The 72089-nt window shown below is 44.8% G+C and overlaps 3 protein-coding genes across 4 annotated transcripts in view; all 3 read left to right on the forward strand.

Moving 5' to 3' along the window:
• Window positions 1-19286: 19286 nt before the first annotated feature.
• Window positions 19287-25648, forward strand: LOC119340859. Its single transcript, XM_037612766.1, has 16 exons — window positions 19287-19862; window positions 19968-20065; window positions 20700-20856; window positions 20938-21076; window positions 21439-21532; window positions 21693-21827; window positions 21950-22050; window positions 22147-22260; window positions 22487-22725; window positions 23294-23352; window positions 23429-23614; window positions 23697-23820; window positions 23948-24003; window positions 24494-24639; window positions 24767-24937; window positions 25045-25648. Exons 1-16 carry the CDS (start codon window positions 19606-19608, stop codon window positions 25324-25326), a joined length of 2358 nt encoding a protein of 785 aa, XP_037468663.1. The 5' UTR covers window positions 19287-19605; the 3' UTR covers window positions 25327-25648.
• Window positions 25649-64266: 38618 nt separating this feature from the next.
• On the forward strand, window positions 64267-68306 carry LOC119336942 (probable sugar phosphate/phosphate translocator At3g14410). Of its 2 annotated transcripts, none has more exons than XM_037609031.1 (8): window positions 64267-64489; window positions 65664-65771; window positions 65923-65957; window positions 66632-66744; window positions 66842-67103; window positions 67184-67452; window positions 67676-67858; window positions 67944-68306. In XM_037609031.1, exons 1-7 carry the CDS (start codon window positions 64334-64336, stop codon window positions 67813-67815), a joined length of 1083 nt encoding a protein of 360 aa, XP_037464928.1. In that variant the 5' UTR covers window positions 64267-64333; the 3' UTR covers window positions 67816-67858; window positions 67944-68306. The 2 variants fall into 2 exon arrangements, with proteins under 2 accessions (XP_037464928.1, XP_037464929.1); XM_037609032.1 differs by lacking the exon at window positions 64267-64489 and adding an exon at window positions 64522-65379.
• A 3304-nt stretch (window positions 68307-71610) lies between these two features.
• Window positions 71611-72089, forward strand: part of LOC119336941 (ribosomal RNA small subunit methyltransferase B-like) — a 3938-nt gene continuing 3459 nt past the window's right edge. The window contains exons 1-2 of the mRNA XM_037609030.1: window positions 71611-71891; window positions 71998-72089. The exon at window positions 71998-72089 is cut by the window's right edge and continues 56 nt beyond it. Coding sequence (XP_037464927.1) covers window positions 71734-71891; window positions 71998-72089 — 250 coding nt within the window. The 5' untranslated portion in view covers window positions 71611-71733. The remainder of the gene's footprint in view (window positions 71892-71997) is intronic.

A 72089-nucleotide genomic window follows, 5' to 3' on the forward strand; every position in this document is an offset into this window, starting at 1 on the left:
ATATCTCTAGGGAGAGAGGGTGTGTTTAAGCGACATACAAGAGAACAATGGAGAAATATGAGACCCTGGGAGACAAAGTTTGTGTTTGTGTGTGAGAAAGAGATATTGAATAGGAAGAGTCGTAGGTTCTCATATCTAAGGAGCGAAAGACATCTCTGTATGAGGGGTGTGCGAGTGGCACACATGGGAATAGTTGAGAGAAATGAGACCCCGGGAGACAAAGTTTTGTGTTTGTGTGAGAGAAAGAGATTCCACATGGAGAATCATAGCTAGAGACACATAGCAGGGAGCGAGATATACTTAGAGAGAGATAGAGTGATGAAGGTCGATGGAGAGAGTACCGTCAGTGTGTTACGAAGATAAAAGATCATTGTCGACATACAGGTAGCATGAGAGATGCCTGAGAGACGATGAACGCGTATAGGTCCAGAGAGACAGTCCTATATAAGCAAGAGTGATAGCTATATGAGACGAATATCTGGATTAAAGGGGATTCAAATATTTAAACTGGAGATCACGACATCGATAATATCATAACGCAAATTGGTGTATCAAACATGCATATTCATTTGAATTTGGGCACATGTGTAATGTTAAATATTGGTGATCCATAGATTCTTCAATTACAAACAATGCATGGTTTATATGCAATTAATGTCTAAACGGAATTACACTATATGTTGCGTGTGTGAAACACATTATACATGTTTGAGAAGTTAAAAAAACCTGCACGAAACACACATTAATTGGAGACAGTTAGCGAGGAATGCATACATTGGATTTCAACATAAAGTGGTTTCAAATATTTGAAAATCCAAATTGATGGATACAACCTTATGAATCTGAGATCATGCCATTTGTAAACCATATTTATGTATAAATGGTGTTGTGCTTTTGAAAGTATATATATAAAAAAATGATGTATATAGAATGTAATTCCAATTGAAAATGGATCCCGCCCGAAAAAAATAGTAGAATACAAATGGGATTCGAATTGAGTTGGCATGGTAGACGGTGAGAGATAATGAAAACCGTGTAATGTATAATGACAGGGAGAGTGTGACACTTCTCAAGGGAGACGTCGAGAGACCATGTTTGCGAGGATAGGAGAAACATGAAGTGAGCGTGCGGGTGAGCTGGAGAAAAAAGAGTGATGGCTACCTGAAGGAGCATGCATGCGAGAGAGATGGGCGTGAAAGGAGTGAACAAAAAAGGGTTTCAAATATTTGAATTCGAGATGATGATACATGTAATCCATATTCGAACCAAAATTGATCTATCAAACATGCATACTCATATGAATTCACGCACATCTATGTTATTTAATATGTAGATATTATTGATCCATACATTTTAGTAGAACATAGTTTGGTTAAAAAATTTCGAATTCAACCTTAAGATTTCGAGATCATTGTATTTGTAAATCATATTATACATATAAAGGAGCAGAATTCTTTGTTGTGCTTTTGAAAGTATATGTAAAAAAATGATGTATATAGAATGTAATTCCAATTGAAAATGGATCCCGCCCGAAAAAAAATAGTAGAATACAAACGGGATTCGAATTGAGTTGGCACGGTAAACGTGCACTATGCAAAATTTGAACGAAGCGGGGAAAGTCGCAGTAACCGCCCAAAACCAAAATCTGCGAGATGGAAATCACTACTGTATATCCCTGCCGCGCAAAGCCTCTCTGCTGGATTTCTATAGGTTTTGATAGGGGTAGGTTTGTAATTTCACCCAAACGTGACGTAACTGCCTCTCACCCGGATTCATAAACGGTGGGCGCCAAAACACAGTGTGCCCTCGGCCGAAATCGACTCCCTCCCCGATTCATATTCATACACGGTGGGCGCCAAAAACAAACTCTCGTCGGCAAATATTCGGTGTATGCGAGATTACCGTCCTATCCCCAACCGACTAATGTTGTTGTGATGTAGTCGAAATTTGAAACGGGGGCTAAGTTTGTAAATTTCCTCGCATTTGAGACAAGCGCGCCCTGAATACATGGTTCCCCCTTCCTCTCTACCTCCCTTTTCCCCATTCGTACTCTGTGGGCGCCAAAACACCCTCTCCACCCCACCCTCCTTCGTCCACCGCCGTCCGCCATCCCATCCACCACTGTCCTCCTCCACCATGCCGGAGCTGATACCCCAACGCTGCCGTCCATTACAAGAGATCGACCTCTCTCATCCACGCCTTGGGACCGGGATCCTTGCATCCCGTCCTCTCGCTTCATCCCCGTCGTCGTCCACCTTGCCGGCGCCGCTCCTACGACCGTCTCGTCCACCGCGCCCCGCTGCCACCATCTACCCTCCTAGATCTGCTTCCACGCTGCCGACAGCCATCGCTACCACAGCACCATCAAATTCTCACTAGATGCGTACACGACGCCGCACCAGAGGCGGTACTCTTTCGTATCTGCTCAACTTATTTATCGCAGCAAGAAAATAGATCGCCACTGCTTTACTCTGATTTCTTGTCTTGGTTGCGAAGTTGCCTTTGTCCGGTTTGCACCTTCAGATCTGCCATGCCACGCTCAACACTATACTCCCAATGCTTATGGTTTTCCCCTTTTATATCCCACACTAGTTAAATCACAGTAGACTAAATTTCAAAATTGGGTCAACCGATTTTTCAGAGCTCGCCGGAGTTCGCCGGTGTGATCCAAGAGGCTCGGGTGGTTGTGGGGCCTCACCCACCGAAGAAAACTCGACGCGGGTGGGGGGTGGGGGTGGCGGAGGAACATAGGCGGTGGGGGTCGGTGGTCCAGCCGGCGGCCCGTGCGGTGTTCTGTATGGGAAGAATCAGAGACGAGGAAGAAGAAGGGTTAGGAGACGTAGGATCTTCATCCAACCGCCTGAAATGGTCAAGAGACAGCTAGGAGTTGCATTCTTAATGCGCTCTGGTTCATCATGTGTGGCACTGCGCAACCAACATTTTATTATCCAAAATCTGCTTGCTCTTCTTTACCATGTTCGATAGTGCTGGCCTGTACGTGATCGATAGGCTTTCAATTACTAGCGGCAATACAACACCGTATTTTCAAGCCAGTTCCACTTTCCCGATTTATATATCGTGGTTATGGTGTACCCCTGTTATGTACACTATGATTTGCCTAGTTGTTGTGTGCTCTTGTTATCATGGTTTGGCAGTAAACTATCTATACAGTATATTATGAACCTATCATCTGCCAGCTATCCTTACTCCTGGAGCCTATTTTTTGTGTACTTGTGCCAGATTATATAAATGCACGCATGATATTACAGCACACATAAGCTCTCTCATCAGAATTCGGTGATAGCACATAAGTGTTTACAGGGGCGCCCCTATATTAGAATATCATCTGCATTACAAAGATAATCTCACAACTATTTATGTTTTCATGGTTCTCAGATATTATACACAATTACAGTGAATATTAGAATCCGCGCATCAGAAGAATATTGTGGAACACTGCAATGACTTACAAAATTGGCACCAAGGCATTGAGTGCCATTCTGGAAGCAATGAAACTGGTACGCTCCCCACCCATTGATTCTTGTTCAGAATATCATTCTAATGACTATTCTAACCTCGAGGAGTCAAAGGAAGATGGCCTGTCCTGTTCACCCATCAAGGTGCCTGTTATAATTTGGCAAGGTTTTATTGATTGCGCATATCTTGCATATGTTGTCTTGCATTTCTTCTACTTTGTTGCACCACCATCTGCTTAATTTACTCATCATATAACTCGAGATGCCATGCCCATCCATTATCAATACATATTCCATCTGTCGTCATACCATGTTTTTTCACTCAAATGTTGTTCTTGTGCATCAGACATCAAAAAGGAAGAGGGTGATTCCCGAACCTGAAGGAGCACCAGCAAAGTCCTTGAAAAACGTGGTGGTGCCGGAGAAATCAGACAGCGCCCCACTTATATTGGTTGTACAACCAGTGACACAAAACATAGGACCGACTCCAGCAGACTGTACCCATACTTCACTGGCCACACCACTAGCCCCACCACACAGGACCTGCACTCTAGCAAAAGGTATACCGATTTCATTTGCCATAGCACCAGCCGTACCACAGAAAAATCCCACTCCAGCAAAAAGTACAGCAAGTCCACCGGCCGAAGACCTATCCCAATTGCAGAGACGGCCAATTCCTGCAGATTGGAACCCCATTCCATTTATTCCCAGTTTAAAAGACAATGCTTTCAATGTTGTTAGGGACTACGTGCATATATTCCCATCATGGGAAGATTATAGTGAAGACAAACACCATTTTCACATCTTCCTGTCCAACTTACGTGTAAGTGCTATTATTCATGGTTATTATTTTCCTGTTTTCTGCTGATCGAACACATCAATGATTTACATTACATTGTTGTAACTAGGTGAGGGTCAATCTGGATAGTCATGATGAGCAAAGGTTGCTTTGTAAGTGCATCTAGTGCCCCTTAGTGATTTTGGTGTATTGAAGACTTATAGGTTAAGCGACTAATGCGTTTGTGAGTATACACAGGTCTATAAGTCTATGAGGAGTTTGATATTTACAGAGAAAGTCGACCCCTAAAAATGAAGTTCTTCAACTGAAGACTTTGATATTCTGAAGACTTTCTGAAGACTTTGAAAGTGAAGAAATTGGTGTGACCTTGAAGACTTGGTATTCATTTGTGGAACATGAAGCGTGAAGACTTTTGTTTTCGTAGTTTCATTTTCTCCTTCTTGAGTCATAAGAAACACCGTACTGTTAAAGGGGGTCGAGGAAATACTAAGGAAAAATTTCCATGTGATGCTCAACTCAAAATCCTACACCTACCAATCCCTTCGAGTGAAGCCTTTGGAAATCTCGTACAGTTTAGCCACTTTCTTCAATGACAGAGACGAAGTTCTTCTGGTCGCTGATGAATTTGTTCTGACTGAGGAGTTAGGAATTCGCCAGTGCGAATTACCTACACAGTGAGGAACATGATAGCCCTGAGGAATTTGAGAGTCAAATTTCCGACCGTTACTGTGATGCGCGCCAGCTGTCCCAAAATATCTTATCCACCTAACGGTCATATCATTGAGGGGCATTTATGTCTTATCATGTCGGGCTGCTCCCTAGGCTATAAATAGCCGCCCCCTACAACCACTGGCTGGTTGGCTGCTCCGAGAGAACTTGACACTTGTCATTTGAGAGCAACCCATCCTCTAAGGACTTTGAGCGAAAATCATCGAGTGAGGAAAAACCCCAAAACCAAACCCCTACAAACCCAAAGTGATTGAGCATCACTGAAGAAATTGATCCTGCGTGGATCCGACGCTTGTTACCTTTGAAGATTGTGCTTCTTCCAGACGGTTAGGCGTCAAGGTCTAGAGCATCCAAGAGGAATTGTGGATCGCCGAGTGACCAAGTCTGTGAAGGTTTGGAAGTCGCCTGAAGACTTACCACGAGTGATTGGACGAGGTCTGCGTGACCTTAGTTCAAGGAGAATACGGTAAGGACTGGGTGTCCTGAGCTGCGTGCTCAGTGACTGGGTGTCCGGGACTGCGTGTCCTCGAGTTTAAATACTCAGCCGCTCCAACCAGACGTACAACTGAGACAACAGTTGGAACTGGTCTACCAAATCATTGTCTTCACCAACCTAACTGGTTCCATTTCCTCAACCCTTCCATTTCCTCATTGTTGTGTTGAGTGTTTGTTCATATCTGTGTTTGAAGACTTTGACTGAAGACTTTCTCAATTTCCTCAGTTCAATTTCTTCAGTTTGTTTGTCTTCATCTTGTGTTATCCTGTGATTACGCTTTCTGTACTCTGTGCTAGTCTTCATTTCATCATGATGACCATGCTTGTATTCTGTTACGCTTACTTCTGAGTACTTATTCCGCTGCTAATAGTTCTTCGCTAAGGAATTTCCTCACCGGCAAATTCCTCAGTGAAGAATTCATAAAAATCGCCTATTCACCCCCCCCCCTCTAGTCGACATAACGCACTTTCATGCTTGTGCTTTTTAAGGAAGCATTGCAGCAGTATCGGTGTTACCTGAGGAAATCACACTTTGATGGCAAGTCTATAAACGAATTTCCGGTGAAGTCTCATGTGCTAAATTTAGAAGACATTGAATGGAAAAACCTTGTTATGCACTGGTCTCGTTCCCAGGATGAGGTACTATCTATGAAATCACATGCCAATTTGAACTTCTACTTTTCCGCATGTGCCTTACGGATCTTTTTTGCGGGAAATCAGCTCGAAGAAGAATTCTGGTTTGAAAAGAATGACAGGATATTGCAAATATGCTGCCCGCTGCTTTGCTCTTGTTAGTACCTGTTGTCCTGTATCACTGTACTTGCATACATACCTGGTTCATTATGTGATAGCAGTATGCATGATAGCTTGCTTATCAATCGTTCGCTCAAAATTATCTGATCTGTATGAATGGTTCCATTAGTGTAGAATATATCCAATGCCAATGAATTTTTTTAGCTCTGCATTGTTCTTGTAAGTACATGCTATCCTTTATCAATGTACTTATATTGACAGGTAGTTGTTCATGTACCATCACTCTGCAGCTTATTTTCCTTTGCCCTCCATTTTCTACACATCAGATCTATATTTACTCTTACCATAAGGTTGGTACTGAAGAAGTTTAGCTATGCATTGCTCTTGGCTGTGCCTTTTGCCTGTATCGTTGCACATACATTTATAGCTACTTGGTTATGTAGCATCACTCTTCATCTTATCTTAAATATTCTCCATTTTTTCGTATATTATCACATCTATATTTACTCTTAACAAAATGTAGAATAAAGGCAATGCTTATGAAGAACATTCTGTCTAAACTTCTTGAATTGCCCCCCCCCCATCGGCATGGACAAGGGCTTTATAGAGCCTGTCTTCACCAGTAATGTAAGTTTGTCCTTCTCAAGCCTTCAAACTTTGTTGTGTATATTTGGTTAGGCATGACTGCAACAGCTGTTTATTTTTGGTGTTTGTATCAAATTGCATGTTTAAAGTTTATTATGTAGTTCATAAACAAAAGTTTGTCCTTCTCAATTTAAGTTTTCAGTTGTACAACCAAGTTCCTTCTTCATACCATGTAAATTAAACTATACAGAGCAAGTGATCTTCTTTTGCACTGCATGTATGCTTCTGTTCTTCATCCGTAATCCAGTGGTGTGGTGAACCTACCCACTACAGCACAATGTCATATTCTGCAATGTCTTAACTATGAACAATGTCATATCATTCTACTATTATTTAAACCGCCTATTTATTTGCCAATCTGAAATGGGATAAATTGACAGCACACTAACCATTGATACTTATGAGTTCTTGATCTGTAATCCACTGGTGTTGTGAAGCTGCCAACTCCTTCACAATGTCAATTCCCGCCATGTCTTGACCTGAACAATACCATATTGTGTTAATGCAATTTTAAACTGTGTCACTTTATTCGTCAGTAAGACCTGACAGCACTGATACTTTTATGTCTTGACCTGATGAATTGTCAGCACTGATATTTTTATGTGCAAAACCTGTCATCTGTCTGCTTGTTTATCTTTCAGAGTGAGGAAGATATAAGTGTTGAACAAGCGCAGTCTCATCATCTTGCTCAGTTGCTTGCGCTGCAGCTCCCCAGCAGGGCCAACCTTTCTTGAACTCTATTGAAGTGCTATCTGTTTTGTATATTATTTTGTCGGCGTGTTTATTTGCACTGGTGGCGATCTTTGATGCCCAGTGTATGTAATCTGCTGTCTGCTTGTGCTTTATTATCATAGTGGCGAACTTTGATGCCCAGTGGATGTAATATGCCATAATTTCTTTATTGTATAGTCTAGGTTTTTTCTTATTCACGATGCTGCAGTTATTTTACTGTATATATATCCTGTCTTCGCAGTAAACCGGCCAAACCGTAAAATTACGGTACATAATCGGGCCGTCATGCAATCACGATGTATGATCCGCATCATGGGCCCCATCAAACTGGCCCACTAGTAGATTCGGGCCTTTAATAGGCCGAGTAACCCCCGGCCCTCTTTTCGCAAGAAAACTCAATGGGCTTTTAGGAGGCTGAGAAGTAGGTTGGGCCTGAAACGTGCCAAATAGCTCACGGGCCGGCGGCATCCCAAAATGGCCCCCGGCCCATGATTGTGCAAATCAATTCACGGGCTTTTAACAGGCCAAAGTTGTCTCGGTCCTTGTTTGGCCCAATCAGATATCGGCTGTGAGCAGGCCGGATGCAAACCGGGTCGTAGTTAGGCCCAACTATATGACGGGCTTTTAACAAAACGAAATTAATATAGGGCCGAAATGTTAAATGGGCCCTTAATAGGCGGAAACTAATATCAAGCCGAATTACTAAATGGGCCTTTAGCAAGTGGGCCCAAAAGAATAGCGTCCAGTCAACGGGCCGAATCTGATATGGGCCATAATTGAGCCCAAAGCCTCTTAAAGGGCCGGACCTGATCTGGGCCATGATTTGGCCCAGAAAGTGGGAGGCTTTTAACGGATCAGATCTTATATGGGCCATTATTAGGCCCGGAACATGGCAGGCCATTAATGGACCGGATCAATTATGGGCCGACATTTGGCCCAAAACATGGCAACCAGTTAATGGGCCGGCCTACTAGGGTCCTCAAAATCTTGTGGGCCTACAGTTGGGCCAGCCCATTAATGTCGGTGAAATCTCGTGGGCCTTTAGCTGGGCCGGCCCATTATGATCCGCAAGAATTTTGTGGGCCTTTACCTGGGCCGGCCCATTATGGCACGCAAAAATCTTGTGGGCCTTTACCTGGGTCGGCCTATTATGGCCCGCGAAATCTTGTGGGCCTTTAGCTGGGCCAGCCCATTATAGTCCGCAAAATCTCGTGGGCCTTTAACTGGGCCGGCCCATTATGGGCCGCAAAATCTTGTGGGCCTTTAGTTGGGCCGGCCCATTTAAACTTGATTGGCCGTGCCACGTGTTGACGTATCATAGGCGCCTTCTGTCCAATGAGTGGATGACATCTGTCCCAACGATGAGCCGACACGTGTTTCCTCCAGCCAATGATGATTTTACACATGGAAAATCCCCATTGGGCGGGGATGTTAACGGGTTATCGGATCCAAAACCCGACCCGATAGCTTAACGACGTTCCGTTACGGTGGATGCCACGTGTCGGTCACCCTTGACGAAAGCACTTCTGTGACGCGCGATTTATCGTCATGGAAGTGGACACTTCCGTGATGATAATTTTGGTAATGTCATCGAACACTTCTACGACAGCACATGTATGACTATCTTGATTCTGTCATAAATTTGTCATGGATGTACATGCATGACAAAAAACGCGACCTACTATGACAAACACGTATCATCACGGAAGTGTATTTTTTTGTAGTGAACCCCGTTGTAGACAACTTGTCTAGGTTAGAGAATGTTCTTGATGACCCACTACCTATTGATGATAGCTTTCCTGATGAACAATTAGCTGTCGTAAATGCTTCTCGTACTGCTCCGTGGTATGCTGATTGTGCTAATTACATTATTGCTAAATTTATATCACCTAGTTTCACATACCAGCAAAAGAAAAAGTTCTTTTATGATTTAAGACATTACTTCTAGGATGACCCACACCTTTATAAAGAAGGAGTAGATGGTTTTATTAGACGTTATGTACCTGAGCATGAACAGGAACAGATCCTACGCAAGTGTCACTCCGAGGCTTATGGAGGACACCACACTGGAGATAGAACTGCACATAAGGTATTGCAATCCGGTTTTTATTGGCCTGCTCTCTTCAAAGATGCCCGTAAATTTGTCTTGTCTTGTGATGAATGTCAAAGAATTGGTAATATTAGTAGACGTCAAGAAATGTCTATGAATTATTCTCTTGTTATTGAACCATTTGATGTTTGGGGCTTTGATTATATGGGACCGTTTCCTTCCTCTAATGGGTATACACATATTTTCGTTGTTGTTGATTACGTTACTAAGTGGGTAGAAGCTATTCCAACTAGTAGTGCTGATCATAACACCTCTATTAAGATGCTTAAAGAAGTTATTTTTCTGAGGTATGGTGTCCCTAAATACCTTATGACTGATGGTGGTTCACATTCTATTCATGGTGCTTTCTGTAAAATGCTTGCTAAGTATGATGTTAATCATAGAATTGCATCTCCATATCACACACAGTCTAGTGGCCAAGTAGAACTTAGCAATAGAGAGCTCAAGTTAATTTTGCAAAAGGCTGTTAATAGATCTAGAAAGAATTGGTCCAAGAAACTTGATGATGCATTATGGGCTTATAGAACTGCATATAAAAATCCTATGGGTATGTCTCCATATAAAATGGTTTATGGGAACGCATGTCACTTACCTCTCGAACTACAACATAAGGAATATTGGGCCATTAAAGAGCTCAATTATGACTTCAAACTTGCCGGTGAGAAGAGGTTATTTGAAATTAGCTCACTTGATGAATGGAGAACCCAAGCCTATGAGAATGCCAAACTGTTTAAAGAAAAAGTTAAAAGATGGCATGACAAAACGATACAAAAACGTGAGTTTAATGTAGGTGATTATGTGTTGCTTTTCAACTCTCGTTTAAGATTTTTGCAGGAAAACTCCTCCCTAAATGGGAGGGTCATTACGTTATCGAGGAGGTCTATCGTTCCGGTGCCATAAAAATCAACAACTTCGAAGGTGGTTAACGGTCAAAGGATCAAACATTATATCTCAGGTAATCCCATAAATGTTGAAACTAATGTTATTGAAACGTAACCCCGGAGGAATACATAAGGGACACTTTCTAGAACGTTTCAGACTCCAAAAAGGAATAGGTATGTGGTACGGTAAGTAAACCGACTCCAAAATAGTTCTAATAGCAATTTTTCTCCGTTTTGGAATATTTAAGAAAATAGGAAAATAAGAAGTAGTCCGGGAAGGACACGAGGCATCCACGAGGGTGGAGGGCGCGCCTACCACCCTGGGCGTGCCCCCCTGCCTCGTGGGCACCTCGTGTGCTCTCCGGACTCTGTTTTATTGCACGATACTTCTTTTGGTCGGTAAAAATTCGTTATATAATCTGCCGAAGGTTTTGACCACCGTATCATGCAAATATCCTCTGTCTTTGTTTCGAGCTATTTTTCTGACAGATCTAGATCACCATGACGTCTTCAAGCGCCCCCAAGGACAAGTTCTTCGAGAAGGTCATCAACACCTACCTCGCGGAGGTGCTGCAACACCCTCAAACCATTGAGATGCGTGATGGGGCGCTGCACATCCGCGATGTTGAGGGACCAAGGAGGACCGGAAGCATGGAGACAAGACTCGAAGCAATGGAACAACAAGTTTTCAAGTGCCAAGGGATGGTGGAACGCGGACTCAACGCCAGCCAGATGATGATCGCGGAGTACACCAACAACCACAAGCTGGACGCCAAGAACATTGGGGAGACCATCTTCAAGCTTCATGATAAAATCGAGCACCTCCAAGACCAAATCTATGACCTGCAAAACCAAAACTATGAGTATGAATATAGATTCAAGAGCATGAGTTTGGCTGCAGATTTGAGGATCCCGGAGACTTGATCATCTTTCTATGATGGTGAGCCTATGCCTTGGAAGACGGACGACAAGCCTACATCATCAACAACTTCGTCATCACCACCTTCGAAGAGGGAGACCTAATCACATGGGTACGGGCACTCCCCTTGGGGAGGTGCCCCGGTATCGAATCACCATCACACTCCTACCTTTACCGTTTCCTTAGTTCGTTCCTTTTAGTATTAGCTTGATCTAGTAGAATAAAGTTTTGGTATGATTTAGTTTTGAGTTTTGCCTTATGATCCTTCTATTAATCGAGTCCATGAGTTATATATAATAAAGATTAGTGTTGAGTCAAGGGCTTGATTATCTTGCTTCGATCTTGAGGGAATAAAAATAAATGAAGTATAAAAAGAAATAAAGAGATCACATGGATCTTATGGAGAGTAATGACTTCACATATTGAGAGTATGTTGAATAAAAGTTGTTGAGAGTTGGCAAACATAGTTTTGGTCATCGTTGCAATTAATAGGAAGTAATAAAGAAAGAGAGGTTCTCACATATAAATATACTATCTTGGACATCTTTTATGATTGTGAGCACTCATTAAAATATGACATGCTAAAGAGTTGACGTTGGACAAGGAAGACAACATAATGGTTTATGTTTTCTTATATTCGAAATAAAGTATATTTTCATGGATCATCCAACATGTTGAGCTTGCCTTTCCCCCTCATGCTAGCCAAATTCCTTGCACCAAGTAGAGATACCACTTGTGCTTCCAAATATCCTTAAACCCAGTTTTTCCATGAGAGTCCACCATATCTACCTATGGATTGAGTAAGATCCTTCAAGTAAGTTGTCATGTTGCATGCAATAAAAATTGCTTTCTAAATATGTATGACTTATTAGTGTGGAGAAAATAAGCTTTATACGATCTTGTGATATGGAAGCAATAAAAGCGACGGACTGCATGATAAAGGTCCGTATCACAAGTGGCAATATAAAGTGATGTTCTTTTGCATTAAGATTTCGTGCATCCAACCATAAAAGCACATGACAACCTCTGCTTCCCTCTGCGAAGGGCCTATCTTTTACTTTTGTCTTATGCCTTATGCAAGAGTCATGGTGATCTTCACCTTTCCTTTTTACATTTTATCCTTTGGCAAGCACCTTGTGTTGGAAAGATCCTGATATGTATATCCAATTAGATGTAAGTTAGCATGAACTATTATTATTGACATTACCCTGAGGTAAAAGGTTGGGAGGCAACACTATAAGCCCCTATCTTTCTCTGTGTCCGATTAAACTCCATAACCATAAGTATTGCGTGAGTGTTAGCAATTGTGGAAGACTAAATGATAGTTGAGTATGTGGACTTGCTGAAAAACTCTTATATTGACTCTTTCCTATGTTGTGATAAATTGCAATTACTTCAATGACCGACATCATAGTTTGTTGGTTCTCAATGAAGTTTTTGATTCATACTTGACATTGTGAATAGATTGTTACTTGAGCATAAGAAATCATATGACAAAAAATATATATGTTCCTGTTATAAAAATGATCATGATGCCCTCATGTCCGTATTTTATTTTATCGACACCTCTATCTCTAAACATGTGGACATATTTTTCGATCTCGGCTTCCGCTTGAGGACAAGCGAGGTCTAAGCTTGGGGGAGTTGTTACGTCCATTTTGCATCATGCTTTTATATCAATATTTATTGCATTATGGGTTGTTATTACACGTTATGTCACAATACTTATGCCTATTCTCTCTTATTTTACAAGGTTTACATGAAGAGGGAGAATGCCGGTAGCTGGGATTTTGGGCTGGAAAAGGAGCAAATATTAGAGACCTATTCTGCACAACTCCAAAAGTCTTGAAACTCCATGAAAGTTATTTTTGGAATTAATAAAAAATAATGGGTGAAGAAAGTACCAGAGGGGGCCCACACCCTATCCACGAGGGTGGGGGCGCGCCCTACCCCCTTGGGCGTGTCCCCCTGCCTCATGGCCCCCCTGGCAGCCCTCCGGTGACCATCTTCTGCTATATGAAGTCTTTTACCCTAGATAAAATCATAGGCAAGCTTTCGGGAAGAAACACCGCCGCCACGAGGTGGAACCTTGGTGGAACCAATCTAGGGCTCCAGCAGAGCTGTTCTGCTGGGGAAACATCCCTTGGGAAGGGGGAAATCATCACCATCGTCATCACCATCAATCCTCTCATCGGGAGGGGGTCAATCTCCATCAACATCTTCACCAGCATCATCTCCTCTCAAACCCTAGTTCATCTCCTGTATCCAATCTTTGTCCCAAAATCTCAGATTTGTACCTGTGGGTTGCTAGTAGTGTTGATTACTCCTTGTAGTTGATGCTAGTTGGTTTATTCGGTGGAAGATCATATGTTTAGATCCTTTATGCATATTAATACCCCTCTGATTATGAACATGAATATGATTTGTGAGTAGTTACGTTTGTTCCTGGGGACATGGGAGAAGTCTTGCTATAAGTAGTCATGTGAATTTGGTATTCGTTCGATATTTTGATGAGATGTATGCTGTCTCTCCTCTAGTGGTGTTATGTGAACGTCGACTACATGACACTTCACCATTGTTTGTGCCTAGGGGAAGGCATTGGGAAGTAATAAGTAGATGATGGGTTGCTAGAGTGACAGAAGCTTAAACCCTAGTTTATGCGTTGCTTCGTAAGGGGCTGATTTGGATCCATATGTTTCATGCTATGGTTAGGTTTACCTTAATACTTCTTTTGTAGTTGCAGATGCTTGCAATAGGGGTTAATCATAAGTGGGATGCTTGTCCAAGAAATGGCAGAACCCAAGCACCGGTCCACCCACATATCAAATTATCAAAGTAACGAACGCGAATCATATGAGCGTGATGAAAACTAGCTTGATGATAATTCCCATGTGTCCTCGGGAGCGCTTTTCTCTATATAAGAACTTGTCCAGGCTTGTCCTCTGCTACAAAAAGGATTGGGCCACCTTGTCGCACCTTATTTACTTTTGTTACTTGTTACCCGTTATGAATTACCTTATCACAAAACTATCTATTACCGATAATTTCAGTGCTTGCAGAGAATACCTTACTGAAAACCGCTTGACATTTCCTTCTTCTCCTCGTTGGGTTCGACACTCTTACTTATCTAATGGACTAGGATAGACCCCCTGCACTTGTGGGTCATCAATAGCCTCCACACAAAATCCAACCGTTACACACATTTGACCCAACTCGGTCAGACCGAATAGATGAAACCGATTAGTTCAAAATGTGAACGTTAGGAATCCCGGTGGGACCGACTAGAACAATTTGGTGGGAACGATGTGCTAGGACTTAGGGCAAACCTCATCTCGGTGGCGCCGATTGCATCAACTCGGTGAGACCGAAGTGAAGCAATAAGGCAACAGAGATTTGGTCAAGCCAACTCGGTGAGACCGATTGCAATTTCGGTGAGATCAAAATAATTGCAACAAGTCACAGAGTGTTGGCAAGGCCATCTCGGTGAGATCGAGATCCGTATTGGTGTGAGCAAACTGTTAAGGTTTCTGGCAGTGGCTATGTCATATGAACTCGGTGGCGCCAGATAAAAACAATCGATGGGGCCGAGTTGGAGTTTGGGATTTTGAAATATTTGGATGGAGAAAGTGGTTGAGGGTATTTGGAGCAATATCACTAAGCATTTGAGCAAGCAAGCCATTAAGCAACACCTCATCCCCTTTTAATAGTATTGGCTTTCCTATGGACTCAATGCGATCTTGGCTAAAACAAAGATGAAGAGTCTTGAGCTTTAGCCAATGTGTGTCCTTAGCATTTTGAATGGGTTCCCCATCCTCTTGTCCTTTCCATGCCATTGTTGAACTTGTCTGAAATACACTAGATAAAAGCATTAGTCCAACAAGAAATATGTTGACATTAATTACCAAAATCACCCAGGGAGTACTTGTGCTTTCAGGTCGCCTGGCAGAGTCGTTGTGCCAGGCGGATAGAGGGCGACATGCCGGCTAGCTCTTCGAGGGCCTCCGACGACAATCCAAGATGGAGATGGGATCCTACGACGACTCCGCGTCGCAACCTGCATCGGTGCATGCCGGCTTGACGATGGAGCAGACGTTGGCGCACTTCAATGCCGCCATGGCGGAGGAGGAGCCAGCGCCGATGCCTATGTCGAAGTTCCGGCAGGTGCATGAGGAGTAGCGATACAACTTATTCCTTCTCGAGCAGCACCTGCTGGCGAAGAGCACGCGAGCGAGGAAGTCGTGGCGGCCACGGCTGCAGCAAACCCTAATTTCATCTCCGAAGAGAAGGCGCTCTACGCGGCTGCCCGCACTCATGCCGCCGCTCACAGTTAACGTAGAGGCGGCCGGCGTAGCCAGAAGCAAAGTTGGCGTTAGCGGCGCAGGCGATCATGGACGAGAACGCCGCCAAACAACGTTTGGCCGCGCCGGTGGGATGACGAGCGTGCCACCCCATCCACGTCCATCGTGGACGTCACATCCACTAGCGACGGACAGGTCGCGGACTCCAACAAGGAGAAGTAGAGCATGGGAGGCGGCGGGGCCTCGAGTCCCAAATGGGTCGATCCATGTCCCATGCTCTACTCTTCCTTGCCGGCGAACCTTCGCTTCGCGGGTCTTATCGCCACCGCTCATGTAGACAGCGGGATGGACCCGGCGATCGCCGAAAGGGAAAAACAAGACGTGGGGAACGGGCGCCATCGTAGGCTAGGTTTAGATCTGGTTATTTTTATGGAAAAATGTCGAAAATGTAATGGATGTGCTCCGATTTAAATAAAATTGTCATGTTTGCATGTAGTTCGTCCAGTTTGTTGAAATCCGGTTTGAAATGTATGCGGCTATGGTTAGATGGCCGGCTCCCGTATCAATGTCAACGAACTGGACTCCTATCCATGGACGGATACAGTGTCCGGTTTAAGTGTCATTGGAGGTGCCCTAAGTTAGTATCTTGTTTCACACAGAAGTCATTGCTCAGATAAATTTCAAATGGTATTTTAGATTGCTCAGATGAAAGTCTATTACAGTAAAGTTAGAAGCTTGTTTTCTCATCTAGGTCCGACTAGCTCTTAGTATCTACTACCTATACTTCCGTTCTTGTTTACAAGTCCCTTCTTATTTTGACCATGATTTTAACTAATAAAATATAGATACATAGCAAAAATGGTATCATTGTAAACTACAATCAAATATGAATCTATATTTTTTTGAACATTTTGCTAGTTAAATATGTGATCAAAGATTGACCCAAAATGCGATGGGAAGTAATAAATGGGAGTTGTGGATGAGAATTAAATAAGTCTAATCTAGCTCTTACACCATATAATTTTACATGGAGATTCATGTGGATTTTTATTAATAAAATGGTATAGGACTATACGTGTTTCATGAGAATTAGCAAATCTGATTACTAAACATAGGGAGAGGAGTCATGGATTTTTATGTACATGCGGATGTGTCCACTCCTTACTAATCACCCCCGCCTCTGAATTTATGGTGTGGATGCTATTAGAACTGTTCAAAAAGAAATATCAACCATGAATATAAAAAATAGCATATTGCCAAGAACAAATGCACCCACTGGATATCTCTACATTCATTACAATCACCACGCACGCAAGCTATTTTTTGTTTTGTAATCTTTTATTACCAGCACCTACATTTATTTTTTCTCTTGTTAAGTACTTTAATTATCACCCTAAAAAAGTATTTTAGTTATTTTCTTGCATTATATCTTGGTTGTAGAGGGTCTAGGCATAGTAAACGTTAAGTGCACAGCAGTTGCGTAAGTGACATACGGAACTTGAGAGATTAGAAAACCTACCTAAAAATTGATTTTTCTGTCCATGAAATAGTGTTTTTTTCTGAGAACTGCAATAATGTAGAAAATAGTATCTGGCACTGGATTAATAGGTTAGTACAACAGAATAATATAAATTTGTGACAAACCATGCACTGATGTAAAAGTAGCATGAACATTGAAAAAAATTATAGATACGTTTGAAACGTATCGATCACATGTTAATGTGTTTCAACGGGTTTTTTATAGGAAAGTTGTGCTATAAAAGAGGAGTTACACAAATGATGGAGAGTGGGGATTGCTGACGAATACAGATCATAGACATTCCCCAACACCTTTTACCCAAACCCTTGAAGAAACCCCCAAGATATTTACAAGAGCTCTAGCAGGATGTGGACATCACCGCAAGGGTAGGACAAGACCCAAACACCAAGATTTGGTACGCCTTTGGCGTATTCTCGAAGAAAAGAAACCCCCAAGATTTGCATGTTGTTGGAAAATCAACCCAGAGTTCTCAAGATTAGTCCAGGGCGGCCTCTGGGTTTAAGCTGAACCATTTTGTTTAACATGAGTATTTTTTGGATAAACCCTGGAGCTCCGATTTTGTGATTTTTGTGTGGTCCAGAACGGGAACGCAACAAGCATAATTTGGGTCCCATGTAAAATGCCAGCTTTCTTATGTAGGGAGGGCATCGACCTGATGTGCCTTCTTTACCCTTGATGACCACCTTGAGCTCCCATTCTTTTCCTCTAGAACCAACCATTATTTGATTTGAATGAGAGAAAACAAAGAGGAACCAAATGTTTGTGACTCGACCAAGGCAGTCTTGAGTCCCCTTTGAGTTCTTCGTTCCACTTGTTACTATTTGGTTTCTAGGGAACCATAGATGGTCATAGTCACCTTGGAAGCTTCCGAAGTTGTGGATTAGCTCTGGGAATTTTGTGAATGTTTTAGGCCCGGTCGAGGTCTACCCTTAGTGATTGAGCTGTCGAAGCTCAAGGAGGAATCTAGTCTTTCATTGTGGTTGGGAAGCTTACTTTTCTAGGCCTCTCCACATGAGAATAGGCCCCTTCCCCTACCACACATGGATTAAACTTTAGGATACATTACTCCAGTTTCATGTCGTGTGGCTACTTCATTCTCGGCTTACTTCTTGCTTGGCTCTCTACCAACTTGTTAATATTATTTATATTGCTTGCCTGTTGTATTTTGTCATATGGGTTGAATTATCAATTGCACTTTCGGGAACATACAACTCCTGAATCTATGAAATTAACTAAGAAAGTTAAGTTTTATACTTGCATATTCACCACCATAAAAAATAGAACAAGCCTTTCCACTCAACCTAAGCGAAGGCCGCAACGCAGAAAGGTGCAATCATGCAAGCTCATTTCTAAGCGAGGTCCATGAAGTCCAAAACTTTGGCCCACCTAAAACCAACCAACCCAATTCGTACCAAAAAAACTTGTCCAAAAAACATGTATTTATTTTAATAAATTTTGAAAGTATTTCCAAAGAAACAAGTTAATACATTAAAAATGATTATGTATGACACTATACTAGTGTCAAAAATGCTCTTATATTATTGGAAGGAGGGAGTATTTTTTTGAGGGGTCTAAAAATAAAGGTTCATATGTTTAAAAAAACAGCATGCATTTCATATTTAAAACTGTTCACCAGATGCATTATTTTTTGAAAAAAATCTTACATTTGATAAGAGTTGTTCACGTGTGCTACAATATTTGTCAACTAGTTTTTTTAAAATAAGTTTTATGTATTATTAAAAACACAAAATAGAAAAAGAAGAAGGAAAAACACAACAAACATAAAAGAAAAAACGAAAAGAGAAAAAAAAGAAACAGTGAAAAAGGTGCGCAGAAGTTATTGGGCCGGCCCACCTCGTAGGCATCTGACCTGTCCTGTTCGCCGTTCCCCCATCGAGGCATCGACTGAAGCAAACGCCGCCGCCGGCCGCTGCCTCCACGACTGGCCTAACCGCCCGGCGCCCCGCCTCCTGCCTCCCGCCCCCACGACTCCGCCGGCGCCGTCAGCCTGCCCCGCCTCGACAGTCGTCCTCCCCTTGCTTCCCAGCCCCTACCTCCCGTTCAGCCGTCCTAACTCTCGCACGGCCGCGGCCCGCGGCGGCGCCTGAGTCCGAACTTAGCGTCCTCCGAGCACGAGCAGTCTTGCCTTATTGTCCATTTCTACCGGAGAGCTCCGAGTGGGACGTTCTGAATACCTGAACCCCACTGCTAAACGCCATCGAGGTCTGATGGCGCAGGCTTCGGCCGCGGCGGCGCTGCGCCGCTTGCGGCGTCCCCGCGATCCATCCGCGGCATTCCTCTCCTCGCTCTTACATTCTTGCTTCCTCTCATCCACCTCCGCTTACTCTCCGGTAGCGCTGCACGGGCCGAAGCCGCCCGCCTCGGCCGGCTCTTCCATCAGCAGCAGCAGCACGTGCAGTTGGTTCCACCGGCGGCAGTCTGCTGCGGCTACGACTACGACGAGAGCCCTGCACCACGCTCCGAGGTACTCCCTCTGTAAAGAAATATAAGAGCGTTTAGATCACTAACCTCTCCAGTTTGCTCTTAGCCATTGAGTATCCTAACAAAGCCGCCCTCTTCTGTCTCGCAGCTCTGACGGCTCTGTGGCCACCGCCTCAAGTGAGAGTACACCCACCTCGCAGTCTCAACTCTTACATTTCATCAAATCCACATTCGGGACACTCGAAGGTAATATCACGCATTTAAATCGCAAGTCGTAGCATACTGCAATATCATATCCCATGCCGTGCCATTTTGTGGAACTATATGTTCTTGTTGATAGTTTGGGTGCTCTCGTTATTGTGTCTGCCCACACAGCTTTGCTGGTTATGGTGGAGAAGCATGCTCTTCTTAATTTTCATCTGCCATTTACAAACCCACAAAGGGGACGGTTATTTTCAATAAATTTCGTAATCAACAACAACAACAACAAAGCCTTTAGTCCCAAGCAAGTTGGGGTAGGCAATAAATTTCGTAATGCTTGATGAAAATGATGCTCTTGAGTTTTCACTATTGTGCAACACTCCAGGAGTCTTGTGGTATTTCATAATTTGTTCATTACATTTGTGTGACAAAACTACATAGGACGAAAGCCACAAGAAGTACTGTACACAGTTACAAATAGTTTTCCAGGGATATGATTGCAGTGATTTTTTTGAACTTCTTCTGAAAGATGACATGGACTTGCATGTGATACAATGACATAACAAGGATAATTTTGGCTATTCCTAGACTAAGTAATGAACGTAAATATGTAATGCACGGTCCTTTTCTTCAGTGGTTATTGCTGTCTGTTAATTATTGCTTAACTGTTGTGATGCAGGAAAAAATCATTGTTGGTTGAATGCCGTGAATGGCATTTGGAAAACCTTTAATCAAGAAGGAATATATCTTGTTCTGTTGTATCAGTCACATGAAACATTAGACGGGGACAACAAACATTCAGCTGCTTTTAGAAAATTGAAATATCTTCATCAGAGGTAGTTGTGTAAAATCTGGCTGCTTTGTGATCTGACAGAAGTCTCAAATTTCTCTATTGTCTTATTATCTGTTCATTGTAGGTACCTGCATCTAAATGTTTTTGCTATGCAATATGGGAGTGGTATTAGTTCCTTAGCTACTCAAAGCCAAGCAGTTCGTACAATAATGGAGGAATACATTACATTCCCTATCTTGTTGTCAGACAAAGACTTTACCAATGTGAGGCAAATATCCTTGCAATTTTCCTGCCACTAGAGAAGTTCAGAAATGTTTTGTGATCATTGGCCATGCAGTTCATATATACGATGCATACACTATCTTTTTATTCTGTCTTCACTGGGGGAATGCAAGTACCGGTATTTCAGATATGCTATGGATATACATTGAGATGGTCCATTTTGATATCGTTAGACAGGTTTAATTTATCACATTAAAGAAGCGAAACACGACTTGATACAATGGGAATACAATGCAATGCCACGCACAATGGAATATGTGTCAAATAAATTTTGTAGATCTATATGGATTTAATTAATGCATGCTTGATTAAAACATGGTTTGTCTGTTTGATGAGTGTTCAGATGACAAATGGTGCTTGCTACTTGCTATTTGAAGGTTCTAAGGATCATATAATCTTCACAAAATTGGATGGGGACCCTGAGCTCATGATCAGGGGTAAGCTCTAGACAGGATTAGCTATTTATTTTATGCTATTATTGTTAGCTTGCTTGTGCACATTTGTTGCACTTAAGATTCTCTAGAATGTTGCTCGGCAAATTGGATGCTCCTCACATGTGCTAATTTTCTAAAACCTCCTATTTGTTATTAAATGCAGGCATGGAAGGATTTAGTGCATTGAGTGCAGAACCTATTGAAAATATTACAGAATCAGGAGTTCCGTGGCAGAAAGAAGAGGTTGTCAAAGAGCCATATGTAGGTTCTCTCAGAAACTTGTTACTTTATCATCCAGGTACTTGGTTGCGGCTTCTTCCCTCGTGCAACTTATTTTACTAAACATCAGTTTTGCAGCCCAACCAGAAAATCTAACACTGGAACTAATTACAATGTTTTGTAAAATCTAATGTTCTGCAGGTGGCCTATCAGTTGATGAGGATGGTGATCGCATTTTTATCTCTGATAGTAACCACCATAGAATCATCATTAGCAACGGTGATGGGGTGATTTTAGACTGTGTAAGCATGAGTTGCTGTTTCCCTTGGGTTCTAAGTTTACTCATTTGGTTCGAAGGCCTGCAAATTCAGTGTAATGAATTGATATTTACTTTACAGATTGGATCCTCCCCAGGTTTTGAGGACGGTGAATTTGAATCTGCCAAGTTATTGCACCCTGCTGCATCATTTTATCATGCTGCTGAAGATTGTCTATATATAGTGGATTCGGAGGTAATTATCCATAATGGCTTGCCTCAGTTTACTCGGTTTGACAAGTATGTCCTTTTCACTGGCTACTGAGATTTCATACAAGTAATAGAGCTATAATCCATAAGGTGGTTGGTGTCAATTAAAGTTTTCCTGCTGTTCCTTTGTCTTGTACATGCATAAAATTATAACTAACCACAACAGTCTTGTATCAAAGATTTTTTTACTAGCTTTTCTTATTCTTTTGCAGAATCATGCAGTTAGAAAAGCAGATTTTGGAAGAAGGTTTCTGGAGACGGTTTATCCAGTCTTCAATAAGAAAGGAAGTGGCATCTGGAGTTGGATTATTGATAAGCTTGGTTTGACAAAGGAAGACGCTTCAAAGAAAGATGATGCTTCAAACATTCAAGATTTCGACACTGACTCAGTAGTGTTTCCATGGCATTTGCTTAAAATTTCCGAGGACGATTTATTAGTAGCAGATCACAGGTATGTGCCTCTATTCATCTCCTCCATCTTGTCTTTTCGCAATATAAATTGATTTAGTGGTGGATTTTCGCATAATGCTTCAGTTGGATGGTTTCATCTCCTGAGATCTGACTTATCTCATGAATTGTTTTGCACTGTTGTAGCTGCAATTCATTTTTGGGTTTTACATGTTATAAATCTGCACAGCTCAACCTGATTCTCAGGTTCAGTTTGATTTTGACATTAAAGCTCAATGATATTTATGTATACTTACCTAATTGCATGCGGGAGCTACGTGCACCAGGCTGCCCTTTTTTTTTACTTACCTAATTGCATGTCATTGTGTGCTTAACTGTCAATTTGATGCATGTGTGCGAAAACATAAGATATTAGTGAAATAAAAGTGTGTTCCACTCTTCCATCAATGTCATTCGATGTACATTGCTTAATTCTATCCTATGTACTGTTATTGTTTCGGCATACACACAAGTACCATGGGTCAACTGTGGCTGGCTTTACTTTGGGACATTGCAAACCTACCTAGCTGTTTGGCAATCTTCTTAGTTCTTATACTGTTGCTGCTTTCCAGCTTTGAAACATCATGGATCCTGAGCATGTCAACTGGTGAAAAAAAGAATATTGTAAGAGGTTAGTACATATTCTTTTGTTACACATGTTGGAGTTAAATATTTACAGCTCATTGATGAGTTAAAGTGATGCGAAGGTAGAGCTGAAGCAATGGAGTTGTGTCAGCAAATGATTGATGAGAGGCATGCTCTCCTTAAAGATATACACATCAATGGGTCATCAGGTGATAAAGGACATTCTAATCTGCTGGAGAAGATCCCTTGCAATGAACTTGTATCATCAATTTCAAGATTCCGGAAATGCATTGTCTTCTGTGATACAGGTTGATCTATAAGCTGTTAGTGCTTTCATTTAGAGTCAGACCGTACCACATATAATTTGAATTCCTTTTCTTTGTCTTGAAGATGGTCAAAGGGTTCAGAAGCATGACTTGGATACCAAAGAAACCTCAAATATTCATTTTACAAATGTTGGGGTTCTTGGGTTACCATATTGGTTTGTTTGCCGTCTTGAGAAAGTATCTACCTGGTGAGCTTTTGGTTCTCCATTTATCTTCATCATTTTTGCAGTGAGCATAGAAATTTATCTGCTGCTGACAAAAGTCTGCATGCTGCATGGATTCATTATTCCTTTCTGTTTTGCAATGAATTGGCAGGGGACATTCAGCTGGACAATTTCAAGATCACAACCGTAAAGTAAATGTGCTCCCTGGTAATTTAACAGAAGCTGTTTTGTCATGATAGTAGTTTTTGCATCTGTGCCATGGGTGACTTCCCCTGCAATTTTGAAGCCTTTAATTGAAAATTATAGCTTAGTTTGATGCACGACACTACTGTTTCCCCCACTTTTGGCTCTGGGTAACTATGATACTGTGTGGTCTTCAATACTGCAGCACATAAAACTTATTACTGCCGAAGAAGGGTATCATTTTTTATATTCATTACCTCTGCTTTCCACATTCCTCGTAACTAGCTGTGCCTTCAGTTTCAAATGATTTTGAGTTGACAACACAGGTTAAAAAAAGGAGTGTCGAATCCTGTAGTGCATCTGCACAATACATAAGCTCCAAATTTGAAATTAACTTTACGGTTCAGATAACCATGTGGATTACTGAAGTGACTCCGTTACATAAATTGAAGGGGCACTGCCATATGAGATTCGGTTTAAGATAGCTGTTTAACTGGTGGATTCAACTTAACAGGAAGATGCAACATCAAGGTCTCTGTAGACATCCCAGTTGATACTGAGCTTGCCACACCTTTGGTTGAGAGCTGTATTTGGCGCCAAGTAAGGGGATCTGGTGCTGAGATTTCTGAATCTGACGCACAAGACACAACATCTGAGAAGGTAAAGCACTTCTTGTCCGATTCACAACATCTTTATGCATTGTGAATTTTGAGTATCGAAGTTACTTCAAACCTAGTTGGCGATATGCTAGCGCTCGAGTCTGAATTGCTAATGCACATGCTATCAGGTTGGTATAGCACAGCAATGGTATGATGAAATAGACAACCTAGCGTTTTCTGAAGCTGCTGAGGAACCTGCTGTGCACAAAGGTGATGATAAACCCGCAGATGAAAGTCACCAAGACCAGAAAAGCGTGCATTTCACCTGTGCAGTTAACGTCAGCCCTGGGACATGCGAGGTGTGATTCTTCCCTCTCTTAAAACAAGACAATCTTCCTGTGTTATATGGAGCGAAATCACTTGAAAGAAAGAATCAAAGACCATGACACTGTTATTGCTCCTGCAGCTGGTGGCCTCTGCTGCATTGTACCTAAAGGTCGACCGAACGAAAGCGGACCACGAGGACCAGAAAGCAGTGATCAAGAGGATCCTCCAGTGCCAGGGGCATGAGGAGCACGTGGGTGTCGAGCTCCTGACGGAGAATCACAGAGACGTGAGGGATCTAGTCATCATGAAGCCGGTTCATCTCAGGCTGAGAATGGAGTGCGCCGATCACCCTGCTGGAACCACCAACAAGGAGACCATCAGCACCGAGTCCACTCTCGAGATCAGCATCACTTTAGAGTAGCCATTTCCATTCCATTCAGGACAACGGTAGTGCACACTACATGCATAGGGTAGAATGATTTGTTCGTAAGCGACCTAATCCTGGGTATTTTGTCACTAGACAAAGATATTCAACCCATTTCAGGCAGTCTTGTAGTTGCCTGTCTTCAGAAACACATGGCTTGGAGATGAACAGAGCTTCAGACATAGCGAGGATTAATGAAACATTGGAGATACTTGTCTGAGAATCGAGGAGGTCTTCTTATTCAAGGGATTTTCAAAGAAATTTCGGATGATTTTATCCGTGGTATTTTTTAAATTAAGACACATGGGTTGTTTGATTTGCATAAATTCGATCCATATGATTTTTCCTAAGATATTCATTTGAACTATATCTGGTAGGAATTTTTTTCATTGACTAGATACTTTTTTCCGAAATGGAGGCAAAAGTTTCGCCTCATCAATTAATTAAGAAGAAGAGAATTGCCCAGTTAATTACGGAAAACAGGGCGAAAACCAATACAAATACACCACATGCGAACTACTCACAAAGTATGGAACACCACAACCGCACGATCGATCCAACAGACATAACCATGGCACAATAACAAACACTCACACTTTTAAAACACAATGGAACTCCCAACAGGAACACTCGACTGAAGACAACGGACACCACTATGGGGACGGTCGAAGACATTTGAGATTGTCCATTTAAGCAGCGGCGGACGCCTTTCCTACGGCGCCACACTTCTTGCCTATGCTCCTAAGAGCTTTTTCTACCGTCTCGATTTTTGCCCGTTGTGGCCTTGTTCGTCAGGGTGCAAGCAATCACCGTGCCAGATCCAGGGCTAGCCACTTCCAAACTAGCAAGCAAGTCATAGAGCTCTTTCGTGAAGAGAGCCTCAGAATTGGTTGTCGACACACTTGCTTTATCAACCTCATCACCCACAGAAGCCACTTGCCCAATGTTCTTCTCAGGTTTCTCCTTCATGACGCCAGTAACACTCTTGCCAGATACAGGGTGATCAGACGCCCGTTTGTCAAAGAAATTGTAGAACTCATTGTAGTTTTTGGTGTAGTTCTCATCAACTAAGCAACTCCCACTAGCATGCATCAAGACAGCAGCCGCATCAACCTCCTCAACTTCAGGCATCATCGACCTGATGGGTCCAGTCATAGGCAAGGGGGGAAGATTCACATCACAGTAACTTGCACGAGCCTCTGCAAGACCCAAGTCCAAGATGGGCGCACCATCCAGCACCTCCGCTGGCACTTGGCTAAGCTCCAAGGTGGTTGGAGTAGGAGCCACAGGCACCAAAAGTTCCCCAAGAAGCGGTGAAATTGGTTCCTCACACATCCCCTAAAGCTCAGGCATGGTCTGCATCACCGGGGCCAAGACCATGGAAGTGGCCTCTCCCACGGAGTCGACATGTGCAGTGGGTAGAGCATGAAGTGATGGCAAACTGGCTTTGGCACGAGGCAAAAAGCAACCATAGAGCTCCATATCACTCCCATCAACAACCCAACATCAAGATCAACCATAGGAGACGATGCAGGGGCGGTTTGCTTCGCAATCAAAGCAATAGAGAGCCTGTCTAGAGCAACTTCCGCACACTCCATAAAGCTCCCAAACCGAAGCTGCCAACCTTGCATCGATTCGGCGACATCACGTAGATGTTGCACCGCCTCCTTCAGCTGAAGCGACGCCAAGCCTTGTAGTTCAGAGCGCAACAACTCGGCTTGCGCTGCAAAACTAGGCTGCCGGGTTGCAAAACTCGAGGATGCCGAGACAGTGGGGGCAGAAGCAACAACCGCTGCCCAGGAATGACGTTGAATTCCTTTGGAATGGGCATGTTGTGGAGCAGGAGCTTGGGCTTGACAATGTGAAAGTGCAACTATCCCTAGGTGGTTTTGGTAATTCCTAACAACATATAACTCATTGAGCTAATACTATACCGAGATAAATATTTCAGGAAAGCTCAATAATTGGCATGGCATGGAGAAAAGTGGACCCCTCAAAATGCTAAGGACAAAAGGATTGGCTAAAACTCCAAGCTCAAGACTCTACATTTTATATTTTAGTGATCCAAGATCACATTGAGTCTATAGGAAAAGCCAATACTATCAAGGAGGGATGAGGTGTTGCTTAATGAGGTTCTTGCTCAAAGTGCTTAGTGATATGCTCAAAAACCCTCAACTACTTTCTCACATCCACATATGACCTAAACCAAAAGTCAAACTCGGCCCCACCGATTCTTTCTATCCGGCGCCACCGAGTTCAAATGTCATAGCCACTGCCACAAACCCTAGGCAAATCGGTCTCACTGATAGGGATCTCGGTCTCACTGAGATGGGATTGTAATCTCTCTATTTCCCTTCGTAACGTTTCAGTCCCACCGGGATGAGCGATCGGTCCCACCGAGATTGCAATGTAAACTCTCTGTTTCACTTTCGTAACGTTTCGGTCCAACCGAGATGAGCGAATCGGTCCCACCGAGTTTACCTGACCAACTCTCTGGTTAGCTTATTACCAAAATCGGTCTCACCGAGTTTGTGTAATCGGTCTCATCGAGATTATGTTATGCCCTAACCCTAACTATATCGGTCCTGCCGAGTTGCATGTCGGTCCCACCGAAAATCCTAACGGTCACTAGATTTACTGAATCTGTTTGACCGAGTTTCTCAATTCGGTCCCACCGAGATTGGTAAGTTGTGTGTAACGGTTAGAATTTGTGTGGAGGCTATATATACCCCTCCACCTCCTCTTCATTCGTGGAGAGAGCCATCAGAACAAACCTACACTTCCAACTTACATTTTCTGAGAGAGAACCACCTACTCATGTGTTGAGACCAAGATATTCCATTCCTACAATATGAATCTTGATCTCTAGCCTTCTCCAAGTTGCTTTCCACTCAAACCTTCTTTCCACCAAATCCAAATTCTGTGAGAGAGAGTTGAGTGTTGGGGAGACTATCATTTGAAGCACAAGAGCAAGGAGTTCATCATCAACACACCATTTGTTACTTCTTGGAGAGTGGTGTCTCCTAGATTGGCTAGGTGTCACTTGGGAGCCTCCGACAAGATTGTGGAGTTGAACCAAAGAGTTTGTAAGGGCAAGGAGATCGCCTACTTCGTGAAGATCTACCGCTAGTGAGGCAAGTCCTTTGTGGGCGACGGCCATGGTGGGATACACAAGGTTTCTTCTTCATGGACCCTTCTTGGGTGGAGCCCTCCGTGGACTCACGCAGCCGTTACCCTTGGTGGGTTGAAGTCTCCATTAACGTGGATGTACGATAGCACCACCTATCGGAACCACGACAAAAACATTCGTGTCTCCTATTGCGTTTGAACTCTCCAAACCCTTCCCTTTATATTCTTGCAAGTTGCATGCTTTACTTTCCACTGCTCATATACTCTTTGCATGCTTGCTTGAATTGTGTTAAGATTGCTTGACTTGTCCATAATTGCTAAAATCTGCCAAGAACTAAAATTGGGAAAATGATAAGTTTTTATTTGGTCAAGTAGTCTAATCACCCCACCCCCCTCTAGACATACTTTTGATCCTACAAGTGGTATCAGAGCTTTGGTCTCCATTTGCTTTGATTTCCATAGCTTTTGGTGGTCATAGCCTTGGTTTCACAACCTAGGAGAGTATGGCGTCTAGCGAGGGAAATTATCACCGTAGAGGTCCTTACTTTGATGGTACTAATTTTGCTAGTTGGAAGCATAAGATGAAAATGCATATTCTTGGACATAACCCTGCTGTATAGGCTATTGTGTGTATTGGCTTGCAAGGTGAATTCTTTGATGGGAGAGAACCGAACCGTGAAGCTAGCGTGGAAGAGTTGAAGATGCTGCAATACAACGCTCAAGCTTGTGATATCCTCTTCAACGGATTGTGCCCCGAAGAATTCAACAAAATCAGCTGTCTTGAGAATGCAAAGGAAATTTGGGACACTTTGATTGACATGCATGAAAGTACCGACTCCGTCAAGGAATCCAAATTGGATGTGCTTGAAAGTCAACTTGACAAGTTCAAGATGAAGGATGGTGAAGGCGTCGCTGAAATGTAATCTAGGCTTGCTCTCATCACAAATGATATTGTCGGCTTAGGAAGCGAAGAGATGACCGACAAATTCATCATCAAGAAGATCCTAAGAGCCTTGGATGGAAAATATGATACCGTGTGCACATTGATCCAAATGATGCCCAATTACAAGAATCTCAAGCCAACGGAGGTCATTGGAAGAATTGTTGCTCATGAGATGTCACTCAAGGATAAGGAAGAGCTCCATAACAAGTCAAGTGGTGCTTACAAAGCCTCATGTGAAGCTCCCTCATCATCAAGTGAGAAACAAGCCTTCAATGAAGAATTGAGCCTAATGGTGAAGAACTTCAACAAGTTCTACAAGAGTAGAAGCAAGGAAAGAAGTTCCAAGCCAAGGTCATACAATGACAAAAGATCTTCTAGTCGAGAGCGTAATTGCTACAATTGTGGAAGACCCAGACACTATTCCAATGAGTGTACGGCTCCCTACAAGAGAAGAGAAGAATCACCTAAGAGAAGAAGTAGAAGAGAAGAATCACCACCAAGAGAGAGAAGGAGTAGAGATGATCGTTATGAACGAAGAACATCCCGGAGAAGCAAGGATTCGGAAAGAAAAGACAAATCATCAAAGAGCTACAAAAAACGAAGACATCAAGCTCATGTTGGTGAATGGGTATCTGACTCTGACTCCGAACATCACTCCGAGAGAAGCTATCACTCTGACTCAGAACATACTCAAGATGAAGGTGTTGCCGGTCTAGCACTTGTGTCAACCAACTCCTACGACATATTTGATTCACCAAATGAAGGACTTGGAAGATGCTTCATGGCCAAAGGCCCTAAGGTATTACACCCTGAGTATGTTGACTTTAATAGTGATGAAGATGACTTGTTAGGTGATGATGATTTACTTGTTGACAACTCTAGTGATGAATACTATGATGAAACATCAATTAATCATGCTAATCAAGATAAAACGAAAGAAAATGATAAGGAGAAGATTGAGCTTCTAACTAAAGAACTAAACACTCTTAAGTTAGCTCATGAAACTATCTTAGGAGATCATCGAGAACTTTTAAGGAATCATGAGAAATTGCATTTTGAAAAGCTCAACCTTGAGCAAGAACATGAGTTTTTAAAAGCTATCAATGATGATCTTCGCAAGAAAACTTCTTCTTACATTGTCAAGCGTTTACTCTTATCTACTTACATGCCTCAAGTCAAGTCTAGTAACAAGAACAAGAAAGATTCTTCCTCTAGTAGTAACAACAATCATCATGCTAAATCCAATGTTGTTGCCTCTAGTAGTTCTCTTGATTCCACTAATGATTCTCTTAGCCAAGTTACACTTGAGCAAGAAAACAGCTTATTGAAGGGAATTATAGAGAAAGGTGTTTACAAGAGCCTTGCCGGAAGTAAGCAATTCGAGGAAATTGTACGCAAGCAAGGAAGGCACCGGAAGAACCAAGGTGTTGGTTTTGAACGAAAGTTCAATGCCAATGAAGTTGAGTGGGAAGAAGATCAATACCCCAAGTCGGAGTTTGTTCCTCAACAAGAGAAGTATGATCCTACTTCTTTCAAAGGGACACAAGCTCAAGATGATCTTTCACCACAAGACCACAAGCATAAAGGCAAGGACAAGCTTCAAGAGGATATTGATGCATTTGAAGAAGCTCCTAAAGCCTTGGTCAAGTGGGTTCCCAAGACTACGTCAAGTTCTACTTCATCAAGTACGACTACAACTCCAAGGATTCCCATCAAGATGGTGTGGATCCCGAAGAAGAAGAACTAGAGAGTTCTTGAGGGTGACTCCGCCAACATACTTCACTCTTATCATTTTGGCGAGGACAAGTGCAATCAACTTCCACATCTTGCACTAGTTCATGGAGTCACAAACCCTCTTGTTGGTAAGACAAGGGACAAGGTAACCTAATGCTTTCATGGACATCATATTGTGTGTGCATCACTCTATGTCTATGGATATCCTTTTTTGTTCCTTGTGGGACTAACCTGTGTAGGTATTGAAAGTGCAACTCACTCCAAAGGATTGCTCCAAAAGATCAACATCAACATAGATCATCCACATCTTCGACACCTACATGAAGTCATCATCGAAAACCCAAGGTTAGTTCATCCCTCTTAGGGGGGATCTCACATCTAGGGGGAGCTTTACTCTAAGAATTGAGCTAAAGCAACTCTAATGATGTGAACACATCAATGCATTATGTAAAAGTGGTAACCCCACTTGAGCTTAAACGATGAGTATGACCTATGATCAAATGTTCTCATTTGACTCCTAAGTCAATATACTCATATATAGATGACCTAGTCATCGCCAATTGCTTGATAGATGCTAGAATTGGTTGTGCATGCTTTGTCACATATTTCATCTGCCATTTTATTGTGTGAGCATGTCGTTTGCATATTTTACTCATTCGAGGACATCCACTTGTAGTTTTGCTTGTTTGGCTTCTTTTCTTTTTGCCAAGTGGATGGACAAGAATGCCCAAGAACCCTCTCTAGATATCTATGCTATTCTTGTCTCAAACTTTATTCATGCTACATCACAAAGTTTGATCAAGTCAGATTCGAACCACTCTGTGTGAGGAGCACTCGGAGTCCCCGATTCGTCATAGACTTAAACTTCCAAAACTTCTTTATGCGTTTCGGTCTGACTGATTCATCCATTTCGGTCATACCGAGATCACTAAGTCGATCTAGGTTTTCAATCTCGGTGCAACCGATTTGAACTTTTCGGTCACACCGAGTTGCAGCAACTGCTTGCAGTTATGCATCTCGGTGCCACCGAATCGTTCCACTCGGTCACACCGACAGGGTCAGACTATTTATACCCCCGGGCCAAAATTTGGAAATTTCTCTGAATCACTTCGCTCGCGCTCAGCCTGCTCTGCCTCCCTGGGTCTCCGGATCATCATCCTCGTCGCCAGCCGCCTCCCGCCGCTGGTCTCCGCTACCGTCAACGGAAATCGTCTCCGCCGTTGTCGCCGTAGAAAGTCCATAGCCGAACTAGGGTATGGACTTGATCCTTGTGCTAATCCCACTCTGAATTCCTAGCACATTGTGTAGCCATGTATCTTGCCACGATTGAGATCATGTTATCCAGCAAAAACACTCCGTAGTTTAGTTGTGGATTGAAAATTTAGGGTTAGGTTTCCGCCAAAACCATCTCGGACCAACCGAGTTGTAGAAATCGGTTCCACCGATTTGGCCAAGGCCATTGCACATGTGATTCTCGGTCTGACCGAGAATTGCAAATCGGTGTGACCGGGTTCAGGACTTTGTGAAACCCTAGCAGTCTCGGTGCCACCGAACTGTGACTCGGTCTGACCGAGTTCACTAGTTTAGGTTCCAAAAGCTGCTTCGGTCTCACCGAGTTTACAAATCGGTAGATCCAAAATGCTTTCTGTGAAAAACTAAAACTAAGTTTTTAATTCACTCTTTTGCAAAAACCTCTGTATTTTGTGGTGCTCATCCCCTCTACCTCATCTATATCTATTCACAGGGTCTACTGTCAGTGTTTGCAACATGTCTGATCAAAGTGACAGTCAGAACAAGTCTGAGGAGCAGGTTCACTTGAGTGAGGGCACTAGTCCCTCAAGCAGCTATGATCATAGCAGGAGCACTCCCAGCAACTTGCCTAAGGCAGCCACCAGGGCCAGAAAGAAGAGAACCTCATATTCTGAGGATGAAGACTATGTGGCTGTTGAGGATGAGGCCACCTCCAAAAAGAAGGTCCTGAGGAAGGAATATGGCACAACTGCTGCCACTAAGTCTGGTATGAAGACCAAAGCACCTGCAAGAAGAATTCCCATGTCTAAAGCCAGAGCCTCTACACAAGTACCTTTGGAATCTAAACCCAAAGAGGTTGCTGTAGAAGGGAAGAAAAGGAAGGAAAGGGTCAAAAAGACCATGGCCAGGGTTGTTGGAAAGCCTTCCATGATGAAAGAGGAAGAGGTTGCTGCACCAGCACCTAAAGCTCAAAAGCTTATGGGAGATGCAAACAGATCAGGGGCTGCTCCATTTAAGCCCAAAGAAGCTCCCAAGGCAGATGCACCTAAGCCTAAAGCTGCACCCAAGAGGAATACAAGGAATATTCCTGCTGGAGAGAAGAACAAGGCCACAGTGCCTTAAGTTGCTAAAGAAGAAGATGATGAGTCACATGTCTTGAGGAAGTTGAAGCCCAAAATTCCAGATCACAATGATGCTCACCCAGCAGCTGAGGATATGAAGCTCAGAAAGGATGCAGGACTCGGACAATGGAGATTGATAGATCCCTATGCTGTCAGGAGAAGGACTGTTATGGACTACATGTTCCATACAAAGGAACAACAGGACTTCTATGAGACAGTGCTTCTTGATAAGAAGCCAATAGTCTGTGATATGAGATAGGTGGACTGGAAGTACATCAAGGAAAATGAAGAACACTATCCTGGAGTCTTTGACAGCTTCAAATCTTGTGGGGTAGATGACTTTGTTGGGAAAAAGCTCACAAAGTGGAATGATGAGCTTATTATGCAGTTCTACTCCATAGCTCACTTCTACCCAGATGGAAGGATTGTCTGGATGTCTGAAGGTACTAGGTACCAATCAACAGTTGAAGAGTGGGCAGAGTTGATCAATGATCCTAAGGAAAATGAAGATGACTTGGATGTCTATGCCAAGAAGAAGAAGGATCACAACTCCATGGCACATATGTACAGAGAGATCCCAGATGCTGCTGTTGAGACACAAGTTTGAATCAGTACATTACCTTCTGTCAGGTTTGCCAACAATCAAGTGGATCCTCAGGCACACTCTATTGCCAAAGTCAGGTGATCACAAGATGATCAAAGGCCATGCAATTAATTTGCTTCACATATTTGATGTGCCTCAGAAGTTCAAGGTCATGAGCTTAATTGTTGAGACTATCAAGAGGACTGCTGCTGACCAGAAGAGAAGTTGTGGGTATGCCCCACAGATTCAGGAGCTCATCAACTCCAAGATGGGCACATGCACATATCTCCTGGACAAGGATCACATGCCTATCTACCCAGACTTTGAGGACAACACTGTAGTGATGGATGAAAATGAACCATCTTATGTGCAAGCACAAGCAAAGAAGGAGAAGGCAAAGACTGAAAAGGCTGCAAAGATGCCAACTACTGAAGAGGCATCTCAGTACTTACTGAAGAGCAAGCAAGACCAACTTAACTACTTGATTGCCTCCACTCTGAGGATTGAGAAAGGGTTGGCCACCCTGACACAAAATCAGGAGAGCTTGGAGAGGATCATGGAGCAGAAGTTCTATGACTTAGATGTGAAGGTCTCTGAGATACAATCAGTTGTTGAGCAACTTCAGGATGAAGTGCAGGAGAGGAAGGGCAAGACTACAACTGATGCATTTGCTAGAGTGCCCAGAAGTCAAAGATCAGCTGCAGTGCCAGTGATAGACACCAGAGCAACTTCATCTGCACCAACTACAGCTTCAGTGCCACCAGCTTCAGCACCTACTCCACCAGCTCCATCTTCATCAACTGATGCCTTCGTCCTTGGAGTCATTTCTACACCACCACATCAAGACCAAGCCTGAGAGTTGATTTAGCACTATGCATTTTTATGAACTTTTTGGTAACTTGTTGCCAAAGGGGGAGAAAATGTATAGATCATAGGCTTCGAGAGAGAGTGTTACTTTTGTTCTCTCTTGTTTTGGTGGTTGAACTTTATTTGTTTGCTTGTTTGAGATACATTTTATGCGTTTGTGTGATACTTGGATGATCATGTATTTGATCATATACAGTGCTACCTTAATGCTTGTTGGATGACATTATCCTTTCATCTCTATATGATCATTCACTTTGCTTGGTGATGAGTGCATGCATTTAATTATTATCATTTTGAGCGCTCCACCAAGATGTATGTGACATGGAAGAGTAACCCATGATCCTAACTCAATTGTGCATTTGCAGTCCAAAGCAAATCTTAAACTATGCACAAATTTAGGGGGAGCTCTTACTTTTCACATACTTCTCAACGCGACAATGTTTTTCAATCTTATTATCATTTGTTGAAGCTTTGATCTATATGTCATCATCAATTACCAAAAAGGGGGAGATTGAAAGTGCAACTATCCCTAGGTGGTTTTGGTAATTCCTAACAACATATAGCTCATTGAGCTAATACTATTCCAAGATAAATATTTCAGGAAAGCTCAATGATTGGCATGGCATGGATGAGAAAAGTGGACCCCTCAAAATACTAAGGACAAAAGGATTGGCTAAAGCTCCAAGCTCAAGACTCTACATTTTATATTTTAGTGATCCAAGATCACATTGAGTCTATAGGAAAAGCCAATACTATCAAGGAGGGATGAGGTGTTGCTTAATGAGGTTCTTGCTCAAAGTGCTTAGTGATATGCTCAAAAGCCCTCAACTACTTTCTCACATCCACATATGACCTAAACCAAAAGTCAAACCCGGCCCCACCGATTCTTTCTATCCGGCGCCACCGAGTTTAGATGTCATAGCCACTGCCACAAACCCTAGGCAAATCGGTCTCACCGATAGGGATCTCGGTCTCACTGAGATGGGATTGTAATATCTCTGTTTCCCTTTGTAATGTTTCGGTCCCACCGAGATAGCGATCGTTCCCACCGAGATTGCAATGTAAACTCTTTGTTTCCCTTTCGTAACATTTTGGTCCAACCGAGATGAGCGAATCGGTCCCACCGAGTTTACCTGACCAACTCTCTGGTTAGCTTATTACCAAAATCGGTCTCACCGAGTTTGTGTAATCGGTCTCACTGAGATTACGTTATGCCCTAACCTTAACCATATCGGTCCTGCCGAGTTGCATGTCGGTCCCACCGAAAATCCTAACGGTCACTAGATTTACTGAATCGGTCTGACCTAGTTGCTCAATTCGGTCCCACCGAGATTGGCAAGTTGTGTGTAACGGTTAGAATTTGTGTGGAGGCTATATATACCCCTCCACCTCCTCTTCATTCGTGGAGAGAGCCATCAGAACAAACCTACACTTCCAACTTACATTTTCTGAGAGAGAACCACCTACTCATGTGATGAGACCAAGATATTCCATTCCTACCATATGAATCTTGATCTCTAGCCTTCCCCAAGTTGCTTTCCACTCAAACCTTCTTTCCACCAAATCCAAATCCTATGAGAGAGAGTTGAGTGTTGGGGAGACTATCATTTGAAGCACAAGAGCAAGGAGTTCATCATCAACACATCATTTGTTACTTCTTGGAGAGTGGTGTCTCCTAGATTGGCTAGGTGTCACTTGGGAGCCTCCGACAAGATTGTGGAGTTGAACCAAAGAGTTTGTAAGGGCAAGGAGATTGCCTAATTTGTGAAGATCTACCGCTAGTGAGGCAAGTCCTTCGTGGGAGACGACCATGGTGGGATAGACAAGGTTGCTTCTTCGTGGACCCTTCTTGGGTGGAGCCCTCCGTGGACTCGCGCAGCCGTTACCCTTCGTGGGTTGAAGTCTCCATTAACGTGGATGTACGATAGCACCACCTATCGGAACACGACAAAAACATCTGTGTCTCCTATTGCATTTGAACTCTCCAGACCCTTCCCTTTACATTCTTACAAGTTGCATGCTTTACTTTCCGCTGCTCATATATTCTTTGCATGCTTGCTTGAATTGTGTTAAGATTGCTTGACTTGTCCATAATTGGTAAAATCTGCCAAGAACTAAAATTGGGAAAAGGATAAGTTTTTATTTGGTCAAGTAGTCTAATCACCCTCCCCCTCTAGACATACTTTCGATCCTACACAATGATTAGTGATGAGGCGGTGTGGTGTATATGGCAGAGGTTGCCAACAGGCTGAGTGGACGCCAAGCATTGCGACACCCGCGCGCCTGATGACCATTCCCAAGGCAATGAGAGCACCTGAACGGATCTCTGCAATCCATGGCTCGGTGCCCAGGAGCGAGGCAACGACAAAATCTACCATGGAGCCAAGCGGGGATTGGACGGTGAGCAGATGTTGGGGATAGCAACGATGGACGACACGATCCATGCTGTGGTAGAACCTCATGCTAACCCCCTTCTGTGTCTGGCACGTGCCCCACACACACCTCGGTGGAGTCAATGACCTTGGCGGCAGAAGGCGGCATCTGGGGGGCCACCTCCTCGTCGTCATCCTCGTCTTCATCAGCAGCGGAGGCCCATGACACATAAAACGGCCCGCTGATCATCTTGTCCTCCGCATGAAAGGGAGTGGCATCATCGCTAGGGAGCCTAGTTGCACCTGAATCGGGGCCAACAGAGAGAGCTCCATGAAGACCATCGTCTATGTGCGTTGCAATGGGGTATAAATATTGAGAAATGTTAACGGGTGAATGTACGCTGGAGGGAGATCCAGCCTACCGAGCCATGTGATGTGAATCAAACGAATGGCATTTGAAAAAAATGTGTTTGCTGGCAAAAAAATGTACACATGGCAGGTTTTCCTATTTGCCATGGCAAGTCCTCAAGAACATCTACAATCGGACCCCACACTCGTCCCAAACACCTGGATGATTTTGGCCACCCAACCGGGCTCCCCACCCCTAGCCCAAACGTCTGGGTTGGCCGACACTCCCCATACCCGACCCATATTTTGGACGGATATGAGGACCCTGGACGTGGGCTCCATATCAGACTGGCCGCAATGGCCCATGCGGTCACACAAATAGATCCAAGGTCCGACGAGCACCTCCCTCGCTCTGTGTCGCATGGTGCCGCCCTGGCGTGTCGCCCGAGGGAGCAAGGTTGTCTATTTTAGTTGGACGGCAACCACCCAACCCTCGCCCGCACCATTTCTTCCCCTTTCTCCTCTTTGCCGCCGCTAGCAATGCCGAGGCGCCAGATCACCACCTACGCCATGCTCACTCCGGAGCGGCGACTGCAGTTGCTGGAGGAGATCCGGGCAAGGTGTGTTGCTCGCTTTGCTGTCGGCCTGCCTCCGAATTCACCGAAGCCGGAAGAGGAGGAGGGGTAGAAGTTACCCGAGGTAGAGCAGGACCCCCAGCCCATGAAAGAGGCGGAGCCGACTGCGGGCTTCGCCATGGAGGAGACCATGGCAGAGTACGAGATCGCCCAGGTGGAGGAAATGGTGGAGCAGTCCGCCATCCTCGAGTCTATCCAGGACGAGGCCTATGTCGGGGCCAACTAGCGCTTCATCCGACAGTAGAGGGCGGAGATTGACAAGCTCTTCGCATAGTTTGTCTGACGACGAGCCGGAGCTGTCGCGGTTGCCCATCTACCATGAGCCGAGCAAGAAGATCGTGGAGATTTCCGACGATAAGTAGATATGATACCTATCTCGTACGCAGGTTCCCAGGTTTTAAGCTGCATGGCTTGTATGGATTTGAGGTTTCAAATTTGAGGTACATGAATGCAGTAAATGTTTTTGTGTGATATCCGATCAATGTTCATGGATGCGCCCGAGCGCATCGGCGGGCATTTGGGGGCAGATTTTTATACTTGCGATTGTATATGCTCTAACAAATGCATGCCTGATGTCTACTACACAACCTTCTTCTTGTAGACGTTGTTGGGCCTGCAAGTGCACAGGTTTGTAGGACAGTAGCAAATTTCCCTCAAGTGGATGACCTAAGGTTTATCAATCCGTAGGAGGCGTAGGATGAAGATGGTCTCTCTCAAACAACCCTACAACCAAATAACAAAGAGTCTCTTGTGTCCCCAACACACCCAATACAATGGTAAATTGTATAGGTGCACTAGTTCAGCGAAGAGATGGTGATACAAGTGCAAAATAGATAGTAGATAAAGGTATTTGTAATCTCAAATAATAAAAACAGCAAGGTAACAAGTGGTAAAAGTGAGCGTAAACGGTATTGCAATGATAGGAAACAAGGCCTAGGGTTCATACTTTCGCTAGTGCAAGTTCTCTCAACAATAATAACATAGATAGATCATATAACAAGCCCTCAACATGCAACACATAGTCACTCCAAAGCAACTAATAGCCGAGAACAAACGAAGAGATTATGGTAGGGTACGAAATCACCTCAAAGTTATTCTTTCGGATCGATCTATAAAAGAGTTTACTAGAATAACACCTTAAGACACAAATCAACCAAAACCCTAATGTCACCTAGATACTCCATTTTCACCTCAAGTATCCGTGGGCATGATTATACGATAAGCATCACACAATCTCAGATTCATCTATTCAACCAACACAAAGTACTTCAAAGAGTGTCCCAAAGTTTCTACTGGAGAGTCAAGAACGTGTGCCAACCCCTATGCATAGGTTCATGGGCGGAACCCGCAAGTTGGTCACCAAAACATACATCAAGAGGCACATGATATCCCATTGTCACCACAGATAAGCACGGCAAGACATACATCAAGTGTTTTCATAAAAGACTCAATCCGATAAGATAACTTCAAAGGGGAAAACTCAATTCATCACAAGAGAGTAGAGGGGGAGAAACATCATAAGATCCAACTACAATAGCAAAGCTCGGGATACATCAAGATCGTGCCATAGAGGGAACACGAGAGAGAACAAGAGAGAGATCAAACACATAGCTACTGGTACATACCCTCAGCCTCGAGGGTGAACTACTCCCTCCTCGTCATGGAGAGCGCCGGTATGATGAAGATGGCCACCGGTGATGGATCCCCCCTCCGGCAGGGTGCCGGGAAGGGCTCTCGAGAGGTTTTTGGTGGCTACAGAGGCTTGCAGCAGCGGAACTCCCGATCTATCTTGATATTCGATGGTTTTAGGGTACGTAGGCATCTATAGGCGAAAGAAGTCGGTCGGGGGGTGCTCGAGGGGCCCACGAGACAGGGGGGCGCCCTACAGGGGGGGCGCGCCCTCCTATCTTGTGGAGTCCTCGAGTATCTTCTGACTTGAACTCCACGTCTCCAGGATGATATTCTTCCAAAAAATCACGTTGCCGAAGGTTTCATTCCGTTTGGACTCCGTTTGATATTCCTTTTCTTCGAAATACCGAAACAGACAATAAAACAGCAATATGGGCTGGGCCTCCGGTTAATAGGTTAGTCCCAAAAGTAATATAAAAGTGTATAATAAAGCCCATAATCATTCAAAATAGGTAATATAATAGCATGGAACAATCAAAAATTATAGATACGTTGGAGACGTATCAAGCATCCCGAAGCTTAATTCCTGCTCGTCCTCGAGTAGGTAAATGATAAAAACAGAATTTTTGATGTGGAATGCTACCTAGCATGATTCTCAATGTAATTTCTCTTTATTGTGGCATGAATGTTCAGATCCAAATGATTCAAAATAAAAGTTCATATTGACAAAAGAAATAGCAACACTTCAAGCATACTAATCAAAGCAATCATGTCTTCTCAAAATAAGATGGCCAAAGAAAGTTATCCCTACAAAATCATATAGTCTGGTTGTTGCTCTATCTTCATCACACAAAGTATTTAATCACGCACAACCCCGATGACAAGCCAAGCAATTGTTTCATACTTTAATAATCTCAAACTCTTTCAACTTTCACGCAATACATGAGCGTGAGCCATGGACATAACACTATATGTGGAATAGAATGGTGGTTGTGGAGAAGACAAAAAAGGAGAAGATAGTCTCACATCAACTAGGCGTATCAATGGGCTATGGAGATGCCCATTAATAGATATCAATGTGAGTGAGTAGGGATTGCCATGCAACGGATGCACTAGAGCTATAAATATATGAAAGCTCAACAAAAGAAACTAAGTGGGTGTGCATCCAACTCGCTTGCTCACGAACACCTAGGGCATTTTGAGGAAGCCCGTCATTGGAATATACAAGCCAAGTTCTATAATGAAAAATTCCCACTAGTATATGAAAGTGACAACATATGAGACTCTCTATCATGAAGATCATGGTGCTACTTTGAAGCACAAGTGTGGAAAAGGAGATAGTAGCATTGTCCCTTCTCTCTTTTTCTCTCATTTTATTTTTTCTTTTTCTTTTTCTCTTTTTTTCTTTTTTTTTCTTTGGCCTTCCTTTTTTTTCTTTTTGGCCTTTCTCTTTTTTTTCTTTTTTTTTCTTTTTGTAAAGTCTGAAGTCTCATCCCGACTTGTGGGGGAATCATAGTCTTCATCATCCTTTCCTCACTAGGACAATGCTCTAATAATAAAGATCATCACACTTATATGGATTTACAACTCAAAGATAGAACAAGATATGACTCTATATGAATGCCTCCGGCGGTGTACCGGGATATGCAATGAATCAAGAGCGACATGTATGAAAATTATGAAGGTGGCCTTGCCACAAATACGATGTCAACTACACGATCATGCAAAGAGCAATATGACAAAAGTAATGCGTGTCATATGAACGGAACGGTAGAAAGTTGCATGGCAATATATATCGGAATGGCTATGGAAATGCCATAATAGGTAGGTATGGTGGATATTTTGAGGAAGGTATATAGTGGGTGTATGGTACCAACGAATGTTGCGCGGTACAAGAGAGGCTAGCAATGGTGGAAGGGTGAGGTGCGTATAATCCATGGACTCAACATTAGTCAAAAGAACTCATGTACTTGTTGCAAAAATCTAGAAGTCATCAAAAACCAAAGCACTACGCGCATGCTCCTAGGGGGATAGATTGGTAGGAAAAGACCATCGCTCGTCCCCGACCGCCACTCATAAGGAAGACACTCAATAAATAAAGTTGTGCTCCAACTTCATCACAAAGCGGTTCACCATACGTGCATGCTACGGGAATCACAACCCTCAACACAAGTAATTTTCATAATCACCTCAACTAGCATGACTCTAATATCACTACCTCCATATCTCAAAACAATTATCAAGTATCAAATTGATCATAGCATCCAATTCACTTCCTATGATAGTTTTCATTCAAATTACCATGTTGTTTAAGACTCTCAAAATAATATAAATGAAGTATGAGAGTTCATTAATTTCTACAAAATAAAACACCGCCGTGCTCTAAAAGATATAAGTGAAGCACTAGAGCAAACGACAAACTACTCCAACAAGGTATAAGTGAAGATCAATGAGTAGCTAAATAATTATGCAACTATGCGAAGACTCTCTCTCAATAAAGAATTTCAGATCTTGGTATTGTATTCAAACAGCAAGCAAAACAAAATAAAATGACATTGCAAGGATAGCACAACTCATGTGAAGAAGCAAAAACTTAGGCTCAACCGATACTAACCGATGATTGTCGAAGAAGAAAGGTGGGATGCCTACCGGGGCATCCCCAAGCTTAGATGCTTGAGACTTCTTGGAATATTATCTTGGGGTGCCTTGGGCATCCCCAAGCTTGAGCTTTTGTGTCTCCTTAATTCCTCTCATATCATGGTTTCTCTTTTTATCAAAAGCTTCATCCACAACAAACTCAACAAGAACTCGTGAGATAGGTTAGTATAAACCAATGCAAAACCTTATCATTTTCTACTGTAAAAAATCACTAACATTATTATTCAACATTGAATACTAAATACCTCTGCATATTTAATACTCCTATCCTCAAATAGAATCATTAAACAAGCAAACATACGCAAACAATGCAACCATACAGCAATCTGCCAAAACAGTACAGTCTGTAAAGAATGCAAGAGTATCAATACTTCCCTGACTCCAAAAATTATGAACTAAAATTCCAACTGTAATAAATTTATCAGATCTTAATATTCAAAAAGATTCAACGTTATACCTGTTATGACCGGTTTGGTCTATACCAGGAAGAGTCCCACCGGGCATTAGTATTAGGGGCTTGACCCACAAGTTATCTTAGGCAAGTTATCTTAGGCTAAAGTTATAAATACTAGTTGTAAGACATTGTTTGAGATCAAGCAATAAAGATATTATAATCTTCTGTTGCCCGGCTCCCTGAGGAGCCGGAACCCTAGCCGACAACAGCCAACCGCCGCCGCCCCTAACCCTAGCCGCGACGGCGCCCACTCGCCGACGCGCCCGCTCCAGCCCTCGTCCACCTCCACCTCATCCCTATAACCTGCGTAGCCGCGCTGGTAGGAACCCTAGTCCTACCAATTTGATATCAGGTACCCGGGTTTCGACCATGTCTTCGCCACCTCCAATTCCACCGCCGCTGCCGCCACCATCGCTGCCCATCAACTCCACCACCGCCGCTGCCGCCAACTCCTCCACCGCCGCCGCTTCCGCGTCGGGCGTCATGGCCTCGCTCTCGGCGGGTGCCACGACGTCACTCTCGGCACCGACCCTCTCGGCGCCCGGCACCGCGCCAGGCCACGGGCGGCCACCGACCCCCGTCCAACATACGCCGCCGCCGTCACCTCCCCCGCAGCCGCAACAGTTCACACAGGAGGCAATGGCCGGCGTCCTCAACGACCTAGTCACCGCGGTCCAGGGCATCCGCCTCTATCTGGCAAGTCCGTACGGGCCGCCTCCACCACTACATCCCGCCATGGCCGCGGGTCCGCAGGCGCGGTCGCGGGTCCGCAGGCGCTGCCGTGGTACTTGGTACTGGGGGCCATCACCGGAGGCTACCCGGCGCTCCCCGCCCCGGCGGCCGCGCCGCCGCCTTGGCCACAGTGGCCGCCGCCGCTCGCGACGGCAACCGCGCCACTTGCCGCCACCACGGGGCCGCAGTGGCCCACCTGGACCGCGCCGGCCGCGCCGTCTCCCGCTGCGCCGTCACTTCCAGCGGCCACGGAGCAGGGTCCTCCAACGCCCCATCACAACCCTAACTTGGGTCGGTCGTCGCCGAGTGGGCTTCCGATCCAGGAGGTCCGCTTTCCGTCATCGCCATCACCACTCCCCGACTGGCTTCACGGGCCGCCCTCGGCCTACCCGGGGGCCCGTCCGCCGTCCGGTTTCCCGTTGCAGCTCGAGGCGTCGGGCGCCACCGGGAACTACGCCGGGCCTTCCACCATGGACCGCGCACCATCATCCGCCCTATGCACCGCCGAGGCAGTGGGCCAGGGCGCGCCACACCAGTAGCCGCCCAGGTTCGCCAAGATCGATTTCGCCACATACGACGGCTCCGACGACCCGCTTAACTGGCTCAACCAGTGTGACCAGTTCTTCCACGGACAGCGCACACCTGCGTCGGAGCATACTTGGCTGGCTTCATACCATCTCCGCGGGGCCGCCCAGACATGGTACTATGCCCTTGAGCAGGACGAGGGCGGCATGCCCCCGTGGGATCATTTCCGAGAGTTGTGCCTTCTTCGTTTCGGGCCGCCGGTCCACGGGAGCCGCTTGGCCGAGTTGGGCCGCTTGCCGTTCACCTCCACGGTGCAGGACTTCGCCGACCGCTTCCAGGCCCTGGCATGCCACGCGCCCGGTGTGACGGCCTTACAGCGGGCGGAGCTTTTCATCGGCGGCCTTCCCGACCACATCCGCGTGGATGTCGAGATGAAGGGGCCCCAAGACCTTCTGACGGCCATGTACTATGCCCGGGCGTTCGAGCAGCGCGCCCAGGCCTTAACGCGTCCAGCCGCGCCACGTGGGGGCCGACAGCTTCCCCGGCCGTCTCCGGCAGCACCAGCATCGTCCACAGCCGCCCCGGCACCCACCCCCGGCACCGACGCGGCCATTCAGGCGCCTCACTCAGGCGAAACAGCTGGAACACCGACGCCTGGGCTTGTGTTTCAATTGTGATGCGCCCTATGCACCGGGCCATGTCTGTCCCCGCCTCTTCTACCTGGAGATGACAGACGAGACTGAGGAGACACTGGAGGATGGCCTCGGCGCTCCGGCCCTTGCGGAGCCCGCAGCGGCACCCGCGCCCGCCCCGGCCACCGCCCTCGTGGTGTCCCTACATGCGCTGGCCGGCATCCGTGATGAACGGACGATGCTCTTACCGGTCATGATCCAGGGCGAGCGCCTGGTGGCCCTAGTGGATATAGGGTCCACGCATAACTTCCTGCCAGAGACCACCATGCGGCGCCTTGCATTACAGCCAACCGGCGGTGAGCAGTTGCGAGTCACAGTCGCTAATGGCGACCGTCTCTGCTGCCACGGGCTCGCCCGCGACGTGCCCATCTCTATCGGCGACGAGCACTTCACCATCACCTGTGCCGACATCGACTTGGGCTGCTTCGACTTCATCCTCGGCGTCGACTTCCTGCGCACTCTTGGTCCTATTCTATGGGATTTCGATGCGCTGATGATGACCTTCTGGCGGTTGGGCCGCCACATTCGGTGGGACGGCATTGGGGGTGCCGCCCCAACCACTCCACTCCAGCTGGCCGCGACCACCGCCACGGCCGAGCACCCACTATTGGAGAGCCTCCTCCGGCAGCACGCAGACATCTTCATCGAGCCACAGGGGCTGCCGCCCGCCCGCACGTACGATCACCGTATACATCTTCTGCCAGGCTTCGCGCCGGTGGCGGTACGACCTTACCGCTACCCACAGTTGCAGAAGGATGAGTTGGAGCGGCAGTGTGCGCTCATGCTCGCGGCAGGCATCATCCGGCTCTCAACTTCGCCATTTACCGCGCCAGTGCTTCTCGTCCGCAAGTCAGATGGCACATGGCGTTTCTGCATCGACTACCGTGCCCTTAATGTTGTCACACTTAAGGACAAGTTCCCTATTCCGGTGGTCGATGAGCTCCACGGGGCGCGCTTCTTCACCAAACTTGACCTCCGGTCGGGGTACCACCAGGTGCACATGCACCCGGATGACATCGCCAAGACGGCGTTTCGGACTCATCACGGCCACTTCGAGTTCTTGGTGATGCCCTTTGGCCTCACCAACGCCCCGACGACCTTCCAGGCTTTGATGAACGACGTCCTCAAGCCCTACTTACGCCGGTTTGTGCTCGTTTTCTTTGATGATATTCTAATCTACAGTGCGTCTTGGGCCGAGCACCTCCAGCATGTCGCCATCATCTTCAACGAGCTTCGAGCGCACCACCTCCACCTTAAGCGCTCGAAGTGCTCGTTCAGGACGCCTACGGTGGCCTACTTGGGCCACGTCATCTCGGCCAACGGGGTGGCTATGGACGCCGACAAGGTGGCAGCCGTCTCCGCATGGCCAACGCCTCACTCACCGCGGGCTCTCCGCGGGTTCCTCGGCCTCGCCGGCTACTACCAGAAATTTATCCGGGAGTTCGGGCTTATCGTGGCGCCCCTCACGCGGTTGCTTCACCACGACGCTTTCATCTGGGACGACGAGGCAACGACGGTGTTCGAGGCCCTCAAGGGGGCCCTCACGATGGGCCCCGTCCTCCAGATGCCCGACTTCGACCGCCCGTTCGTGGTGGACTGTGATGCCTCGGGCGCAGGGTTCGGTGCCGTGCTTCATCAGGGCGATGGGCCCCTTGCCTTCTTCAGCCGGCCTTTCGCTCCGCGTCATCTTAAGCTGGCAGCATATGAACGGGAGCTCATTGGCCTTGTCTAGGCCGTTCGTCATTGGCGGCCGTATTTGTGGGGACGGTCCTTCCAGATTCGCACCGACCACTACAGCCTGAAGTTTTTGCTGGACCAACGGTTGTCGACCGTGCCGCAGCACCAGTGGATCAGCAAGCTCTTCGGCTTCGACTTCTCTGTCGAATATCGGCCGGGCCGCCTTAACACCGTGGCCGATGCGCTGTCCCATCACGACTCCGACCTTGCTTCCTCCACCGACGAGTCCGCCAGGGCGGTCCTGTGCATCCGCTCCGGGCCGACGTTCGGCCTCTTCGCCGACATTCGCCGCGCCACTGCGACGGCCGACGACGCCGTCCGTCTTCAGCAGCAGCTCACGGCCGGCGACCTGGAGGAGCCTTGGCGCTTCTCTGATGGACTGCTCCTACATGGGTGCTGGTTCTTTGTTCCGGCGCAGGATGATCTCCGTCACCAGGTGTTACAGCTCGCCCACTCGGTGGGTCATGAGGGAATGCAAAAAACCCTCCATCGTCTTTGCGCCGACTTCTACATCCCTGGCGATCGCGCCCTGGTCCGCGACTGGGTTCGGTCTTGTCAGACATGCCAGCGCAACAAGACAGAGACTCTCAGGCCGGCCGGGTTACTCCAGCCCTTGGAGGTGCCATCTCAGGTCTGGGCGGATATATCTATAGACTTCATTGAGGGCCTTCCCAAGGTGGGCGGCAAGTCGGTCATCCTCACGGTGGTCGACCGCTTCTCCAAGTACGCCCACTTCATAGCACTCGGCCATCCATACACGGAGGCGTCCGTGGCCCGGGCCTTCTTCGACAGCATCGTCCGTCTACATGGGTTTCCTGCTTCGATCGTCAGTGATCGAGACCCCGTGTTCACGGGCCATGTCTGGCGCGACCTCTTCAGGATGGCGGGTGTCTAGCTCTGCCTGAGTATGGCGTTCCATCCTCAGACAGACGGTCAGTCCGAGGTGGTTAACAAGGTCATTGCCATGTATTTGCGTTGTGTGACAGGTGATCGGCCTCGCGCTTGGGTGGACTGGCTCTCTTGGGCGGAGTACTGCTACAACACCTCTTATCACTCTGCCCTGCGTGCTATGCCATTTGAGGTGGTCTATGGTCGACCACCCCCGCCTATACTTCCGGTGGATCCGGAGACAGCTCGGACGGAGGTTGTGGGTGACCTCATCCGCACTCATGACGAGATGCTTGCTGAGGTTCGTCAGCGTCTCCTTCAGGCCCAGCAGCTGGCCAAGCACTACTATGACGATCATCATCGTGAGGCGGAGTTCGCGTTGGGTGATTGGGTGTGGCTGCGTCTTCTCCACCGCTCTACGCAGTCACTCGACCCGCACGCGAAGCGCAAGCACGGCCCTCGCTACGCCGGGCCCTTCCCTATCTTGGAGCGCATTGGGAAGGTGGCCTATCGTCTTCAGCTTCCAGCCCGCGCTCGCATCCATGACATCTTCCATGTGGGGCTGCTCAAACCTTTCCGTGGCGAGCCACCGGCGGCTACACCGACGCTTCCTCCCATCGCCAATGGTCGCATTCTTCCAGCGCCGGCAAAGGTATTGCAGGTGCAGCTCCGTCGTGGCGTCTGGTTCATCCTCGTTCAGTGGATAGGCCTTCCGGAGGAGGAGGCTACTTGGGAGCAGCGTGAAGAATTCCGCCAACACTATCCAGACTTTCAGCTCGAGGACGAGATGTTTGCGCAGGCGGGGAGAGATGTTATGACCGGTTTGGTCTATACCAGGAAGAGTCCCACCGAGCATTAGTATTAGGGGCTTGACCCACAAGTTATCTTAGGCAAGTTATTTTAGGCAAGTTATTTTAGGCAAGTTATCTTAGGCTAAAGTTATAAATACTAGTTGTAAGACATCATTTGAGATCAAGCAATAAAGATATTATAATCTTCTGTTGCACGGCTCCCTGAGGAGCCGGAACCCTAGCCGACAACAGCCAACCGCCGCCGCCCCTAACCCTAGCCGCGACGGCGCCCACTCGCCGGCGCGCCCGCTCCAGCCCTCGTCCACCTCCACCTCATCCCTATAACCTGTGTAGCCGCGCTGGTAGGAACCCTAGTCCTACCAATACCATTCTCTGACTTTTCTAGGGAATTTTTGCAACAGCGGTAAACTTTCTGTTTTCAAACAGCAACATGAATACTAGCAAAATAAGCATGGCAAAGGCTATCCTTGACATTTTTATTGAACCTAAAGATGCAAAACATTATTCTAACTAACAGCAAGCAAATACTAACAAAATAAATTGACGCTCCAAGCAAAACACATATCATGTGGTGAATAAAAATATAGCTCCAAGTAAAGTTACCGATGAACGAAGACGAAAGAGGGGATGCCATCCGGGGCATCCCCAAGCTTAGGCTCTTGGTTGTCCTTGAATATTACCTTGGGGTGCCTTGGTCATCCCCAAGCTTAGGCTCTTGACACTCCTTATTCCATAGTCCATCGAATCTTTACCCAAAACTTGAAAACTTCAACCACACAAAACTCAACACAAAACTCGTAAGCTCCGTTAGTATAAGAAAATAAAACCACCACTTAGGTACTGTAATGAACTCATTCTTTATTCATATTGGTGTAATATCTACTGTATTCTAACTTCTCTATGGTTCATACCCTCCAATACTATGAAGGAAATATGCCCTAGAGGCAATAATAAAGTTATTATTTATTTCCTCATATCATGATAAATGTTTATTATTCATGCTAGAATTGTATTAACCGGAAACATGATACATGTGTGAATACATAGACAAACATAAAGTCACTAGTATGCCTCTGCTTGACTAGCTCATTAATCAAAGATGGTTATGTTTCCTAACCATAGACATGTGTTGTCATTTGATTAATGGGATCACATCATTAGGATAATGATGTGATTGACATGACCCATTCCGTTAGCCTAGCACTTGATCGTTTAGTATATTGCTATTGCTTTCTTCATGACTTATACAAAGTTCCTGCAACTATGAGATGGTGCAACTCCCGTTTACCGGAAGAACACTCTGTGTGCTACCAAACGTCACAATGTAACTGGGTGATTATAAAGGTGCTCTACATGTGTTTCCGAAGGTACATGTTGAGTTGGCATAATTCGAGATTAGGTTTTGTCACTCCGATTGGCAGAGAGGTATCTCTGGGCCCTCTCGATAATACTCATCACCTAAGCCTTGCAAGCATTGTAACTAATGAGTTAGTTATAAGATGATGTGTTACAGAACGAGTAAAGAGACTTGCCGATAACGAGATTGAACTAGGTATTGGATACCGACGATCAAATCTCGGGCAAGTAACATACCGATGACAAAGGGAACAACGTATGTTGTTATGCGGTTTGACCGATAAAGATCTTCGTAGAATATGTAGGAACCAATATGGGCATCCAGGTCCCGCTATTGGTTATTGACCGAGAATAGTTCTAGGTCATGTCTACATAGTTCTCGAACCCGTAGGGTCCGCACGCTTAACGTTACGATGACAGTTTTATTATGAGTTTATAAGTTTTGATGTACAGAAGTTTGTTCGGAGTCCCGGATGTGATCACGGACATGACTAGGAGTCTCGAAATGGTCGAGACATAAATATTGATATATTGGACGACTATATTCAGACACCGGAAGTGTTCCGGGTGATTTCGGAGAAAACCGGAGTGCCGGGGGGGGTTACCGGAACCCCCCGGGAGAATATTGGGCCTTATGGGCCTTAGGGGAAAGGAGAGAGGGGCGGCCAGCATGGGCCGCGCGCCCCCTCCACCCTCTGGTCCGAATTGGACTAGGAGGGGGGGGCGGCGCCCCCCCTCTTTCCTTCCCCCTCTCCCCTTTCCTTCCCCCTCCTAGTAGGAGTAGGAAAGGAGGAGTCCTACTCCTACTAGGAGGAGGATTCCTCCTCCCTTGGCGCGCCCAAAGGGGCCGGCCGGCCTCCCCCTCCCTCCTTTATATACGGGGGCAGGGGGCACCCCATAGACACACAAGTTGATCTACGGATCGTTCCTTAGCCGTGTGCGGTGCCCCCCTCCACCATATTCCACCTCGGTCATATCGTCGCGGAGTTTAGGCGAAGCCCTGCGCCGGTAGAACATCATCATCGTCACCACGCCGTCGTGCTGACGGAACTCATCCCCGAAGCTTTGCTGGATTGGAGCCCGGGGATCGTCATCGAGCTGAACGTGTGCTGAACTCGGAGGTGCCGTACGTTCGGTGCTTGGATCGGTCGGATCGTGAAGACGTACGACTACATCAACCGCGTTGTCATAACACTTCCGCTTACGATCTACGAGGGTACGTGGACGAACAATCTCCCCTCTCGTTGCTATGCCATCACCATGATATTGCATGTGCGTAGGAAATTTTTTGAAATTACTACGTTACCCAACAGTGGTATCAGAGCCTGGTTTTATGCGTAGATGTCATATGCACGAGTAGAACACAAGTGAGTTGTGGGCGATATAAGTCATACTGCTTACCAGCATGTCATACTTTGGTTCGGCGGTATTGTCAGATGAAGTGGCCCGGACCGACATTACGCGTACGCTTACACGAGACTGGTTTCACCACTACGAGCACTCGTTGCTTAAAGGTGACCGGCGGGTGTCTGTCTCTCTCACTTTAGCTGAATCGAGTGTGGCTACGGCCGGTCCTTGCGAAGGTTAAAACAACACCAACTTGACAAACTATCGTTGTGGTTTTTGATGTGTAGGTAAGAACGGTTCTTGCTAAGCCCGTAGCAGCCACGTAAAACTTGCAACAACAAAGTAGAGGACGTCTAACTTGTTTTTGCAGGGCATGTTGTGATGTGATATGGTCAAGACGTGATGCTATATTTTATTGTACGAGATGATCATTTTTTGTAACCGAAGTTATCGGCAACTGGTAGGAGCCATATGGTTGTCGCTTTATTGTATGAAATGCAAACGCCCTGTAATTGCTTTACTTTATACTAAGCGGTAGCGATAGTCGTAGAAGCAATAGATGGCGTAACGACAATGATGCTACGATGGAGATCAAGGTGTCGCGCCGGTGACGATGGTGATCACGACGGTGCTTCGGAGATGGAGATCACAAGCACAAGATGATGATGGCCATATCATATCACTTATATTGATTGCATGTGATGTTTATCCTTTATGCATCTTATCTTGCTTTGATTGACGGTAGCATTTTAAGATGATCTCTCACTAAAATTATCAAGAAGTGTTCTCCCTGAGTATGCACCATTGCCAAAGTTTGTCGTGCCCAGACACCACGTGATGATCGGGTGTGATAAGCTCTACGTCCATCTACAACGGGTGCAAGACAGTTTTGCACACGCGGAATACTCAGGTTAAACTTGACGAGCCTAGCATATGCAGATATGGCCTCGGAACACGGAGACCGAAAGGTTGAGCGTGAATCATATAGTAGATATGATCAACATAGTGATGTTCACCATTGAAAACTACTCCATCTCACGTGATGATCGGTTATGGTTTAGTTGATTTGGATCACGTGATCACTTAGATGACTAGAGAGATGTCTGTCTAAGTGGGAGTTCTTAAGTAATATGATTAATTGAACCTAAATTTATCATGAACTTAGTACCTGATAGTATTTTGCTTGTCTATGTTTGTTTGTAGATAGATGGCTCGTGTTGTTGTTCCGTTGAATTTTAATGCGTTCCTTGAGAAAGCAAAGTTGAAAGATGATGGTAGCAATTACATGGACTGGGTCCGTAACCTGAGGATTATCCTCATTGCTGCACAGAAAAGTTACGTCCTGGAAGCACCGCTGGGTGCCAGGCCTGCTGCTGATGCAACTGACGACGTTAAGAACGTCTGGCAGAGCAAAGCTGATGACTACTCTATAGTTCAGTGTGCCATGCTTTATGGCTTAGAATCGGGTCTTCAACGACGTTTTGAACGTCATGGAGCATATGAGATGTTCCAGGAGTTGAAGTTAATATTTCAAGCAAATGCCCGGATTGAGAGATATGAAGTCTCCAATAAGTTCTACAGCTACAAGATGGAGGAGAATAGTTCTGTTAGTGAGCATATACTCAAAATGTCTGGGTATAATAATCACTTGATTCAACTGGGAGTTAATCTTCAGGATGATAGCGTCATTGACAGAATTCTCCAATCACTGCCACCAAGCTACAAGAGCTTTGTGATGAACTATAATATGCAAGGGATGAACAAGACTATTCCCGAGCTCTTCGTAATGCTAAAAACTGCGGAGGTAGAAATCAAGAAGGAGCATCAAGTGTTGATGGTCAACAAGACCACTAGTTTCAAGAAAAGGGGCAAAGGGAAGAAGAAGGGGAACTTCAAGAAGAACAGCAAGCAAGTTGCTGCTCAAGAGAAGAAACCCAAGTCTGGACCTAAGCCTGAAACTGAGTGCTTCTACTACAAGCAGACTGGTCACTGGAAGCGGAACTGCCCCAAGTATTTGGCGGATAAGAAGGATGGCAAAGTGAACAAAGGTATATGTGATATACATGTTATTGATGTGTACCTAACTAGAGCTCGTAGTAGCACCTGGGTATTTGATACTGGTTCTGTTGCTAATATTTGCAACTCGAAACAGGGACTACGGAATAAGCGAGCACTGGCCAAGGACGAGGTGACGATGCGCGTGGGAAACGGTTCCAAAGTCGATGTGATCGCGGTCGGCACGCTACCTCTACATCTACCTTCGGGATTAGTTTTAGACCTGAATAATTGTTATTTGGTGCCAGCGTTGAGCATGAACATTATATCTGGATCCTGTTTGATGCGAGACGGTTATTCATTTAAATCAGAGAATAATGGTTGTTCTATTTATATGAGTAATATCTTTTATGGTCATGCACCCTTGAAGAGTGGTCTATTTTTATTAAATCTCGATAGTAGTGATACACATATTCATAGTGTTGAAACCAAAAGATGCAGAGTTAAATAATGATAGTGCAACTTATTTGTGGCACTGCCATTTGGGTCATATCGGTGTAAAGCGCATGAAGGAACTCCATACTGATGGACTTTTGGAATCACTTGATTATGAATCACTTGGTACTTGCGAACCGTGCCTTATGGGCAAGATGACTAAAACGCCGTTCTCCGGAACTATGGAGCGAGCAACTGATTTGTTGGAAATCATACATACTGATGTTTGTGGCCCAATGAATGTTGGGGCTCGCGGCGGGTATCGTTATTTTCTCACCTTCACAGATGATTTGAGCAGATATGGGTATATCTACTTGATGAAACACAAGTCTGAAACATTTGAAGTGGAAAATCATCGTAACAAGAAAATAAAGTTTCTACGATCTGATCGTGGAGGAGAGTATTTGAGTTATGAGTTTGGCCTACACTTGAAACAATGTGGAATAGTTTCGCAACTCACGCCACCTGGAACACCACAACGAAATGGTGTGTCCGAACGTCGTAATCGTACTTTACTGGATATGGTGCGATCTATGATGTCTCTTATTGATTTACCGCTATCATTTTGGGGTTATGCTTTAGAGACGGCCGCATTCACGTTAAATAGGGCACCATCAAAATCCGTTGAGACGACGCCTTATGAACTGTGGTTTGGCAAGAAACCAAAGTTGTCATTTCTTAAAGTTTGGGGCTGCGATGCTTATGTGAAGAAACTTCAACCAGATAAGCTCGAACCTAAATTGGAGAAATGTGTCTTCATAGGATACCCAAAAGAGACTATTGGGTACACCTTCTATCACAGATCCGAAGGCAAGACATTCGTTGCTAAGAATGGATCCTTTCTAGAGAAGGAGTTTCTCTCGAAAGAAGTGAGTGGGAGGAAAGTAGAACTTGATGAGATAACTGTATCTACTCCCTTATTGGAAAGTAGTTCATCACGAGAACCGGTTCCTGTGACAACTACACCAATTAGTGAGGAAGCTAATGATAATGATCATGAAACTTCAGATCAAGTTTCTACTAAACCTCGTAGGTCTACCAGAGTAAGATCCGCACCAGAATGGTACGGTAATCCTATTCTGGAAGTCATGTTACTTGACCATGATGAACCTATGAACTATGAGGAAACGATGATGAGCCTGGATTCCGCAAAATGGCTAGAAGCCATGAAATCTGAGATGGGAGCCATGTATGAAAACAAAGTATGGACTTTGGTTGACTTGCCCGATGATCGGCAAGCCATTGAGAATAAATGGATCTTTAAGAAGAAGACTGACGCTGATGGTAATATAACTGTCTATAAAGCTCGACTTGTTGCAAAAGGTTTTCGACAAGTTCAAGGGGTTGACTACGATGAGACTTTCTCACCCGTAGCGATGCTTAAGTCCGTCCGAATCATGTTAGCTATTGCTGCATTTCATGATTATGAAATTTGGCAAATGGATGTCAAGTCTGCATTCTTGAATGGATTTCTAGAAGAAGAGTTGTATATGATGCAGCCGGAAGGTTTTGTTGATCCAAAAAGTGCTGACAAAGTGTGCAAGCTCCAGCGTTCCATTTATGGACTGGTGCAAGCATCTCGGAGTTGGAATAAACGCTTTGATAGTGTGATCAAAGCATATGGTTTTATACAGACTTTTGGAGAAGCCTGTATTTACAAGAAAGTGAGTGGGAGTTCTGTAGCATTTCTAATTTTATATGTAGATGACATATTATTAATTGGAAATGATATAGAATTTCTGGATAGCATAAAAGGATACTTGAATAAAAGTTTTTCGATGAAAGACCTCGGTGAAGCTGCTTACATATTGGGCATCAAGATCTATAGAGATAGATCAAGACGCTTAATAGGACTTTCACAAAGCACATACCTTGACAAAATTTTGAAAAAGTTCAAAATGGATCAGGCAAAGAAAGGATTCTTGCCTGTGCTACAAGGTGTGAAGTTGAGTCAAACTCAATGCCCGACCACAACAGAAGATAGAGAGAAAATGAGAAATGTTCCCTATGCTTCAGCCATAGGCTCTATCATGTATGCAATGCTGTGTACCAGACCTGACGTATGCTTAGCAATAAGCTTGGCAGGAAGGTACCAAAGTAATCCAGGAGTGGATCACTGGACATCAGTCAAGAACATCCTGAAATACCTGAAAAGGACTAAGGATATGTTTCTCGTATATGGAGGTGACAAAGAGCTAGTCGTAAACGGTTACGTCGATGCAAGCTTTGACACTGATCCGGACGATTCTAAATCGCAAACCGGATACGTGTTTTTATTAAACGGTGGAGCTGTAAGTTGGTGCAGTTCTAAACAAAGCGTCGTGGCGGGATCTACATGTGAAGCGGAGTACATAGCTGCTTCGGAAGCAGTAAATGAAGGAGTCTGGATGAAGGAGTTCATTTCCGATCTAGGTGTCATACCTAGTGCATCGGGGCCAATGAAGATCTTCTGTGACAATACTGGTGCAATTGCCTTGGCAAAGGAATCCAGATTTCACAAGAGGACCAAGCACATCAAGAGACGCTTCAATTCCATTCGGGACCAAGTCCAAGTGGGAGACATAGAGATTTGCAAGATACATATGGATCTGAATGTTGCAGACCCGTTGACTAAGCCTCTCTCACGAGCAAAACATGATCAGCACCAAGACTCCATGGGTGTTAGAATCATTACTATGTAATCTAGATTATTGACTCTAGTGCAAGTGGGAGACTGAAGGAAATATGCCCTAGAGGCAATAATAAAGTTATTATTTATTTCCTCATATCATGATAAATGTTTATTATTCATGCTAGAATTGTATTAACTGAAAACATGATACATGTGTGAATACATAGACAAACATAAAGTCACTAGTATGCCTCTACTTGACTAGCTCATTAATCAAAGATGGTTATGTTTCCTAACCATAGACATGTGTTGTCATTTGATTAATGGGATCACATCATTAGGATAATGATGTGATTGACATGACCCATTCCGTTAGCCTAGCACTTGATCGTTTAGTATATTGCTATTGCTTTCTTCATGACTTATACAAAGTTCCTGCAACTATGAGATGGTGCAACTCCTGTTTACCGGAAGAACACTTTGTGTGCTACTAAACGTCACAACATAACTGGGTGATTATAAAGGTGCTCTACAGGTGTTTCCGAAGGTACATGTTGAGTTGGCATAATTCAAGATTAGGTTTTGTCACTCCGATTGGCAGAGAGGTATCTCTGGGCCCTCTCGGTAATACTCATCACCTAAGCCTTGCAAGCATTGTAACTAATGAGTTAGTTATAAGATGATGTGTTACAGAACGAGTAAAGAGACTTGCCGGTAACGAGATTGAACTAGGTATTGGATACCGACGATCAAATCTCGGGCAAGTAACATACCGATGACAAAGGGAACAACGTATGTTGTTATGCGGTTTGACCGATAAAGATCTTCGTAGAATATGTAGGAACCAATATGGGCATCCAGGTCCCGCTATTGGTTATTGACCGAGAATGGTTCTAGGTCATGTCTACATAGTTCTCGAACCCGTAGGGTCCGCACGCTTAACGTTACGATGATAGTTTTATTATGAGTTTATAAGTTTTGATGTACCGAAGTTTGTTCGGAGTCCCGGATGTGATCACGGACATGACGAGGAGTCTCAAAATGGTCGAGACATAAAGATTGATATATTGGACGACTATATTCGAACACCGGAAGTGTTCCGGGTGATTTCGGAGAAAACCGGAGTGCCGGGGGGGTTACCGGAACCCCCCGGGAGAGTATTGGGCCTTATGGGCCTTAGGGGAAAGGAGAGAGGGGCGGCCAGCATGGGTCGCGCGCCCCCTCCACCCTCTGGGCCGAATTGGACTAGGAGGGGGGGCGGCGCCCCCCCTCTTTCCTTCCCCCTCTCCCCCTTCCTTCCCCCTCCTAGTAGGAGTAGGAAAGGAGGAGTCCTACTCCTACTAGGAGGAGGATTCCTCCTCCCTTGGCGCGCCCAAAGGGGCCGGCCGGCCTCCCCCTCCCTCCTTTATATACGGGGGCAGGGGGCACCCCATAGACACACAAGTTGATCTACGGATCGTTCCTTAGCCGTGTGCGGTGCCCCCCTCCACCATATTCCACCTCGGTCATATCGTCGTGGAGTTTAGGCGAAGCCCTGCGCCGGTAGAACATCATCATCGTCACCACGCCGTCATGCTGACGGAACTCATCCCCGAAGCTTTGCTGGATCGGAGCCCGGGGATCGTCATCGAGCTGAACGTGTGCTGAACTCGGAGGTGCCGTACGTTCGGTGCTTGGATCGGTCGGATCGTGAAGACGTACAACTACATCAACCGCGTTGTCATAACGCTTCCGCTTACGGTCTACGAGGGTACGTGGACGAACACTCTCCCCTCTCGTTGCTATGCCATCCCCATGATATTGCATGTGCGTAGGAATTTTTTTGAAATTACTACGTTACCCAACATACTACTCATAGATGCATCAAAATAAGCAAACAACACAATGAAAACAGAATCTGTCAAAAACAGAATAGTCTGTAGTAATCTATATCAAACGTATACTTCTGGAACTCAAAAAATTCTGAAATAAATTGCTGGACCTGAGGAATTTGTCTATTAATAATCTTCAAAAAGAATCAACCTAAAACCTCTCTCCAGTAAAACATGGCAGCTATTCTCGTGAGCGCTAAAGTTTCTGTTTTTCACAGCAAGATCATATAAACTTCACCCAAGTCTTCCAAAAGGTTCTACTTGGCACTTTATTGAAACATAAGCTATAAAACATGATTACTACAGTAGCATAATCATGTGTACACACAAAAACAGTAAGTATAAATATTGGGTTGTCTCCCAACAAGCGCTTTTCTTTAATGCCTTTCTAGCTAGGCATGAATATGGCAATGATGCTCACATAAAAGATAAGAACTGAAACATAACGGGAGCATCATGAAGCATATGACTAGCACATTTAAGCCTAACCCACTTCCTATGCATAGATTTTGTGAGCAAACAACTTATGGAAACAATAATCAACTAGCATAGGAAGGTAAAACAAGCATAACTTCAAAATTTGAAGCACATAGAGAGGAAACTTGATATTATTGCAATTCCTACAAGCATGTGTTCCTCCCTCATAATAATTTTTAGTAGCATCATGAATGAATTCAACAATATAACCAGCACCTAAATCATTCTTTTCATGATCTACTAGCATAGAAAATTTACTAATCTCCACATAAGCAAAATTCTTCTCATTCGGAATGGTAGTGGGAGCAAACTCAACAAAATAATTATCATGTGAGGCATAATCCAATTGAAAACTAAAATCATGATGACAAGTTTCATGGTTATTATTATTCTTAATAGCATACAAGTCATCACAATAATCATCATAGAAAGCAACTTTGTTCTCATAATCAATTGGAACCTCTTCCGAAATAGTGGAATCATCACTAAATAAAGTTAACACTCTTCCAAACCCACTTTCATCAATATAATCATCATAAATAGGAGGCATGCTTTCATCATAATAAATATTCTCATTAAAACATGGGGGACAAAAAATATCATATTCATCAAACATAGCATCCCCAAGCTTGTGGCTTTGCGTATCATTAGCATCATGGATATTCAAAGAATTCATACTAACAACATTGCAATCATGCTCATCATACAAGGATATAGTACCAAACATTCTATAGATTTCTTCTTATAGCACTTGAGCACAATTTTCCTTTTCATCATACTCACGAAAGATATTAAAAAGACGAAGGGTATGAGACAAACTTAACTCCATTTTTTTTGTAGTTTTCTTTTATAAACTAAACTAGTGATAAAACAAGAAACAAAAAGATTCGATTGCAAGATCTAAAGATATACCTTCAAGCACTCACCTCGCCAAAAAAAGAGCTTAGCTGACGGGGTGTGAGTACCGTTTACCTAACCTCCCCGGCAACGGCGCCAGAAAAGAGCTTGATGTCTACTACACAACCTTCTTTTTGTAGACGTTGTTGGGCCTGCAAGTGCACAGGTTTGTAGGACAGTAGCAAATTTCCCTCTAGTGGATGACCTAAGGTTTATCAATCCGTAAGAGGCGTAGGATGAAGATGGTCTCTCTCAAACAACCCTGCAACCAAATAACAAAGAGTCTCTTGTGTCCCCAACACACCCAATACAATGATAAATTGTATAGGTGCACCAGTTCGGCGAAGAGATGGTGATACAAGTGCAAATAGATAGTAGATAAAGGTATTTGTAATCTGAAATAATAAAAACAGCAAGGTAACAAGTGGTAAAAGTGAGCGTAAACGGTATTGCAATGATAGGAAACAAGGCCTAGGGTTCATACTTTCGCTAGTGCAAATTCTCTCAACAATAATAACATAGATAGATCATATAACAAGCCCTCAACATGCAACACATAGTCACTCCAAAGCAACTAATAGCGGAGAACAAACAAAGAGATTATGGTAGGGTACGAAACCACCTCAAAGTTATTCTTTCGGATCGATCTATAAAAGAGTTCGTACTAGAATAACACCTTAAGACACAAATCAACCAAAACCCTAATGTCACCTAGATACTCCATTGTCACCTCAAGTATCCGTGGGCATGATTATACGATAAGCATCACACAATCTCAGATTCATCTATTCAACCAATACAAAGTACTTCAAAGAGTGTCCCAAAGTTTCTACCGGAGAGTCACAAACGTGTGCCAACCCCTATGCATAGGTTCATGGGCGGAACCCGCAAGTTGGTCATCAAAACATACATCAAGAGGCACATGATATCCCATTGTCACCACAGATAAGCACGGCAAGACATACATCAAGTGTTTTCATAAAAGACTCAATTCGATAAGATAACTTCAAAGGGGAAAACTCAATTCATCACAAGAGAGTAGAGGGGGAGAAACATCATAAGATCCAACTACAATAGCAAAGCTCGGGATACATCAGAGATCGTGCCATAGAGGGAACACGAGAGAGAACACGAGAGAGAGATCAAACACATAGCTACTGGTACATACCCTCAGCCTCGAGGGTTAACTACTCCCTCCTCGTCATGGAGAGCGTCGGGATGATGAAGATGGCCACCGGTGATGGATCCCCCCTCCGACAGGGTGCCGGGAAGGGCTCCAGAGAGGTTTTTGGTGGCTACAGAGGCTTGCGGCGGCGGAACTCCTGATCTATCTTGATATTCGATGGTTTTAGGGTACGTAGTCATATATAGGCGAAAGAAGTCGGTCGGGGGGTGCTCGAGGGGCCCACGAGACAGGGGGCGCGCCCTACAGGGGGGTGCCCTCCTATCTCATGGAGTCCTCGAGTATCTTCTGACTTGAACTCCACGTCTCCAGGATGATATTCTTCCAAAAAATCACGTTGCCGAAGGTTTCATTCCGTTTGGACTCCGTTTGATATTCATATTCTTCGAAATACTGAAACAGGCAATAAAACATCAATATGGGCTGGGCCTCCGGTTAATAGGTTAGTCCCAAAAGTAATATAAAAATGTATAATAAAGCTCATAATCATTCAAAACAGGTAATATAATAGCATGGAACAATAAAAAATTATAGATACGTTGGAGACGTATCAATGCCGTTCTTGGTTGTTTTCACATGGCAACTTGAGCGTTCGTTGGGGGCAGATTTTACTCCTAGTGAACGTCCCCCAAACATTGCGCTCACAAATATTCTAGTTCGTCAGTGCGTGATTTACCTATGCATATTAATATGATTTTATAAATAAATATTTATCAAATGCTACCCGTAATTACCTACCTAAATAATATTTAAGATTGTATTTGATAATCACTTATTTGGAAAGAACTTATGACTTATACGGACCAACTACTAGAGCTCACGCACGCTTTGCTAAATTATCAGGTACTTTTGTTTCTTCGTAATGTTTCTAATGTTCATGAGAATATTATGCTGCCTAACTTATATATTTATGTTGGTTACAGTTGAAGCACCTAGCATGGACAAGAAGAATGAACAATGGAGCATGATCAAGCACTATGATGAAGGCGCGCGCGAAGGGAACAAGAACGCAGTTTCCGAAGGAGATTCCGCACTTTGAAGCCACCATGATGACATACTAGAAGATGGACGAAATATACAACATGTCTTTCATAAAAATTCGTTCATAGCTTATTATTGGTGTTGCGCCACCTTAGTTTTGGGCTAGGCTCATGTATTTTCGAAATACCTCTCATTAGGCTGTTTTTAGAGTCCGTATTGTAGGTGAAACGACTTTAGGAGGTGTTTTAGTCCCACATTGCCAAGGGTGGACAAAATCCCCTCTCTTTTCCCCTACAAATACAACCCTTAAGGCACCGTTTAGACTTGGGTTTTATTTACTTAAAAGTTAGTCATCGCTGCAACTTCGTGTACTTCGTTTGTGTCCAACGACCAGACCAAGGCCGCTTATGAAACCCCACCTTTATCAATACTTCATCAATATTCACAATATTCAAATTGCTTAATCATATTCTTGCTTGTTCTTCTATTGCTTGCAGGAATAGACCTTCGTGGTCAGGTTGAGCGTGCTCCGGCGTGGTCAATAACCTCTCGGAGTTGGTTTAGCGATTGCTAAGGCGCAACGTCGTGCACGTTTGTAGTCGGATCGTTAAAGTCGTCTCCACCAAAATCGATAGTTATCATCTCATCGAAAGATCGTGACACCTTCGCCTCTATCAGGTTGGATTAAGCATTTTTCATCACAGAAATAAAACATTACGCATGTTTTAAGTAGTAGAGATAGAGATTCCAACTTTTTGAAGAAATAACTGATTTTTTTAAAAAGGATTACCTCCGGCCTTTGCATCGAGCGATGCACACGGTCATCTTTATTGCATTATTCAACAAGGTTTTACAAAATAAATACATAGATCAACCCAAAGCCACCTTCTTGGCGAAAATTGTGGCCCTGCCTATAAGATTGACGATGTGCCCTGATCGCGCACCAAGAAATCCGACGGCCTCACCAAGCCGCCCACGGGCTAGCCGGTAGTACCAACCGGTCTGGCAGACCCTCAGCATGCACCGCATGCGCACCCTGTAGAATCCATCGTCGCCTTCTTCCACAATCTCATTTTCAGGAGCAATTAATGCACTGATCTTGCCAGACCATTCCGTAGTGGGTGCCAACACAACGCCGGACAACGCCTACCTCTTGCATGTGTCCATCGACCAATATCTAGCGCCAAGACTGATGCACCTTGCCGCCAAGACCCATCGTCAATATTGTAGATGGCATGCCGCTCCACCTTGGTCACCGCATGAGAAGCATACGAAGACTTGCGCCTAGCCACCAACCCAAACACTTGTCCCTCCAGCCGGTGTACAACCCCAAAGGTGATGCCCCCATGGGGGGTGACGACGCAGGAACCTCGCCATCATCCGATCCAGAAAAAGTCCGAATCAGGGGTTTCCTCCAGGACACAAACATAACGCAAATTGCCCCACAACGCCTCCAACGAGGTAACGACACCCGCGGGCACTCCCATTGACGGTTCTAGCTGAGGCCGAACCAAGCGCTCGCTGGAATTCGTGCCCATCCCCGGCTGGACCACCAGATCAACCTCCTCTGTCATCAAGCACACCCCATGGGTGATGTCTGCCGCCAGAAAACGGCATGACCGGAGCCCGGAACCGCCGCCCCGACTGGACGAGCCATCAACGACGGAGGGGCTATCAACGATGTGCTGCCGACACCGAACGACGCACACGTCAAGGACAACCGCACGGATCTCCCCGCAACCGCATCCAGGAGCTGCGGTGGAGGAAGGCCCCGCCACTTCATCATCCCCTTAGTGGGCTTTGCCCAACGGAGCTCCGGCGACAGCGAGGAGAGGAGCGGCGGCTGCTCGAAGCCCTAGACCAGATCGGGAGGGAGGGGGCAGGAAGAAGGAGATCGGGAGGGAGAAGATCGAGAGGAAGGGGGTCGAGAGAAGGGTGGCGGCGGCTCGAGGAGGAAGGAGATGAGTTGTTCGTCAACTTCACAATAGTTGTACGATAATCCAACAACCTGAAAGATTGAATAAATATCTACGGTATTCAATCATGATGGATTTGGCTTGGCAATCCTACTTTTATTTATTGCATTTCGATGCTTCTCTGAATCACACAGCCTCTACCGTGTAACTTGGCTACAGAGCATTGCATATCTTATGAGACACATGCAAAACGGTGGTATTGCTAAAAAGATGTAAAATCACGGTGAATCTTGAGTACTTGGGTGTGCGCTCGAAAATAAGCACGAGCATTCCTCCAAAATAAAAGCCGCAAAAAAGAAAACACAAATTTTACAGTGCGTTTCGGTGTCCAAATAATCCAAATTTGGCACTTGTACTAAATTGCCGATCCTGTGTATCCTGATATCTGGCAGGCTCCGCCTAAAATTTGACCTCTGAAATCATCTTTCGTTTTCGTTTGACTCGCCCAAGTTCTGACTTCGCCTGGCCTAACTTTTTGATATCGTTAAAGGCACTGACTGGTGGGCCCCGGATCGTGCACGGCGCGTAGGCCTGCCCGCGCGGAGACGGGGCCCGGTCTGAACCACGTGCGAATCGCGAGGCACTCTCCTTTTGTTTTGTTTTAAGTCCACCACCGTCGCAAAACCGCAAAACGGCTCGAGACGCACACGCCCCGACCGACGGCGAGACAGATTCTCCGTCTCCATTCCCCCACAGCAGCCAGCCATGGAGAGAAATGGCGGGAAGCAGCAGCAGCAGCAGCCGGAGACGGCGGCGCCGGCGCCGGCGCCGAGGAAGGGCGCGTGGCGGGACGGCGCCGTCACCTACTTCCACCTCCTCTTCTACATCGCCATCTCCGGCGGCCAGATCTTCTTCAACAAGGCAAGCCCCTCTCATCCTCCTCGCCCCGCGTCTCCGGCCCACCACCCCGCGATCCTGCCAGCCGCGGCAAGTTTCGTCGCTGCGGTTGCTCATTCCTGGTTGCGCGACACGGACGCGGTCTCGCGTCTGGCCTGGCCGCGTCAGGCGACTCCGCGCCGTCCTGGGTTTCTAGGGTTTTAGCGTGCAGTCCACCGCGAATTCGAAGGCTGATCCGGTTGCTGCTCTCCCCGCGCGGAGGAGACGAGACGGACATTTGTGATGGATCGGATCTTTGTCTCTGTCTCTACTGCAGCGTAAGCGTTTTCAGTTTAAAGAGGGTGTGATTGTAAACGCCCAGGGAGGCGATTTTGAGCTTCGGCTCTTCTCATACTTGCGGTAGCAAGCGTTTATCCTACAATTCATCAAAATGAGTCTCATTCGTGACTACTATCAGTTTTCTAAAGCCGATCGCCCACCTGAATAGCCAGATTATGTCCAAAATTTGTGGGCGTTTGGGTACATTTTTCTGCCTCTGAGTCCAGTAGCTTGAGATCTGGGAATAGTTCGTTGCTTGCTTGGGTTGTTCACTCAACTTGGACCCCTTTTTCATGCGAAGGGTTGACCCAGGTTCTCTTGTCATAACTCATATCGCTTCCATAACAAGTAACTGGACTCCCTTTTGCTATTACTATATTGTTAGTTTAGTTTGGTACACCGATACGTGAGGCTCATGGAGGTCTTTTGCACCGAGTTCCATTAGCTTTAAGTGGAGCTGCAAAAAAATCTCCAATCTGCAGGCCATGCCAAGTGCTACATATAAATCAATTCATGGACACTTCTCAAGATGCCTATCTTTTTGGACCAACCGGATAGCATCTTCTTCCACTATAATGATTCATGGAAATTGAGCAGTAAGCACTATCTTTTGTTCTATTCTCTCTCCTTGTTTCTTCGGCCCAACTCAATATTAACAAGATTAACAACACTCCAAGAAATTGTGGTACAAATAGAAATACTGATGCTGGCATTTCTGTATGTACAAATTCAAGTGTGAACTTCGATAAGCCTTGCTTCAAAAGATTGAAAACCCGCTTTGTAACATACTTCTATTTGGGATAATTAGTTCTGGAGTGCTTTCATAATTTCATTGATGTGCTTAAACTGATGAATTCTTTTTGTTTATCCTGGTTTGCAGTGGGTGTTATCCTCAAAAGAGATCAACTTCCCCTATCCAGTGGCACTAACTTTGCTGCATATGCTCTTCTCATCTGTAGTATGCTTTGCAGCTACAAAGATTTTCAAGGTACCTAGCATCAAATTTTTACATGGTTGCCGCATCTATCTCTAATCTGTGTAATAAGTAAGACTTCATACTGTTTGGAATTCAAGTTACTTGAAGTTCAAGAAATCCGTAATCTTACTATATTTTTTTTACTTTGATAATATTTTTATAGGTCATAAAGATTGATGAAGGAATGACTACAGATGTGTGAGTCTTGGATAATACAAAATTCATAAGGCTGTATTGTAGTTTCTTACTCTCTCAATTGTTCTCTGTCAGTATATTATGTTCCGTGACGTATCACCTCATGATTAAGACATCCATAATGCCTGCCTCTCCATGTATGAACCGATATGAATAATTTGTGGATTTTCCATAACATTAGCATATTCTAGCATGTTCGTAAGATGCTGCACAAACACCACCCCTTCATTTTAAATAATGAGGTTGGTTTTCATCAGACAATATGTGGATAGCAAGTACAGTAACAGGGGGCTCTGCTGTTTGTTGTGTAAGTACATTAGCCTGCTTTAGCTGTCAAGATTAGTGAGCGAGTTTTACCATATTGTTAAGATTGTGACTTAGGAGGAAACCGATAAGAAAATGCCAAGTCAGAGGCTTGAAAGTCTAGCATGATGGTCATCAGTAGATATTTACGTTAATTAAATTTGCATCTGGCACACACTAAGAAGCTCTGCACTATTCCTGTCATAAGTCAATACTCGATACCACTCTTCGTGAGAAGAAATATGCTGGTCTTTTTCTGAAGCACGGACCTGCAGCCGTTATTGCTTTCCCATCCTGTATTAGATTCTTTGTTCAATTCATAATAAAGTACTGGGATTGTATTATTTCTCTAACTAGCTCACCTGAAATTTCAGATACGTGAGTTCAGTCATTCCAATTGGAGCAATGTTTGCAATGACACTTTGGCTAGGGAACAGTGCATACCTCTACATATCTGTTGCATTTGCACAGATGTTGAAGGCAATAAGTATGTGTAATCTCTGGTTTTAGATTGAGAAGGTCAAGCGTAGGTTGTAATCGGTTTTGAAACTGATGCTAATGTACTCTTTGCTTGAGCATTACAGTGCCTGTAGCTGTGTTTCTCCTTGGAACAGCATTTGGCCTTGAAGAAATGAACTGTAAAATGCTTGCTATCATGTCTATCATCAGCGTGGGAGTTATTGTGGCCTCTGTTGGTGAAATTACAATCAGCTGGGTCGGAGTGGTATATCAGATGGGTGGAGTTATTGCAGAAGCCCTTAGACTTATCTTTATCGAGATATTTTTGAAGAAGAAGGGTGTTAGACTGAACTTGATATCCATGATGTACTATGTTAGCCCTTGCAGGTATCTTGTCCACCAGCTCCCCAGATTAATTCTTGAAACTACTGTTTGTTCTTGTAATTTAATCTGTGATTTTCCTGCAGTGCCTTTTGCCTGTTCATTCCCTGGTTGTTCTTAGAGAAGCCAAAGATGGATGCAAGTATTTCATGGAACTTCCCACCAGTTACATTGTTCTTAAACTGCATGTGCACATTCGTACTTAATCTGTCAGTTTTCCTTGTCATTTCCCGGACAAGTGCACTGACAGCTCGTGTTACTGGAGTTGTGAGAGATTGGAGTGTGGTGCTGCTGTCAGCTGCTATTTTTGCTGATACAAAGCTTACCTTCATAAACATAGTTGGCTATGCCATAGGTATTCTACTGATTAATCTCGTAATCTGACTTATTTAACTTCATAATTTATGTGATATCTTTGGGCACATTTTTGGCTAAAAAATTACCTGCACCTGATATTTTCTGGATTATATTTTTTTGTGAATACTTTAGGTTTGAGCCATTTTTTTGAACAATTTTTTTTCAAAGAACTGCATTTAGAAGTGGATTAGATGGTGACTCCATTTTTCTGCAATGTACAGCCATAGTAGGTGTTGTTGCATATAACAATCATAAGCTTAAACCCCAAGTGAACCAGCAGCAGGGTGCTGACAGCAAAGTCAGCCCAGGAAGCCCTCGACATGTCGAGATACCGTTGAACTCTACAAAAGAATCTTCATAACACCGAAGGTAGTGAGATCTTGGACATATTTTTTGGGGGGAAGGTAATATAAATTCGAAAACTTTCTAATTCATGCACCTGTCATGCACGGAACATACTGACGGTTGGTGCATTTACTGTTGATCCAGGAGAATTGAGCTCTTAATTTTGCTACGAGTTGGCCAGCTCTCCATGGATACATTCTTCCTACAAATCAACAGGAAGACCGGAAATTTTGTACAATGATATGTAAGATACGATAGCATACTGATTTGTACTATTGTTGCCCGGAACAGGGCGGGCACATCATAAAGGTCAATTGAGTTGTGTAGATGTGTTTGTTGTCTTAGAAATCCATCAGGTGCTCCCAAAGATGCAACCTGATTCTGTTGGTATACTTCGTTACTTTGGAGAGTCCTGCCAACAAGACGGACCTTGTATATGAAGTATGTCTGTATGCACATTGTACTCCTTCAAATATACAAGAATACCATATGTGAACTTCTTTTTTAGGGCTCCTTTGATTCAAAGGAATTCCGTGGGATTTTTGGAGGGTTAGAATCCTTAGGATTTTTTCTTATGTTTGTCGTTTGATTCATAGGATTTAATCCTATAGAATTTTTTCCTATGGAATCAAGTGTACTACATTTTATTGGAAATCTAGCATCCACTCCAACCTCTTTTTTCAATTCCTTTATATCTCATGTAGCATCAAACACTCGATGCTAATCCTATAGGATTCAAGTGGACATGCCACTCAAATCCTATATTTTTTCTATTCCCGTGTTTTGAAAATCCTGCAAATCAAAGATGGCCTTAGCTTGCATGTTTTTCATGTCCATTTATTGCCTCCGAAGCTATTCCGTTTTAAAAATTAAAGATCCATATGATATGTGGAATGTTCTTTCTGCGAATGGACCTGTTAGGATCCTGTTTGGAAGGCGGGTATATTTCTTGATTCATGAGGAAATTGAATTGTTCCTTGTGAAATTCCGGTGAAATTCTTGCCTCCAGACAGGGCCTCGGTGTGGTGATGTTGTTACTTGTGCCGGGAAGTTGATGGAAATGTACTTGCCGCCAGGCATATAGGATGTATTCATGCAGAAATTTTGGCCATATGTTTCTCCTTACCTTTGCAGTAATTATTTGCGTTGCCTCTGTTGTGTGCTGCTCAAGATAATCCAAGCAAATCCGATTTCTCTTTTTTTTTTTGAGAAATATCGCGCCTTATTGATCAAGAGACTGCGACATTCGACATACAAATTACAGAATCTCTACTCTTAATGGAGCAGTTGGTAGTCTCGCTTCCAGGTTTTTTTTCGTCCCATCACTTTCGTCCGGTTTTTTTCGTAGGTTAACTGTCGTAGATTTTTTTTCGATGCTGCTTTCTTATTCACCGGTTTATTTACCCCTCAGCTCTTTCCTTGCAAAGCAATCACAGATCTAAATTTACTAACTTATGCAAATCAACCGATACCTTCCATTATTGCAAATTTTTTTAGGAAACAAATAATAGATTTTAAGGAAACAAATAAAAGATTTTAAAGACGCATCATACTTTACTAACAATCACTAAAAATCAAATCTAAATTAATTAACCTTACCTTAAATCACTCAGTCACTTTAATTAGAAAACATTTTCTTTCCTAACTGTAGTTGGTAGTCTCGCTTCCAGGTTTTTTTTCGTCCCACCACTTTCGTCCGGTTTTTTTCGTAGGTTAATCGTCGTAGATTTTTTTCGATGCTGGTTTCTTATTCACCGGTTTATTTACCCCTCAGCTCTTTCCTTGCAAATCAGCACTTTCCAAACATGCACGCAATCACGGATCTAAATTTACTAACTTATCCAAATCAACCGATACCTTCCATTATTGCAAATTTCTTTAGGAAACAAATAATAGATTTTAAGGAAACAAATAAAAGATTTTAAAGACGTATCATACTTTACTAACAATCACTAAAAATCAAATCTAAATTAATAACCTTACCTTAAATCACTCAATCACTTTAATTAGAAAACATTTTCTTTCCTAACTGCACCCCGCTTAGTGTGCACATAACAATTCGAAGTAATTAGAGTCACATGATTGAATCCATTTATTTAGAGCGACATGATTGAATTCATTTATTAACAATAATCCTCACCAAAAGTGCGTTTAGCAATTTTAGAGGGCGGACCAAAACTCTGCCATCCGCTCGCCCGCGTTTGTTTAGGTACAGGAAAAAATGGCATAATATATGGAAACAACACGACCGGGGCGGCGGCGCAATCTTCGGGGATAGGGGATCGGAGGAGAAGGATTGGCCTGGCAGCATGATCGGGGTGCTTCCCCGCGGCCGCGACCGTCCTCGCGATGCCACCTACCCGAAATCAACGTTGCTCCCTGCCGTCAGCCGAGGCGACGCCGCCTGCCCTCCTACCCACGGTCCGCTGCCGCATGCAGCTACGGCGAGAGGAGTAGCGACAGGGCCGAGGTCCTTCATGCGTTCCGGGATGGAGGCCATGATTTCGTCGAGGTCGTTGCTGCCTCCTACACTCAGGGTGTGTCGCCGAGATCGAGGCGAGCATGAGGAGCTATGGCCACCGCCATGGTCACCCCATCGCAGGGGATGGAGCACGCCGTTGGCCTACAACTTGTGGAGATCACTGTTGCTCTTCAGGTCGCGTGGTGACCGGATCTTGCCGATGTGTCCCTTCCCAACGACCTCCTCTTCGCCCGGTTGGCCGACATGGATCTCGCCATTGCTGCCCTCAACTTCTCTGCCTTGAGCTCGACGGTCAGACACCATGGATCCCCCAGCTGGAGGGTCACGTGAACCAGCCGTCCTCCCATGCTGCAGCGGCGAGAAGGTGACATGGCTCTCCGTACATGAAGAGTGGAGTTCAGTCAAGTACTTATATACTTGGCCTCTACTGCTGATCCATGTACATGGAGAAGAACAGACAACCGCTCATTCATGCTTCGTTCCACTCCTTTGCGCTACATTACTAGAGGTGACATTTTCCTATCTCTCTATGTTGTAACAAGCCTGCTGCTTGCATAGTTAATGGATTTTTTATTTAAATTTATCGCTGCTTAGTGCTTTGTTGCAATTGTTCACCCAAGATTCTTATATATAATATGAACGTATGTAGGCATACTTAGCTTTGCTATTCCATTTTTTCTGGCGCATAGAAATAAGAGTATTGTCCAGGTAGGTATTCAATTGAGTATGGTATTTGGATTGCTATCAGAATGTCTTTTCTATGCATGTGATTTCTCACATCTGGTTATAATATTTGTGAAGACATGCATTGCACGTGCACTTGGAAGCGGGCCCGTGGCCCGCGCTGGACGGCGCCGACGCCGACCCGAGCCACCTCGTTCGCGTATTCTTGGAGCTGTGGCTGGTCGATTTACATGAAATTAATTCCCTCAGTTCTGGTGGCAAATATAATACATATAATCCATATTGTTATGCACTAGCGTGTATGTGTGAAATAGATGGATTATGGTCCCGTACCCAATAAAATGGATATGTGTGTGTGTGTTAGAGAGAGAGGGAGAGGGGGATAGAGAGTGAGGAAAAGGGAGGGAGAGTGTGTGTCTGTGTGTGTGAGAGGATTTGATGGTAAAAAAGATCGCCAATGTCGTAATATTGAACTCTTAAAGTTAATGTGGCCCCGTTGCAACGCACGTGTGTTCTTCTAGTTAGTACTGTACATGACTAAAGCGAACCGACTCTCTGGTTTGGTCGAGTCCAGTGTGCTTTTGCGAGCGTCAGATCTGAAACATAGGGCCCAGATCAACCAAGTTCCACACCGTGCGTTGCGCCCCGAGTCCAGTCCTCCCGGCGCCGCCGCCTCTGCGCGCTTTGGGCAGGAGGCTGACGCCACCACTGCCGGAGACCTCGCACCCCTTCGGACCCGAGGAGTCAGGTTCTTTACTCTCTAGAGTGATGGAATCTTCAGAAATTCCGCCCTCTGACCTCAGAGAAGAGCAGCCGCCGGCGCCGGCGTCCCTGCCGCTGCCGGCGGCCTTTCTCGAGTTCCTCGGCGATAATGGCCTGGACCCCGCGCTGTACTCCAAGGCGGACACCATCCCGCGCTACATCAGGTGAGGCAAGCCTTCACACTCGCCAAGGTTGCCATCCACTAGCAATTCGTCACATGAAGGGTGCAAAGGAGAGGAGAGTAACCTGACTTGTTTCCGACATCCCTAGGTTAAAACCAGGCACGGAGTCCAGTGTGGTGACAGAGATCGAAAGCGAGCTCAAGTGTGATCTCGTGAAGGTCTCGTGGCTGCCAGACTTCT

This window comes from Triticum dicoccoides, chromosome 7B (assembly GCF_002162155.2).
Source record: "Triticum dicoccoides isolate Atlit2015 ecotype Zavitan chromosome 7B, WEW_v2.0, whole genome shotgun sequence".
Lineage (NCBI taxonomy): Eukaryota > Viridiplantae > Streptophyta > Magnoliopsida > Poales > Poaceae > Triticum > Triticum dicoccoides.

Excerpts from the sequence above, each read along its gene's own strand:
- LOC119340859 (XM_037612766.1), top strand. The coding sequence starts at position 19,606 with ATGGCGCAGGCTTCGGCCGCGGCGGCGCTGCGCCGCTTGCGGCGTCCC. Across the intron at positions 19,863-19,967 it reads GCCCTGCACCACGCTCCGAG|CTCTGACGGCTCTGTGGCCA; the intron begins GTACTCCCTCTG and ends TCTGTCTCGCAG. Across the intron at positions 20,857-20,937 it reads TTGAAATATCTTCATCAGAG|GTACCTGCATCTAAATGTTT; the intron begins GTAGTTGTGTAA and ends TGTTCATTGTAG.
- LOC119336942 (XM_037609031.1), top strand. The coding sequence starts at position 64,334 with ATGGAGAGAAATGGCGGGAAGCAGCAGCAGCAGCAGCCGGAGACGGCG. Across the intron at positions 65,772-65,922 it reads CAGCTACAAAGATTTTCAAG|GTCATAAAGATTGATGAAGG; the intron begins GTACCTAGCATC and ends ATATTTTTATAG. Across the intron at positions 66,745-66,841 it reads ACAGATGTTGAAGGCAATAA|TGCCTGTAGCTGTGTTTCTC; the intron begins GTATGTGTAATC and ends TGAGCATTACAG.